Raw genomic sequence first — 72,089 nt, forward strand, 5'->3', positions numbered from 1 at the left:
TAGATTTTTCACGCGTACTGCCACTCCAGTAGTAGCTTGCTGCACCCATTCCATGGGCTCGGCCATTGGAGAATCAGCAGCTAGCCAGGAGCGAACAAGCTCCTCCCATAAACGATTTTTTGTCGAAAAAGACCACTTGCCAAGATGTATTGACAAAAAAGACTATCTATGAATCAAATTGACAAAAAAGACACTCCAACCGTGGCGGCAGGCGCGGCAGCTGACGTGTGGCACCTGCCGCCATGCCTGCAGGCGGCAGGACCGGCCGCCACACTGGCAGGCAGCCATCGGCAAGTAACAGGAATCGGCAGGTGTGGGCGTCCCGTGACGGAACGTTGCTGGCCTTGTGGGCCATGCCGCCAAAGATTGAGGCGGCCTCTGCCGCCGCTGTTTTGCAACGCGGAGATAGCTTCGTTGTGTTGATTCCATCATGTCGTTATTCTATGCACTGACTGCAATGCCTTTCATCTTTTTAGATGGCACTAATTGCTATGAAGACTATGATGATTGAAGCACTATTTCATTCCCTTCTAAAATTATCCGTCTACACACTGATTGCAGCTTTTTGGATCAAATATATTTCCCGCATAAAATTTCGATATACTTGTATTATTAGTTTGTACCAGTGTAGGTGGCGGCGGGGCCGTTCCTTTCCCCTCCTCGCGGATCCTCCAGCCGGTGCGCGACGGTTGGCCGCCGGAGGCGCTGGGCTACGGCGGGGCTCAGTGCCACGACGGTGGGCACGCGCGGGGGTGGTGGCGTCGTCCGGCGGTAGCGCGGCCTCTCCCTGCAGCTTGGTGGCGCCGTGGCTTCCGTAGTCGTGCCCTTCTTGGAGGCACCGTTTTGAAGTACCCGGTCTGACATTGGCCGTCTCGCCCTTCTCGGTGAATCGCACTTGTGCTGGTCTCCGTCGGCTCAAAGCGGTTCTTCTTTGCTCATTTGTAGTGTGCTTAGTAATCGTTGAGGTGGTGTGTCGGTGCCCGGCACCTTTTTATCTCGCCTTGGGTGTGTGTTGAGTACGGTGTTGGTGTGTGTTTGTATCGGTGCTCTTGGATGTTGGTTGCTTAATAATATGAAGCGGGGAAACCCTTTTTCGATGTATCGGCTCCGATGACAAATATAAGAGCAACTCCAACGTGGCAACCTATTTCGTCCGCACGCGTCCGTTTGGGTCGGCACGGACAGAAAAGTCGGCATAACACGCCGACCTAAACGGACACACATCCGCTTTTCGTCTGCTTGCCGACCCATTCCCGGCCCATTTTTTAGCCTCATTTGCGTCGGCGCGGACACGAGGCGGACGCGCGCGACGCGTGCCAACTACTCCACCTGGCAAGCATCGCGCCCCCCATAAGACCACTGCCGCGCCCAAGCCGAAGAAGCTGACGCCCGAGTGGCGCGCGAGGGAATCAGCGAAGAGAAAGGGCCGGAGGCACGCGACGGACGCAAGGGACGAAGCCATCGCGGCGGCTGCCATCGCCACCGTCGCGCAGCAGGAGGCCACCAAGCCCGCGTCGCGGCGGTAATGAGGAAGGCGCTAATGTTTCTAGGGTTAAAACCTGGCCAGCATGGCCTCGTCAACGCCGCCGTCACCACGGCCAGCACCGGCTCATCTGCTTATCCTCGGATGGTGTTGCCCGAGTCGCCCCACGCGTCAGCGACGCAGCCGATACCCGGCTTCCAGTCTACCCGCAAGGTGTTGGGGAACGTTGCAGAAAACAAAAATTTTCCTACTCGTTTCACCAAGATCATCTAGGAGTTCATCTAGCAACGAGTGATTAGATGCATCTACATACCTTTGTAGATCGCGAGCGGAAGCGTTCAAAGAACGGGGATGATGTAGTCGAACACGACGTGATCCAAATCACCGATGACTAGCGCCGAACGGACGGCACCTCCGCGTTCAACACACGTACGGAACAGCCACGTCTCCTCCTTCTTGATCCAGCAAGGGAGGGAGGAGAGGTTGAGGGAGATGGCACCAGCAGCAGCACGACGGCGTGGTGTTGATGGAGCTGCAGTACTCCGGCAGAGCTTCGCTAAGCACTATGGAGTTGGAGGAGGTGTTGGGGAGGGAGAAGGAGGCAACCAAAGGCCAAGGCGTTCAGGTATGAAGTCCGTCCTCTCCCCCACTATATATAGGGGTGCCAAGGGGGGGTGGCCGGCCCTAGGAGATCCAATCTCCTAGGGGGTGCGGCGGCCAAGGGGGGTTTCCCTCCCCCCCAAGGCACCTAGGAGGTGCCTTCCCCTCCTAGGACTCTTCCCCCTCTAAACCCTAGGCGCATGGGCCTATGTGGGGCTGGTGCCCTTGGCCCATTAGGCCAAGGCGCACCCCCTTACAGCCCATGTGGCCCCCCGGGACAGGTGGACCCACCCGGTGGACCCCCGGGACCCTTCCGGTGGTCCCGGTACAATACCGATAACCCCGAAACTTGTCCCGATGCCCGAAACAGGACTTCCCATATATAAATCTTTACCTCCGGACCATTCCGGAACTCCTCGTGACGTCCGGGATCTCATCCGGGACTCCGAACAACATTCGGGTTACTGCATATACATATCCCTACAACCCTAGCGTAACCGAACCTTAAGTGTGTAGACCCTACGGGTTCGGGAGACAAGCAGACATGACCGAGACGACTCTCCGGTCAATAACCAACAGCGGGATCTGGATACCCATGTTGGCTCCCACATGCTCCACGATGATCTCATCGGATGAACCACGATGTCGAGGATTCAATCAACCCCGTACGCTATTCCCTTTGTCTATCGATATGTTACTTGCCCGAGATTCGATCGTCGGTATCCCAATACCTCGTTCAATCTCGTTACCGGCAAGTCACTTTACTCATACCGTAATGCATGATCCCGTGACCAGACACTTGGTCACTCTGAGCTTATTATGATGATGCATTACCGAGTGGGCCCAGTGATACCTCTCCGTCATACGGAGTGACAAATCCCAGTCTTGATCCATGTCACCCAACAGACACTTTCGGAGATACCCGTAGTCTACCTTTATAGTCACCCAGTTACGTTGTGACATTTGGCATACCCAAAGCACTCCTACGGTATCCGGGAGTTACACAATCTCATGGTCTAAGGAAAAGATACTTTGACATTGCAAAACTCTAGCAAACGAACTATACGATCTTGTGCTATGTTTAGGATTGGGTCTTATCCATCACATCATTCTCCTAATGATGTGATCCCATTATCAATGACATCCAGTGTCCATAGTCAGGAAACCATGACTATCTGTTGATCAACGAGCTAGTCAACTAGAGGCTCACTAGGGACATGTTGGTGTCTGTTATTCACACATGTATTACGATTTCCGGATAACACAATTATAGCATGAATAAAGACAATTATCATGAACAAGGAAATATAATAATAATGCTTTTATTATTGCCTCTAGGGCATATTTCCAATAGTCTCCCACTTGCACTAGAGTCAATAATCTAGTTACATTGTGATGAATCGAACACCCATGGAATTCTGGTGTTGATCATGTTTTGCTCTAGGGAGAGGTTTAGTCAACGGATCTGCTATATTCAGGTCCGTATGTACTTTACAAATCTCTATGTCTCCATCTTGAACATTTTCATGAATGGAGTTGAAGCGACGCTTGATGTGCCTTGTCTTCTTGTGAAACCTGAGCTCCTTGGCAAGCGCAATAGCTCCAGTGTTGTCACAGAAGAGCTTGATCGGCCCTGACGCATTGGGTATGACTCCTAGGTCGGTGATGAACTCCTTCACCCATATTGCTTCATGTGCTGCCTCCGAGGCTACCATGTACTCCGCTTCACATGTAGATCCCGCAACGACGCTTTGCTTGCAACTGCACCAGCTTACTGCCCCACCATTCAAAATATACACGTATCCGGTTTGTGACTTAGAGTCATCCAGATCTGTGTCGAAGCTAGCGTCGATGTAACCCTTTACGACGAGCTCTTCGTCACCTCCATAAACGAGAAACATTTCCTTAGTCCTTTTTAGGTACTTCAGGATATTCTTGACCGCTGTCCAGTGTTCCTTGCCGGGATTACTTTGGTACCTTCCTACCAAACTGACGGCAAGGTTAACATCAGGTCTGGTACACAGCATGGCATACATAATAGAACCTATGGCTGAGGCATAGGGGATGACGCTCATCTCTTCTATATCTTCTGCCGTGGTCGGACATTGAGCTGAGCTCAATTTCACACCTTGTAACGCAGGCAAGAACCCCTTCTTGGATTGATCCATATTGAACTTCTTCAATATCTTATCAAGGTATGTGCTTTGTGAAAGACCTATGAGGCGTCTTGATCTATCTCTATAGATTTTGATGCCTAATATATAAGCAGCTTCTCCAAGGTCCTTCATTGAAAAACTTTTATTCAAGTAGGCCTTGATGCTGTCCAAGAGTTCTATATCATTTCCCATCAAAAGTATGTCATCTACATATAATATGAGAAATGCTACAGAGCTCCCACTCACTTTCTTGTAAACGCAGGCTTCTCCATAAGTCTGTGTAAACCCAAACGCTTTGATCATCTCATCAAAGTGAATGTTCCAACTCCGAGATGCTTGCACCAGCCCATAAATCGAGCGTTGGAGCTTGCACACTTTGTCAGCATTCTTAGGATCGACAAAACCTTCCGGCTGCATCATATACAATTCTTCCTTAAGGAAACCATTAAGGAATGCCGTTTTGACGTCCATTTGCCATATTTCGTAATCATAGAATGCGGCAATTGCTAACATGATTCGGACGGACTTCAGCTTCGCTACCGGTGAGAAAGTCTCATCGTAGTCAACCCCTTGAACTTGTCGATAACCCTTAGCGACAAGCCGAGCTTTATAGATGGTCACATTACCATCCGCGTCTGTCTTCTTCTTAAAGATCCATTTATTTTCTATGGCTCGCCGCTCAATGGGCAAGTCAGTCAAAGTCCATACTTTGTTTTCATACATGGATCCTATCTCGGATTTCATGGCTTCCAGCCATTTGTCGGAATCCGGTCCCGCCATCGCTTCTTCATAGTTCGAAGGTTCACCGTTGTCTAACAACATGATTTCCAAGACAGGGTTGCCGTACCACTCTGGTGCGGAACGTGTCCTTGTGGACCTTCGAATTTCAGCAGGGGCTTGATCAGAAGTATCTTGATCATTATCATTAACTTCCTCTCTAGTCGGTGCTGGTACCTCAGGAACATTTTCTTGAGTTGCGCCATTTTCCGGTTCAAGAGGCAATACTTCATCAAGCTCTACTTTCCTCCCACTTACTTCTTTCGAGAGAAACTCTTTCTCCAGAAAGGACCCATTCTTGGCAACAAAGATCTTGCCTTCGGATCTGAGGTAGAAGGTGTACCCAATAGTTTCTTTTGGGTACCCTATGAAGACGCATTTTTCCGACTTGGGTTCGAGCTTTTCAGGTTGAAGTTTCTTGACATAAGCATCGCATCCCCAAACTTTTAGAAACGACAGCTTAGGTTTCTTCCCAAACCATAATTCATACGGTGTCGTCTCAACGGATTTCGACGGAGCCCTATTTAAAGTGAATGCGGCAGTCTCTAAAGCATAGCCCCAAAAAGAAAGCGGTAAATCGGTAAGAGACATCATAGATCGTACCATATCTAACAGAGTGCGATTACGACGTTCGGACACACCATTACGCTGAGGTGTTCCAGGCGGCGTGAGTTGTGAAACTATTCCACATTTTCTTAAGTGTGCCCCAAACTCGTGACTCAAGTATTCTCCTCCACGATCTGATCGCAGAAACTTGATTTTCTTGTCACATTGATTTTCAACCTCACTCTGAAATTCCTTGAACTTTTCAAAGGTTTCAGACTTGTGTTTCACTAAGTAGATATACCCATACCTACTTAAATCATCAGTGAGGGTGAGAACATAACGATAGCCACCGCGAGCCTCAACACTCATTGGACCGCATACATCGGTATGTATGATTTCCAATAAGTCGGTTGCTCGCTCCATTGTTCCTGAGAACGGAGTCTTGGTCATTTTACCCATAAGGCATGGTTCGCACGTGTCAAATGATTCATAATCAAGAGACTCTAAAAGTCCATCCGCATGGAGCTTCTTCATGCGTTTAACACCTATGTGACCAAGGCGGCAGTGCCACAAGTATGTGGGACTATCATTATCAACCTTACTTCTTTTGGTACTCACATTATGAATATGTGTAGCATCACGTTCGAGATTCATAAGGAATAAACCATTCACCATAGGAGCATGACCATAAAACATATCTCTCATATAAATAGAACAACCATTATTCTCGGATTTAAATGAGTAGCCATCTCGAATTAAACGAGATCCCGATACAATGTTCATGCTCAAAGCTGGCACTAAATAACAATTATTAAGGTTTAAAACTAATCCCGAAGGGATATGCAGAGGTAGCGTGCCGACGGCGATCACATTGACCTTGAAACCATTCCCGACGCGCATCGTCACCTCGTCCTTTGCCAGTTTCCGCTTATTCCGCAGCCCCTGCTTTGAGTTACAAATGTGAGCAACTGCACCGGTATCAAATACCCAGGAGCTACTACGGGCACTAGTAAGGTACACATCAATTACATGTATATCACATATACCTTTTGTTTTGCCGGCCTTCTTATCCGCTAAGTACTTAGGGCAGTTCCGCTTCTAGTGACCGCTTCCCTTGCAATAAAAGCACTTAGTCTCGGGCTTGGGTCCATTCTTTGGCTTCTTCCCGGCAGCTTGCTTGCTGGGCGCGGCAACCTCCTTGCCGTCCTTCTTGAAGTTCTTTTTACCCTTGCCTTTCTTGAACTTAGTGGTTTTATTGACCATCAACACTTGATGTTCCTTCCTGACTTCTACCTCTACTGATTTCAGCATAGCAAATACTTCAGGAATGGTCTTTTCCATCCCCTGCATATTGAAGTTCATCACAAAGCTCTTGTAGCTTGGTGGAAGCGACTGGAGGATTCTGTCAATGACCGCATCATCCGGGAGATTAACTCCCAGTTGAGTCAAGCGGTTATGCAACCCAGCCATAGTGAGTATGTGCTCACTGACAGAACTATTTTCCTCCATCTTACAGCTGAAGAATTTGTCGGAGGCTTCATATCTCTCGACCCGGGCATGAGCTTGGAAAACCATTTTCAGCTCTTCGAACATCTCATATGCTCCATGTCTCTCAAAACGCTTTTGGAGCCCCGGCTCTAGGCTGTAAAGCATGCCGCACTGAACGAGGGAGTAGTCATCGGAACGTGTCTGCCAAGCGTTCATAACGTCTTGTTCCGCAGGGAGAACGGGTGCATCACCAAGCGGTGCTTGTAGGACATAATCTTTCTTGGCAGCTATGAGGATGATCCTCAGGTTCCGGACCCAGTCCGTATAGTTGCTGCCATCGTCTTTCAGCTTAGTTTTCTCTAGGAACGCGTTGAAGTTGAGGACTACGTTGGCCATTTGATCTACAAGACATATTGCAAAGATTTTAGACTAAGTTCATGATAATTAAGTTCAACTAATCAAATTATTATTGAACTCCCACTTAGATTAGACATCCCTCTAGTCATCTAAGTATTACATGATCCGAGTTAAACTAGACCGTGTCCGATCATCACGTGAGACGGACTAGTCAACATCGGTGAACATCTTCATGTTGATCGTATCTTCTATACGACTCATGCTCGACCTTTCGGTCTTCTGTGTTCCGAGGCCATGTCTGTACATGCTAGGCTCGTCAAGTCAACCTAAGTGTTTGCATGTGTAAATCTGTCTTACACCCGTTGTATGTGAACGTCTGAATAAAACACCCGATCACCACGTGATGTTTTGAAACAGCGAACTGTCGCAACGGTGCACAGTTAGGGGGAACACTTCTTGAAATTATTGTGAGGGATCATCTTATTTACTACCGTCGTTCTAAGTAAACAAGATGCAAAACATGATAAACATCACATGCAATCAAATAATAAACGTGACATGATATGGCCAATATCACATAGCTCCTTTGATCTCCATCTTGGGGCTCCATGATCATCTTGTCACCGGCTTGACACCATGATCTCCATCATCATGATCTCCATCATCGTGTCTCCATGAAGTTGCTCGCCAACTATTACTTCTACTACTATGGCTAACGCGTTTAGCAATAAAGTAAAGTAATTTACATGGCGTTTCTTGATGACACGCAGGTCATATAAAAGAATAAAGACAACTCCTATGGCTCCTGCCGGTTGTCATACTCATCGACATGCAAGTCGTGATTCCTATTACAATAGCATGAACATCTCATACATCACATATAGATCATTCATCATTCATCACAACTTTGGCCATATCATATCACAAACCACTTGCTGCAAAAACAAGTTAGACGTCCTCTAATTGTTGTTGCAAGTTTTACGTGGCTGAATTAGGGTTCTAGCAAGAACGTTTTCTTACCTACGTTAAAGCCACAACGTGATTTGTCAACTTCTATTTACCCTTCATAAGGACCCTGTTCATCGATTCCGCTCCAACTAAAGTAGGAGAGACAGACACCCGCCAGCCACCTTATGCAACTAGTGCATGTTAGTCGGTGGAACCGGTCTCACGTAAGCGTACGTGTAAGGTTGGTCCGGGCCGCTTCATCCCACAATACCGCTGAAGCAAGAAAGGACTAGTAACGGCAAGAAAGTTCACAAATCTACGCCCACAACAAATTATGTTCTACTCGCGCAAGAAGAACTACGCATAGACCTAGCTCATGATGCCACTGTTGGGGAACGTTGCAGAAAACAAAAATTTTCCTACTCATTTCACCAAGATCATCTAGGAGTTCATCTAGCAACGAGTGATTAGATGCATCTACATACCTTTGTAGATCGCGAGTGGAAGCATTCAAAGAACGGGGATGATGTAGTCGAACACGACGTGATCCAAATCACCGATGACTAGCGCCGAACGGACGGCACCTCCGCGTTCAACACACGTACGGAACAGCCACGTCTCCTCCTTCTTGATCCAGCAAGGGAGGGAGGAGAGGTTGAGGGAGATGGCACCAGCAGCAGCACGACGGCGTGGTGTTGATGGAGCTGCAGTACTCCGGCAGAGCTTCGCTAAGCACTATGGAGCTGGAGGAGGTGTTGGGGAGGGAGAAGGAGGCAACCAAAGGCCAAGGCGTTCAGGTATGAAGTCCCTCCTCTCCCCCACTATATATAGGGGTGCCAAGGGGGGGTGGCCGGCCCTAGGAGATCCAATCTCCTAGGGGGTGCGGCGGCCAAGGGGGGTTTCCCTCCCCCCCAAGGCACCTAGGAGGTGCCTTTCCCTCCTAGGACTCTTCCCCCTCTAAACCCTAGGCGCATGGGCCTATGTGGGGCTGGTGCCCTTGGCCCATTAGGCCAAGGCGCACCCCCTTACAGCCCATGTGTCCCCCCGGGACAGGTGAACCCACCCGGTGGACCCCCGGGACCCTTCCGGTGGTCCCGGTACAATACCGATAACCCCGAAACTTGTCCCGATGCCCGAAACAGGACTTCCCATATATAAATCTTTACCTCCGGACCATTCCGGAACTCCTCGTGACGTCCGGGATCTCATCCGGGACTCCGAACAACATTCGGGTTACTGCATATACATATCCCTACAACCCTAGCGTAACCGAACCTTAAGTGTGTAGACCCTACGGGTTCGGGAGACAAGCAGACATGACCGAGACGACTCTCCGGTCAATAACCAACAGCGGGATCTGGATACCCATGTTGGCTCCCACATGCTCCACGATGATCTCATCGGATGAACCACGATGTCGAGGATTCAATCAACCCCGTACGCTATTCCCTTTGTCTATCGATATGTTACTTGCCCGAGATTCGATCGTGGGTATCCCAATACCTCGTTCAATCTCGTTACCGGCAAGTCACTTTACTCGTACCGTAATGCATGATCCCGTGACCAGACACTTGGTCACTCTGAGCTCATTATGATGATGCATTACCGAGTGGGCCCAGTGATACCTCTCCGTCATACGGAGTGACAAATCCCAGTCTTGATCCATGTCACCCAACAGACACTTTTGGAGATACCCGTAGTCTACCTTTATAGTCACCCAGTTACGTTGTGACGTTTGGCATACCCAAAGCACTCCTACGGTATCCGGGAGTTACACGATCTCATGGTCTAAGGAAAAGATACTTTGACATTGCAAAACTCTAGCAAACGAACTATACGATCTTGTGCTATGTTTAGGATTGGGTCTTATCCATCACATCATTCTCCTAATGATGTGATCCCGTTATCAATGACATCCAGTGTCCATAGTCAGGAAACCATGACTATCTGTTGATCAACGAGCTAGTCAACTAGAGGCTCACTAGGGACATGTTGGTGTCTGTTATTCACACATGTATTACGATTCCCGGATAACACAATTATAGCATGAATAAAGACAATTATCATGAACAAGGAAATATAATAATAATGCTTTTATTATTGCCTCTAGGGCATATTTCCAACACAAGGCTCCCGACTCTCCGGGGAATGCTCGCTCGAAGTGAGCGTGGTGGCGCCTTCCACGCCCGCGCCAGCACCCATGGACCTCAACGCCACACTGATGGCTGGTGGCTCATCATCCGGAGGGGGAGGAAATGCGGGCGGCCCATGCCGGCCGACGTGAACTTCGGGCGACGACATGCCCGCTGGCATGGACTCCGGGGGATGACATGCCCGTTGGCATGATCTATGGCAGTTGGCCTTTTTTGAAATTTGCATGCGGACATGAAAATGGGTTGCGGCCATTGCGCGAACTGCCGACTCAAATCTTAAAGAGGTCGGACACCGAGCGGGCGGCCGACACAATCGGACAAAAGTGTCGTCCGTTTGCATCGGCGTGTTGGAGTTGCTCTAATAGCGTAAAAATAACCATAAACAGACGAAATTTTAGGCGGGAAATATACGTGATCTAAAATACTACAATCAGTGTGCAGATAGACGAAATTTTAAACGGGAATCAAATAGTGCTTCAGTCATTGTAGTCTTGTATGATTAATGCCATCTAAAATGACAAAAAACATTGCAATTAGTGCATAAAACAGCAGTGGCAGAGGCCGCCTCATATGGTGGCGGCGTGGCCCACAATTCCAGCACCGTTCCGTCGCAGGATGGCCGCGGCTGCCAATTCCTGTTACTCGCTGGTGGCCGCCTGCCAGTTTGGCGGCAGGTGCTGCCGCCTCCAGGCGTGGTGGCCAGTGCCACACGTCGACTGCCGCGCCTGCCGCCACGACTGAGGGGATCTTTTTTGCTAATTTGATTTATGTGTAGTTTTTTTGTCAATTCGTCTCGGCAAGTGGTCTTTTTAACAAAAAATCCCCATAAACAGTATGCAGCCTTAAGCCTTTCACCCGACGTCACGGACACACTGTAAAGAGGGCGAGCTCACGCACGCATGCATGCATGCATGGCTGGCGCGCACCATGCTTCCGGGTCCGGGTGGGCGCCGCCCAAATATTCGTGAGTACTCTCTTATTTTGTCGACTTACCATGTCCATATATGTTGTACTTGTACCGCTTTTCTCCTGCGTGCATGCACATGTCCATCCAGACGTACTGCGCGTATCCGTCGTACCAGAGCTCTCCTCCCTCTCCACCTGCATGCAGGCTCGTTTGTCTGCTTCCGTGTTTTGTTTCCTTCCCCTCTCCCTCGTGTGTCATTAACTTTGTGCACGGGTTTGCGTATCTGCATGCTTCCTACTCGATCGTTCGTACGTGCTGTCCTGGCTGCTCACTTCATCACCCAGCTCAGTTGTAGCACAGGGGCTGTGCACTCGAACTCGAAGTTGATATTCGTATGCGCGGGGACGAGGGCCGGTACTTCTTTCAGGGGTAGATCAGAGAGAGCTCGGTACCATGAATCGGTAACACGACGAAGCTCGAATTCTGGGAAGAGGACGAGCGAACGTACCGGTGGTACGTGCGAGAGCGCATGCAGACGCAATACATACGTTGTACAACATGCATGCCGTTCGAACTGCGTATCACTCCCTCACGTAGCCAGATCCACGGACCACGACTGCGACCAACTCTGGCTCCGAGTGACCAGCCGCGCATCTTTCCATATCTCCACAGTCGCCCACTAGGCCGGCCGGGGCCCGGCGTGTTCCCTGCCATGTTGTCTGCATGGGCGTACCCGCCCTCCGTCGATTCGCCGGCGTCGCCTCCCAGCTGACCCGCGTGTTTTGTCTCCGGCAGTCACCTTGCCATGCGCGCGCGTATGGCGTTGAGCCGTACGCAGCCGAAGTGACCGCACCGGACGCCGATCGAGACGGCGCGTGCCTCCACCACCATCCACCGGGTGCGCGAGAGACAGGCGGCAGTTGGACGGGCATGCATGGCATGGCGACCGATACGGCCGCGGCCGGCCTGTTTCCGACCGGCTGCTTGTGTACAGATAAATTTGTTTTTTCCAACGTCGGTTGTCGTGCACCCAATCGATCCCCAGGCCCCGACCCCAAGTACGCGGGTACCGCTGCGCCGGCCCCCGGTCGTCTCGCTCCGCGCGCGTCCCGGACGCTACCGTATGGCGTTTCCTGCGTGGTACGACCTTGCAATAGGCGAGAGAGCCCAAAGTAGCAATGACCAAGCTTCCACTGTGCAGCCGTGAACCATGTATTTTTCTCCCCAAATATGTAAAGATGGATCTGTCCTTTATGGATTTGCTCGGATATGATTGTAGTTCGCCTATGTTCATGTGTCTTCAGGTTGGATTCTTTCGATCTACGCTACTCTTCATCGGCGGTCGTTGCTGTTCTGTTGTGATGGTCCTATGGGGTCTTAGCATGACGACTTCCCGACCGTTTAATACAACAAGTTTTGCCAGCTCTGGCGAGGGAGGGGCGATGACGGCGGCGATCCTTCAGCTCGGTTAAGTTCTTGTAGCCGTCGCTAAGTGGTCTATGAATCTGGATGTAATTTTTATTATTTCTGGTGTTCGTTGTACTGCCATGATTGAAGATTAGATTTGAAGTTTTCTTGCAAAAAAAAGAGATTGTGTACCATTTCATTTTTATTTTTGCGAGAAAAAAAGGAGTTTACTGCATAGTGATTGGTTTACAGTCAGCTAATACAAGATCAAGAATTAAAGGGAGTGCGCGCCACAACCAACAGGTGGTGCTGCGGGCATCATGGGAACAAACCCTAGCTGCCCCCCGTGTCGCACCTGCGAGCGTCATGAGAGAAAACCCTAGCCATCGCAACTTCTCCCTCTGCCCCTCTCCCATCGTAGCTGGAGGGCATTGTCGGTGTCAAAACAGGCGAATCTCGGGTAGGGGGTCCCGAACTGTGTGTTTAAGGCTAATGGTAACAGGAGGCTGGGGACACGATGTTACCCAGGTTTGGGCCCTCTCGATGGAGGTAATACCCTACTTCCTACTTGATTGATCTTGATGATATGAGTATTACAACAGTTGATCTACCACGAGATCATAGAGGCTAAACCCTAGAAGCTAGCCTATGGTATTATTGTTGTTGTCCTACGGACTAAACCCTCCGGTTTATATAGACACCGGAGGGGGGCTAGGGTTACACAGAGTCGGTTACAGAGAAGAAGATCTACACATCCGGATTTCCAAGCATGCCTTCCACGCCAGGGGAGTCCCACCCGGACACGGGACGAAGTCTTCAATCTTGTATCTTCATAGTCCAACAGTCCGACCAAAGTATATAGTCCGGCTGTCCGAGGACCCCTTAATCCAGGACTCCCTCAGTAGCCCCTGAACCAGGCTTCAATGATGATGAGTCTGGCGCGCAGATTGTCCTCAGTATTGCAAGGCGGGTTCCTTCTCCGAACACTCCATAGAAGATCTTGAACATGAGGATCGTTTCCGGCTTTGCAAGATAATTTCCGCCTCCACCTCCCTCATCCACTTCGGGCCGAGCCTGCCGCCGCCCGTGACCGGCTCCTCCCCGACGTTCACACCGCTCCCCATCGATTTTTGCCCCGCTCCTGCCGCGTCCGTCGACTTCGTTCCCTGCGCCTCCATAGCGCTTCTTCGAAAGAAGCGGATACAACCTCATCGCCCCGACCAACTCTCGCCGGCCTGCTTCGCGTCCAGTGGCAAGGACCTACATCGAGAACTGTCGGCCTCAACGACAGGAACTTGAAGGTAACAGAGGAAGCAACTAATCGTTGGATATTGAATTTCAATGGCTTCCAATGGTGTCTTCGCTGAATTACTCCGTGCCTACAAACTTGATGGAACAAATTACACGGTTTGGAAAAGGAAGATTATGTTCTTGCTTACAGCTGAGAATATAGATTATGTTTCTGAGACCGGGGCGCCTAACGAGCCAGCAGAGGATGCTACAGATGAAGACAAATAGGAATACAATGACGAACTGAAGCAATGGACCAAGGACAACAAGACTGCCAGAGTTTATATTCTTGGCTCGATGACTGATTCGTTGGCTGCGGAATATGAGTCCGATAAAACGGCCTGTGGGATAATGCTCAGGGTGGAACAAGATTTTGGAGAAGTTTCCCTTGTGAAGGTGCTTAGCCTTGTGAATAAATTTCTGACATCAAAGATGGGTGATAAAACAGTCAATGAACACTTCAACAAGATCTTTGTCTTGGTGGAAGAGTTAAAAATGGTTGGTTATCCGTTCCAGGAGGAAGTCCAAGTCATGGTTGTCCTGAACTCTTTACCACCATCATGGGAACAATTCAAGATTTCTTTTTGTCATTCAGAGCGCACACTCAATATGAGGAACCTGAGGTAATACTTGCTGATGGAGGAGGACCGCATGCTCAACTCAGGCAAAGATAAAGCTTCTTATCAGCCAGAACTTCACCTTGGTGAGTACAAGAATAGTGGGAATCGAAGGAACTGGAATAAGAGAGGAGGACCAGACCTAAGGGACAAGATCAATTACAAACGTGATAGGGATCAAAGAAACTACATAGATGACAGGAGGGACAAACAACAACTCTTTTCACATAACTGATAAGAGGAACTACAAGTGCCATAATTGTGGTAGCATGGGCCACTTCAGATCAGAATGCACCAAGAAGAGGAAGCCAAACAATGAAAGGAATACTTTTCACAAGGATGACAGCCGCAAGGGGAATCAATCCCCTGAAGGTATTACCGATGTTTATGTTTGCACTGAATCCTTATTTACTACTACTTCTCAGAATAGTTGGGTAGTAGATTCCGGTGCAACTTCACACATAGCTAGAGAACTTAGCTCTTTTGCCACACTCAAAACAATTCCAAAAGGAACAAGACATGTCTATTTAGGAACTCAAGCTAAAGCAGACATACTAGGAATTGGAAACTATGTGCTTAAACTCCCTGATGGAGGAAACTTAGTGTTGGAAAATGCACTTTATTCACCCAATATGAGAAGGAATCTTGTTTCAGTGTCCAAGCTAGAGTCAATTGGATATAAAATTCTCTTTGCCGACGGGAAGGTGAAGATTATCTTAAATGGAAGATTAGTACATTCAGGCGATAGACATGATGGTCTCTATTTTCTAAATGACATCATGGAAAATAATTGCTTAGTAGGCGAAGATAACTCCGTTGTGAGGAATATAAATGGACACAATAATTGTTCTGAATCTTACTTGTGGCATTTGCGACTTGGACATATATCCAAGAACAGGATTAAGAGACTTATTAGTTCTGGAATTTTGAACTTTAAGTGGGAGGATTATGGTATTTGTGAAGCATGTATTATGGGTAAAATGACTAGGTCGCCTTTTCCCAAAGCAAGTAGATCAACAGAACAGCTTGCCATCGCTCGCTCTGACATTTGTGGGGAATTTTCCACACCCACTTTGGGAGGGTAGAAAATCTACTTTATCACTTTCATAGATGACTATTCAAGATACGGTTATGTGTATTTGCTTAAACACAAATCGGAAGGGTTTGATGCTTTTAAAGTGTTCAAAGCGGAAGTGGAAAATCAGCTAAACAAGAAAATTAAAATACTTAGAACTGACCGTGGTGGTGAATACACGTCAGGAATACTAGATGATTTCTGCAAAGAACATGGCATTATTCATCACTATACCTTGCCATATACTCCACAACAGAATGGAGTGGCGGAAAGAAGGAATAGGACTTTAATGGATATGGTTAGGTCTATGATGGCTTATTCTGACTTGCCATTGTCTTTTTGGGGAGAGGCACTTCACACTGCTGTATATTTATTGAATCACTCACCTTCTAAAGCTGTAACGGTAACACCCTATGAGCTTTGGAAGGGAAGGAAGCCCTCACTTCGCCATTTGGCGGTTTGGGGGTGTAATGCTCAAATAAGGATACCTAGCCAGTTGCGCACCAAACTACAATCTAAAAGTACCCCAGGAATTTTTATTGGTTATGCATCAGGTTCTAATGGTTACCGTTTTTGGGATCCTCAAAGAAAGAAATTGATTGAAAGTGGAGATGCAGTTTTTCTTGATCAGGATACACCTCGCCGTGCTAAACGAGCTAGGGTGGAATTATTAGTAGAACCTGAAGATATCTCTTTACCTGAAACTGAACCTCTAGTTCAGGAAAATAATGATGCTAGTCAGTCTACTAACTCTATTTCGAATAGCATGCCTAGGAGAAGTGGGAGGATTACACAACCACCTGCATATTTAGATGAGTATTTTGTTTTTCTGGGGGAAGTGCACTCTAAAATTCAGAACTTAGAGGAAGAACCAAAATCATTCAAAGCTGCATTGGCAAGTCCTGAATCAAATCTTTGGATGGAAGCCATGCAGGAAGAATTAAACTCTATGAGGAAAAATAATGTTTGGGAATTAGTTGAATTACCAAACAATCGAAAGTCTATTGGTTCTAAATGGATTTTTAAAAGGAAACTGAATGCGACTGGTCAAGTGGATAAATATAAAGCAAGGCTCGTTGCTAAAGGATTTACACAAATGGAAGGAGTTGATTTTGTAGAAACCTTTTCTCCCGTTGCTAAATTTACCTCTATACGGATCATTAGTGCATTAACCGCTTATTATGATCTGGAATTGCATCAAATGGATGTTAAAACAGCATTCTTAAATGGAATGTTGGAAGAAGAAATATACATGAACCAACCTGAAGGTTTTGTGGAAAGGGGGAATGAAGGGAAGGTCTGTAAATTAAACAAGTCCATATATGGTCTTAAACAAGCCTCACGCCAGTGGTATATTCTTTTCGATAATGCAATCACGTCATATGGTTTTTCAATGACGGAAGGCGACCATTGTATCTATTTTAAGATTATGGGAAATAAATTTGTATTGTTATCTCTTTATGTTGATGATATTCTCATTGCTTCAAATGATAAATCTACACTGATGGAAGTTAAAACCTGGTTATCCTCTAAATTTGACATGAAGGATATGGGGGAAGCTTCCTATGTTCTGGGAGTGGAAATACGTAGAGATAGAAGGAAGAGAATGTTGGGTTTGTCTCAAAAGGCATATCTCAATAATGTACTTCAGAGATTCTCTATGGAAAATTGCAAGCCTGTTAAAGTACCTATTCTTAGGGGAACTAAACTTAGTGAGGAAATGTGTGCTAAAACTCCTGAGGAAAGGAAACAAATGAGCAATATTCCTTATTCATCTGCATTGGGTTCTTTAATGTATGCTATGCTATTTACAAGACCTGATATTTGCCATGCCGTGGGTTTGTTGAGTAGATATCAAGTGAACCCTGGACCTGAGCATTGGAAACAGATTAGGAACACTTTGCGTTATGTCAAAGGAACTATGGACTATTTTCTGTGTTTTAATGGACACAATCTTCAGCTGCAGGGGTTTACTGATGCTGATTGGCAAGGGGATCTTGATGACCGGAAATCAACTTCTGGTTATCTGTTTACACTAGCAGGAGGAGCTATTTCTTGGAGTAGCAAGAAGCAAGATTCTGTAGCACTTTCATCTATGGAGGCTGAATATATTGCAGCGTCGGAAGCTGTGAAAGAAGGTGTATGGTTAAAGGGGTTTCTTGCGTCTCTCGTGGTGGTGGAAAGCGCTTCATATCCTGTTACTATTTTCTGTGATAACCAGGCGGCAATCAAGGTCTCAAAGGATCCCAAATTTCATAGCAAAACCAAACATATTGAGGGAAGATATCACTACATTCGTGACGTCGTTAATAGATTAAAGACAGTTCATTTAGATTATTTACCTAGTGTGGACATGGTTGCTGATCCACTGACTAAACCTCTTAGTCAGGAAGTATTTTGTAAACATGTTTGCAACATGGGTCTTCGTTTCTGGAATTAGAATGTTTTAGCCAAGTGAGAGATGTAGGAAATACTTATGTGTGGCTTGAACATTTTACATATATACTACATAGTTCCTGGAATATGTTTACCTTGATATGGAATTTACCGATGCACTTGAATATTGCTTGGAATACATGAATGGAATATAGTTCATGAAAGCCGGTACATATATGCTGAAAACAGTATTTATTAATGCTGGAATATTTATTGTACTAAATGTATATTTGCCCGGGCACAGCATATTATGGAAAGCCAGGTTGTTCGTGGTTTGGCTCCATGAATTGGTAAAGCCTGTGAATTTGAATTGTAATTCAAATTTAGTGTGCGACTCACACGTACGTGCTTGTGGGACAATTTGCAAATGAAACTCCTTGATGGTTACTAATGATGGTGGTTGGTTAAGTTAACCCGGAGTCTTTGTTTAAACAGATTTTATCTGGACACTTATCTGCAGTTTATACAGTTTGAAATTAACTGGAATAGCACTATATAAAGGTCCCTAACCCCTAGCCTCAATTGATCATTGTGAGCGGAACCACGGAAAAGGATCAAGGAATAGGGGTTAGACTGTGTGCGTATATTTCTTACAGTTCGCCTACGTTCATGTGTCTTCAGGTTGGATTCTTTCGATCTACGCTACTCTTCATTGGCGGTCGTTGTTGTTCTGCTGTGATGGTCCTATGGGGCCTTAGCATGACAACTTCCCGACCGTTTACTACAACAAGTTTTGCCAGCTCTAGCGAGGGAGGGGTGATGACGGCGGCGATCCTTCAGTCAGTTAAGTTCTTATAGTCGTCGCTAAGTGGTCTATGAATCTGGATGTAATTTTTATTAGTTCTAGTGTTCGTTGTATTGCCATGATTGAAGATTAGATTTGATGTTTTCTCGCAAAAAAAGAGATTGTGTACCATTTCATTTTTATTTTTGCGAGAAAAAAAGGAGTTTACTGCATAGTGATTGGTTTACAGTCAGCTAATACAAGATCAAGAATTAAAGGGAGTGCGCGCCACAACCAACTGGTGGTGCCGTGGGCATCATGGGAGCAAACCCTAGCTGCCGCCCGTGTCGCACTTGCGAGCGTCATGAGAGAAAACCCTAGCCATCGCAACTTCTCCCTCTGCCCCTCTCCTGTCATTGCTGGAGGGCATTGCCGGTGTCAAAACCGGCGGATCTCGGGTAGGGGGTCCCGAACTGTGCGTTTAAGGCTAATGGTAACAGGAGGCTGGGGACACGATGTTTACCCAGGTTCGGGCCCTCTCGATGGAGGTAATACCCTACTTCCTTCTTGATTGATCTTGATGATATGAGTATTTCAAGAGTTGATCTACCACGAGATTGTAGAGGCTAAACCCTAGAAGCTAGCCTATGGTAAGATTGTTGTTGTCCTACAGACTAAACCCTCTGGTTTATATAGACACCGGAGGAGGGCTAATGTTACACATAGTCGGTTACAGAGAAGGATATCTACACATCCAGATTTCCAAGCTTGCCTTCCTCGCCAAGGAGAGTCCCATCCGGACACAAGACGAAGTCTTCAATCTTGTATCTTCATAGTCCAACAGTCCGGCTATCCGAGGACCCCTTAATCTAGGACTCCCTAAGTAGCACCTGAACCAGGCTTCAATGATGATGAGTCCTGCGCGCAGATTGTCTTCGGCATTGCAAGGCGGGTTCCTTCTCCGAACACTCCATAGAAGATCTTGAACATGAGGATCGTTTCCGGCTTTGCAAGATAATTTCCACATACCACCATAGAGAGCACAATATTTTTCACATCTAATCCGCTGACAACTTTTTCATAGCGTGACATCACGCCACAACTCGATCATCATTTGAACTGTTTTTCTCAACCAGCTACTGCACATATTGCGAGGCGGTTTTCTTGGCACGTCTTGTCGAAGCAGAGATCGTGTCCCCTTATCACGGGATTCTCATCAATACAGGTGTGGGTAACCCAACCACGCCATCAATCGTGGCGCTTAGGGAATAAGCGATTTTACTGGGCAAGTGGGGAGGTGCACAGTTTCTACCGCCTTTATAAAGAGATAGGGATTCCCCTTTTCACCCATGCCTTCTTCTTTCCTCGCTCATCCATTCTCGCACGCTCGAGCTCCAGCGCCCAAGTTCTGATCTTCTCCATAAAGCCATTCCAAACATGTCCAGAGCGGGAGGCAAGTGTATGGCCTGCACCGTCATGGAGGAGGACATTAAGAAGCTCCGGGAAGCCGGATACCTAGCCGTGGACATCGCACACCGGCTCCCGGACGCAGGGCAAATCGTCCCTACTCGAAACCCAAAGAGAGGGTGGTATTCCTTGCTCACTTCATCCGCGGACTGGGATTCCCCCTCCACCCATTTGTCCACGGGATTATGTGTTGGCATTCTGGTAACGGGGGTACCCAGACTTGCCTGCCTGCAGCCTGCGGCGTGGCTCAAGGAGTGGCCCAGTACGACCCATCTTTGTCAACACAAGCTCAAGACCCTCGCGAGGGGCCAAGCCTCGCGGGGCGGACGACGGGAAGCTTCCTCAGGTGCAGCCTCGTTAGGCTGGCTCGCGAGGAGGCGGAGAGATCAAGGCGGGGCACCTCACGAGGTTCCCATGACGCAAGCCATGACGACCGAAGCCAGGCGGGCGCCAGGCAGGCGCCGGCCTGCGCAGAGTCCTAGTTTCCTCTTTGGTGCAAAGGGGGAAAGCGCAGGAAAGGGTATCAAGCAAAGGCAACCATTTCGGTGCAACAAGACCAAGACCAGCAGAGCGGCAGAATGGGGGTCATCCTGGAGCCCAAGCCGGCGTCATCGTCAGAGCCTTTGGCAGGCGAGGACCAACTTTAGTCAGGATAAGTGTACTAGATGTTCCCCTTCAAAATGGCCAATTGTTGGCGCCCTTCCCGCTCAATATTTGGGAAGAGGACCAGGGCCTCACTCTATAAATAGGGCTAGCCACCATAGCATAGGGGGAATCTGAATGGATCTGGATTCAATCCTTCCCAAGAGGCATCACCTCCACAAGAACTCCTCCCCTCGCGTGGCAGTTCTTCCTTTGTATTGTTCATCATCAGCCCCTGAGGCAATCCACCATGCCACAAACTAGAGTAGGGTATTACACCACCATGGTGTCCCGAACTAGTATAAACCTCGCGTCCCTTGTGTTGTTCTCCGTGTAGTTTAGATCCTTGGCGAGGCGATGATACGTGAGTTGGTAGAGGGAGTGATCTCCACGCGCACCCTAGTGTTCGAACCTTAAGGGTCTACCGGAACCCGAAATCCGACATTTGGCGCGCCAGGTAGGGGTGCGCCGGAATCCGCCTTCCGCCGCCTTGTGTTTCGCCGTCCGTCGCATCCATGTCTGACGCTCGTCGGGCTCGCACCGAGCGCCGGGCTGCCCTCGCGGCCCATGTCTCCCAGACGGCCCCCGTCGGAGGGCCTCCCCGTTGTTCCCCGTCGCCTACTGTCCATGCCGCCACCGGCCCGGAGGGGAACGAGCAGCAGGCGTCGTCCCTGCATCATTTGGTGTGGCGAGAAGGACGCACCGCCACCCCGTCGCTGACTCCAGCCAGTTCATCGTCCCACGCCCGTCGCGCTCCTATGGACGCGCACGCCGCGCTGCTCCTGGCGCGAGAGCTCCTGCACTACCGTCCCGTCGACGACCTCTACGACGAGTGGCTCGCCCGCATCACCGAGCTCGTCAGCACCGCTGGGGCTCCCCTGCACCATCCCTCTCGCTGCACCGCCACCCGCCCTGCACAGGCAACACAGCTCCAGAGGCGCCTCAGCCTCCCCCTCAAGAAGGCGCCCTGGCCCCGTGGCGCGCGGCCCCAGGACGGGACCCGCTCCGTCCGGCGCCCGCACAACAAGAGAAGAGCTGCCAAGAGATCCCTCGTCCTTAAGAAGCTGCCCATGTGCTCCCCGCACCGGCCCATCACGACCGCGCTCCTGCTCTAGCGCGCCAAGACCCCGCGCTGCTCCTGGCGGCAGCATGCGGAGACCTCCAAGATCAAGATCTTCATCACCAAAGGCCTCCTGTGGCCACTGCAGGCTACCGTGCCTTCACCGCCGAGTTACGCAGCATGGCCTGGCAGGGCAAGTTCAAGCCAGATCGGCCCCCGTGCTACGACGGCACGACCGACCCTGTGGAGTTCCTCCAGCTCTACGAGTTGGGCATCGAAGCCGCCAACGGGGACGAGAAGGTCATGGCGAACTGGTTCCCGATGGCGCTCAAGGACGGTGCCCGCACCTGACTCCTGAACCTGGCTCCTGGCACGATTTCCTTCTGGGACGAGATGCGCACCCGCTTCATCGCCAACTTCCAAGGCACACGCAACCGCCCCCCGGCCATGAGCGACCTGCGCCGCATCAAGCAGCAGCCAGGGGAGACCCTGCAAAAGTACATCTAGCGCTTCAACAACGCTCGCCTCAAGATCCCCAGGGTGACTGAGGAGGCCATCATCTCAGCCTTCTCTGACGATGTGCGCGACATCAAGATGAAAGAGGAGCTAGCAATCCATGAAGACCTGTGCACATCCCTGGAGCTGTTCAACTTGGCGACCAAGTGTGCCAGGGCTGAGGAAGGGCGCCTTTCCCTCCTCGAGCTTCCGGCCGCCGATCCAGAAGAGAAGAAGCCCAAGGTCAAGGACGTGAAGCGCAAGGGGGATGTCGTGCTTGCAGCAGAGCAAGACACCAAGCAAGGCAGGGATTAGCCTGAGTCATCCAAGGGCAGCCGGTACAGCGCGTACCACGACCTCCACACCCACAACACCAATGAATGACAAGAGCTTAGGGCTGTGCGAGATGTGCGTGCCGGCCGACGCCCCGAGCGCAACGACCGGGGCTATGGCCGAGGAGGAGGAAGAGGTGGAGGATGATGGGAAGACCGTGGCCCTCGGTAAGGGTGGCGTGACCGACCTCGCGAGGACCGCTGGTAGGACCAGCCTCGCGAGGGAGGTTGGAGGGATCAGCCTCGTGAGGATCGCCCTCATGGAAACGCAGGCCTCCCTCCTCTGCCACCTCAGCCGAGGAGGAATGAAGACCATCATCAGGACGAAGGGGCTGGGGGCTTCCAGGAGCCGCGTGCAATCGCTTGCATCTTGGGTGGCGCTTAGGCCCCAGCCTCTCAGTGCATCTTCAAGCAGTTCACTCGCGAGGTGAATGCAGTCCAACCCAAGCTTGAGGCCACGCGCCCTCTCAGGTGGTCAGCATGCGCCATCACGTTCAGCTCAGCGGATCAGCTCAAGTGCGCAGCCACGGCCGGAGTCCTCCCATTGCTTTGTTCCCCAATCATCAGCAATGTGCATGTCACCAGGACCCTCATCGATGGCGGAGCAGGACTCAACGTCCTGTCCGTCGAGACGTTCAACAATCTCCAAGTGCCATACAATCAGCTTCAGCCAACCACGCCTTTCTCAGGAGTCACTTATGGTTCCACTGTTCTGATAGGGCAAGTCCGCCTTCCCGACCCTTGGGCAGCGCGACAACTACCGCACCGAGCTCATTGACTTTCATGTTGCCCACATTCGCCTGCCATACAATGCCATCCTCGGGTACCCAGCCCTGTCCAAGTTCATGGAAGTGACTCATCATGGCTACAATGTCATCAAGATGCCAGGAAGCGGTGGAGTCATCACGGTGCCTTGTGAGGAGAGGGATGTTGTGTGTTCTCTGGAGCATGCTTTTCAGGTTGTGTCAATCGAAGACCCAAACCATAGGAGTGGAAGACTTCCCGAGGCAGTCCCTAAGAAGAAGAAGACATCGCCTGGTCCGAACCCTCGGGAGGCAGGCCCCTCAAGATCCGTGCCCGTTCAAGGGGCGCCTCCTTTTGTCGTATAGGAAGGCGCGCCCAGCGCCCTCCTCGAGCAAGGCTCAGGGGCTCTCTCCTGGAGGGCCATCGACTTTGCCAAGATCACGAGGGAGGCGCTCGGGCAACACTTGGAGCCGTGGTTCAAAGCACGTTTCCCTTAGGAAGGAGCAAGGCAAGGAGGGCCAAACCCTCGGGAGTTTATCAGCGAGATCATTCAGGAGCTGCAGGAGTCAAGAGTCATGAGTGGCAGCCGCCGCTTACCCGCCGTAGCTCCCCATCCAGGCGAGGATGGTGGGTTGTGCGTCTGCATCGACGTACCAGGGCTCAACCGAGCCGCCTCTCAGGAGCGCTTCTGGCCCTCACGCATGGGACGCTGCGAAGTTCCACCCCATAGCTATGTTCGCATGCCTTTCGGCCTGCCGAACACGGCTGATGCGCGTCAGCGCCTCATGAGGAGCATTTTGGAGGCTCAAGAGGTCAGGCATTCCACAGTCCTGGCAGAGATGGAGATGGCCCTTGAAGAGCCGCCAGCGCCCCCAGAGCCTCCCGAGGCTCCTGGGCCTGGGGGCTCGTGAGGATCGGCTTCCGCAGCGCATGTCGTCCGCTACTTCAGCATCCCTTCATCTCCAACATCATCAGGTGACATCCTTCGAGTTTCATTTTCAGCTGGGAGCGCCCCCAGGGCTGCATCATTCCCAGGCCGCGTGAGTCCGTCCCTGCGGCATGTATCCCTTTCGTTCATGTCCTTAGGTTACTTTGTTGGGGGCGCCCCTTGGGCTGCATTATCCCCAAACCACTCGGGCCTGACCCAGCGGTGTTTTCCTTTTCCTACATCTATCTAAATGGATTTGCTCCTTCATGCTTAACATGCTTGACTTAATTGGCCGATTGATTAACACCAACTTATGGAGCTGCTCCCTAACGGCACGACGCTTGCGCACGGGTCCGTCCCTGCAATGTCGACAAACCTGAGTGGCTGCGCTCTGGCCGCGGCAACCCCGCAAGGCGCCACCTCACTAGGCCCTCAGTGCCCTCGTCACCCCTCCAAGAGCAACCAGTAGCTGGCTGGCAATTGTAACGGCAACGCTCGTTTTCCTTGTGATGAGCTCACTGGATATCTTTAAGGAGCAACATCGGGAGAGGCCTTCACGGCGTCTCCTCCCCTCTCGACCGTGCGAACCGCTTGCATGTTAAAGGGGGGGGGGCGCCTGAGCATCACGACTCACGGGCTCTTACTGGCTCTCCAGCCCTCACCTCTTGGCCTTGTCCACGGCATCGCGACCTGGCATACAAGCGACGGCTGAGCTCGCTCGAGGGCCGGGACCCGAGGACGTAGAGCACGAAGGGGAGTAAGGGAAAGGGAGAAGAGGCTTGCGAGGACCCCGCGCGGAAACTCCTCAGCTGCCAACAGGCGGACCTGGCGCCGCGCCAAGGAGAGGCTTCAGACTCTCGAGATAAGTCATCCCCCGGAGCTACTAACTATCGCAACACTGACCTTGCACCTAATGCAGCTCCGTGTTGGCAATGTTGCGCTCCTTTCTCACCGAGCGATGGCTGCTTGAGCGCTAAAGGGGACCTCCTAAGCATCGCGACTCAGGGGCTCTTACTGGACCTCGGGCCGCTCACCTGCTGGCCTTGACCACGGCATCGCGACCTGGCATACCAGCGATGACTGAAGGTTGCCTTTGGACTAGGACCTATCGGTGCAGAGCATCGAGTCCTCGCGAGGTTCGAAAGGAGGAACTAAGCTAAGACGGGACGAGCATCTCACACTACTTCATGATAAGGATCATATTAACAAAAGGAACTACATGCACCTTACAAGCCCCCACGGGGTGTGTTCTTGGCTCCTCGCAGGGACAAAAGACGTGAATCCTAAGGAGTCCTAACTACAGGGACCATGACGGCAGACACCATCATCAACATTGGGCCGCGCAAGGCCAGCGCCAACCTCATCCAGATCAGCCGCGTCGACCGCCGGGCGCGCCGGCCCTGCTTCGGGCACGGCGCGAGCTTGGAGGCTCGTAGCTGTCGTCGCTCGTCGCCGGGGTCAGGAAGAGTCCAGAAGAGTCGCTGGACCCTCCGGTACGCCCGTTGCCATCAGAGGAGCTGCTAGAAGGGCGGGCGGCAGGCCTGGTCCTCGCCGCTCCAGAGCTTCGGTCGCTGCCTCTGGGCAGCACTCCAGCCGACATCCATCTTCGTCGAAGACCTTGAAGAGCATCAGGGAGGCGCCATCGTAATCCAGGTGGATCACGAGGGCCCCCTCTGATCGACAGACCCGGGCGATCTCGCCTCAGCCCCGGGTCATGAAGACCTTGCCTGGAACGACGACCTCGACCTCCGCTTCGGTCGCAGGGGTACTGCAGTCGGCGTGCTACAGCCAGAGCTCAAGAGGTCCCCTTGGCGGGATATCGAAGGCGAAGGAGGGAGGAAGGCAAATCCAAGATCGAGGAGGGATGGCGGCGTGAAGCACAAGCTCGCGAGAGGAGCCCTCGGCGTGAGCTCCAGGAGGAACGACACGCACTGTCGTAATCCGCCGGCGATGACGGCGCCTCTGGCGATGTTGCTCGGTGCCCGCATCTTCATGGCCCTCGATCCGGGCGTACAAGGGCAATGGGAATCCAGGTGGAGGCGGCTCGAACCATGGCCTCGACACCTCCTGCCAAGCACCCCCTTCTCTGCGGCAGGGGACGGGCCGTTTCTTCGGCAGAAGCAGAACAGGACCCTCTTGGGGGGCCTTCCCCTTCTCTTCTGCAGAAAACCGGTGGATTTGTGCCAATGGCGTAAGGTGGAGCAAGGGCGAGGAAGAAGAAGAAGGAGAGTAGCAGGAAGGGATGGACTGGAAGGGCTCGCGCCGTTCCGTACATATAGCCAAAGGAGGCCAACCGTCGGCCTCCATGATCATAGGTAATCATGACCCGTTTTGCATGCAGGGACTTGTCCAGTCGTGCGGTTGCCAAGGCATCGTGGGGAAGCGGGAACACCCACATCCAATCAACTGCCACGTGGCACCCAAGGCCGCAGGCTGTTGGGGCCCGCGGCGCTTCGCACTTGCCCCTTCGCTTCGCTGCTAAGCCAAGTCCGGGCGCGCCTTGGGCCCGAAGGCTACTGTCGGCATTCAGAGAACGGGGGTACCCAGACTTGCCTGCCTGCGGCCCGCGACGTGGCTCAAGGAGTGGCCCAGTACGGCCCATCTTCGTCAACACAAGATCAAGACCCTCGCGAGGGGCCAAGCCTCGTGGGGCGGATGACGGGAAGCTTCCTCAGGTGCAGCCTCGTCAGGTTGGCTCGCAAGGAGGTGGAGAGATCAAGGCGGGGCACCTCACAAGGTGCCCATGACGCAAGCCATGACGACCGAAGGCAGGCGGGCGCCAGGCAGGCGCCGGCCTGCGTAGAGTCCTTGTTTCCTCTTTGGTGCAAAGGGGGCAAGCGCATGCAAGGGTATCAAGCAAAGGCAACCATTTCGGTGCAACAAGACCAAGACCAGCAAAGCGGCAGTATGGGGGTCATCGTGGAGCCCAAGTCAGCATCATCATCAGAGCCTTTGGCCGGCGAGGACCAACTTTAGTCAGGATAAGTGCACTAGATGTTCCCCTTCAAAATGGCCAATTGTTGGCGCCCTTCCCGCTCAATATTTGGGAAGAGGACCAGGTGAAGGAAATATGCCCTAGAGGCAATAATAAAGTTATTATTTATTTCCTCATATCATGATAAATGTTTATTATTCATGCTAGAATTGTATTAACCGGAAACATGATACATGTGTGAATACATAGACAAACTTAATGTCACTAGTATGCCTCTACTTGACTAGCTCATTAATCAAAGATGGTTATGTTTCCTAACCATAGACATGTGTTGTCATTTGATTAACGATATCACATCATTAGGAGAATGATGTGATTGACTTGACCCATTCCGTTAGCCTAGCACTTGATCGTTTAGTATGTTGCTATTGCTTTCTTCATGACTTATACAAAGTTCCTACAACTATGAGATTATGCAACTCTCGTTTACCGGAGGAACACTTTGTGTGCTACCAAACATCACAACGTAACTGGGTGATTATAAAGGAGCTCTACAGGTGTCTCCAAAGGTAGATGTTGAGTTGGCGTATTTCGAGATTAGGTTTTGTCACTCCGATTGTCGGAAAGGTATCTCTGGGCCCTCTCGGTAATGCTCATCACTATAAGCCTTGCAAGCAATCTGACAAATGAGTTGGTTACGGAATGATGGATTACGTAATGAGTAAATAGACTTGCCGGTAACGAGATTGAACTAGGTATTGGATACCGACGATCAAATCTCGGGCAAGTAACATACCGATGACAAAGGGAACAATGTATGTTGTTATGCGGTTTGACCGATAAAGATCTTCGTAGAATATGTAGGAGCCAATATGAGCATCCAGGTTCCGCTATTGGGTATTGACCGGAAACAGTTCTAGGTCATGTCTACATAGTTCTCGAACCCGTAGGGTCCGCACGCTTAACATTACAATGATAGTTTTATTATTAGTTTATAAGTTCTGATGTACCAAAGGTTGTTCGGAGTCCCGGATGTGATCACGGACATGACGAGGAGTCTCGAAATGGTCGAGACATAAAAATTGATATATTGGAAGCCTATATTTGGATATCGGAATCGTTCCGGGTGAAATCGGGATTTTACTGGAGTACCGGGGGGTTACCGGAACCCCCCTGGGGGTTAATGGGCCTACATGGGCCATAAGGGAGAAGAGGAGGGCCAGCCAGGGCAGGCCGTACACCCCTCCCCCCTAGTCCGAATAGGACAAGGAAGGGGGGGCCCTTTCCTCTTTCCCCTTCCCCCTTCCTTCTCCAACAAGGCAAGAGGGGGGAGTCCTACTCCCGGTGGGAGTAGGACTCCTCCAGGCACACCCCTAGGGGGCCGTCCACACCTCCCCCTCCCTCCTTTATATACGGGGGCAGGGGGCACCCCATGACACACAAGTTGATCTTCATGATTGTTCCTTAGCCGTGTGCGGTGCCCCCCTCCACCATATTTCACCTCGGTCATATCATTGCGGTGCTTAGGCGAAGCCCTGCATCGGTAGAACATCATCATAGTCACCACACCGTCGTGCTGACGGAACTCATCCCCGACACCCTGCTGGATCGGAGTCCGGGGATCGTCATCAAGCTAAACGTGTGCTAAACTCGGAGGTGCCGTACGTTCGGTGCCTGGATCGGTCGGATCATGAAGACGTACGACTACATCAACCGCGTTGTCATAACGCTTCCGCTTTCGGTCTACGCGGGTACGTGGACACACTCTCCCCTCTCGTTGCTATGCATCACCATGATCTTGCGTGTGCATAGGAATTTTTTTTGAAATTACTACGTTCCCCAACAGTGGTATCAGAGCCTGGTTTTATGCGTAGATGTTATATGCACGAGTAGAACATAAGTGAGTTGTGGGCGATACAAGTCATACTGCTTACCAACATGTCATACTTTGGTTCGGCGGTAATGTTGGATGAAGCGGCCTGGACCAACATTACGCGTAGGCTTATGTGAGACTGGTTCTACCGACGTGCTTTGCACACAGGTGGCTAGCGGGTGTCAGTTTCTCCAACTTTAGTTGAACCGAGTGTGGCTACGCCCGGTCCTTGCGAAGGTTAAAACAACACTAACTTGACGAACTATCATTGTGGTTTTGATGCGTAGGTAAGAACAGTTCTTGCTCAGCCCATAGCAGCCACGTAAGATTTGCAACAACAAAGTAGAGGACGTCTAACTTGTTTTTGCAGGGCATGTTGTGATGTGAAATGGTCAAGACGTGATGCTATATTTTGTTGTATGAGATGATCATGTTTTGTAACCAAAGTTATCGACAACTGGCAGGAGCCATATGGTTGTCGCTTTATTGTATGAAATGCAAACGCCCTATAATTGCTTTACTTTATCACTAAGCGGTAGCGATAGTCGTAGAAGCAATATATGGCGTAACGACAACGATGCTACGATGGAGATCAAGGTGTCGTGACGGTGATGATGGTGATCACGACGGTGCTTTGGAGATGGAGATCATAAGCACAAGATGATGATGGCCATATCATATCACTTATATTGATTGCATGTGATGTTTATCCTTTATGCATCTTATCTTGCTTTGATTGACGGTAGCATTTTAAGATGATCTCTCACTAAATTATCAAGAAGTGTTCTCCTTGAGTATGCACCGTTGTGAAAGTTCTTCGTGCTGAGACACCACGTGATGATCGGGTGTGATAGGCTCTACGTTCAAATACAACGGGTGCAAAAAAGTTGCACACGCGGAATACTCAGGTTAAACTTGACGAGCCTAGCATATACAGATATGGCCTCGGAACACGGAGACCGAAAGGTCGAATGTGAATCATATAGTAGATATGATCAACATAGTGATGTTCACCATTGAAACTACTCCATCTCACGTGATGATCGGACATGGTTTAGTTGATTTGGATCACGTGATCACTTAGATGACTAGAGAGATGTCTGTCTAAGTGGGAGTTCTTAAGTAATATGATTAATTGAACTTAAATTTATCATGAACATAGTACCTGATAGTATTTTGCTTGTCTATGTTTGTTGTAAATAGATGGCTCGTGCTGTTGTTCCGTTGAATTTTAATGCGTTCCTTGAGAAAGCTAAGTTGAAAGATGATGGTAGCAATTACATGGACTGGGTCCATAACCTGAGGATTATCCTCATTGCTACACAGAAGAATTACGTCCTGGAAGCACCGCTGGGTGCTAGGCCTGCTACAGATGCAACTGGCGACGTTAAGAACGTCTGGCAGAGCAAAGCTGATGACTACTCGATAGTTCAGTGTGCCATGCTTTACGGTTTGGAACCGGGTCTTCAACGACGTTTTGAACGTCATGGAGCATATGAGATGTTCCAGGATTTGAAGTTAATATTTCAAGCAAATGCCCGGATTGAGAGATATGAAGTCTCCAATAAGTTCTATAGCTGTAAGATGGTGGAGAATAGTTCTGTCAGTGAACACATACTCAAAATGTCTGGGGTATAATAATCACTTGATTCAACCGGGAGTTAATCTTCCTGATGATAGTGTCATTGGCAAAATTCTTCAATCACTGCAACCAAGCTACAAGAGCTTCATGATGAACTATAATATGCAAGGGATGGACAAGACTATTCCCGAGCTCTTCGCAATGCTAAAGGCTGCGGAGGTAGAAATCAAGAAGGAGCATCAAGTGTTGATGGTCAATAAGACCACCACTTTCAAGAAAAGGGGCAAAGGGAAGAAGAAGCGGAACTTCAAGAAGAACAACAAACAAGTTGCTGCTCAAGAGAAGAAACCCAAGTCTGGACCTAAGCCTGAGACTGAGTGCTTCTACTGCAAGCAGACTGGACACTGGAAGCGGAACTGCCCCAAGTATTTGGCGGATAAGAAGGATGGCAAAGTGAACAAAGGTATATGTGATATACATGTTATTGATGTGTACCTTACTAATGCTCGCATTAGTACCTGGGTATTTGATACTGGTTCTGTTGCTAATATTTGCAACTCGAAACAGGGACTACGGATTAGGCGAAGATTGGCTAAGGACGAGGTGACGATGCGCGTGGGAAATGGTTCCAAAGTCGATGTGATCGCGGTCGGCACGCTACCTCTACATCTACCATCGGGATTAGTTTTAGACCCAAATAATTGTTATTTGGTGCCAGCGTTGAGCATGAACATTATATCTGGATCTTGTTTGATGCTAGACAGTTATTCACTTAAATCAGAGAATAATGGTTGTTCTATTTATATGAGTAATATCTTTTATGGTCATGCACACTTACAGAGTGGTCTATTTTTATTAAATCTCGATAGTAGTGATACACATATTCATAATGTTGAAGCCAAAATATGCAGAGTTGATAATGATAGTGCAACTTATTTGTGGCACTGCCGTTTAGGTCATATCGGTGTAAAGCGCATGAAGAAACTCCATACTGATGGACTTTTGGAATCACTTGATTATGAATCACGTGGTACTTGTGAACCGTGCCTCATGGGCAAGATGACTAAAACGCCGTTCTCCGGAACTATGGAGCGAGCAACTGATTTGTTGGAAATCATACATACTGATGTATGTGGTCCAATGAATATTGAGGCTCACAGCGGGTATCGTTATTTTCTCACCTTCGCAGATGATTTGAGCAGATATGGGTATATCTACTTGATGAAACACAAGTCTGAAACATTTGAAAAGTTCAAAGAATTTCAGAGTGAAGTAGAAAATCATCGTAACAAGAAAATAAAAAATTTCTACGATCTGATCATGGAGGAGAATATTTGAGTTACGAGTTTGGTTTACATTTGAAACAATGCAGAATAGTTCCGCAACTCACGCCACCCGGAACACCACAACGAAATGGTGTGTCCGAACGTCGTAATCGTACTTTACTGGATATGGCGCGATCTATGATGTCTCTTACTGATTTACCGCTATCGTTTTGGGGTTATTCTTTAGAGACGGCCGCATTCACGTTAAATAGGGCACCATCTAAATCCATTGAGACGACGGCTTATGAACTGTGGTTTGGCAAGAAACCAAAGTTGTTGTTTCTTAAAGATTGGGGCTGCGATGCTTATGTGAAGAAACTTCAACCAGATAAGCTCGAACCCAAATCGGAGAAATGTGTCTTCATAGGATACCCAGAAGAGACTATTGGGTACACCTTCTATCACAGATCTGAGGGCAAGATTTTCGTTGCTAAAATCAGAACCTTTCTAGAGAAGGAGTTTATCTCGAAAGAAGTGAGTGGGAGGAAAGTAGAACTTGATGAGGTAACTGTACCTGCTCCCTTATTGGAAAGTAGTTCATCACAAGAACCAGTTCCTGTGACAACTACACCAATTAGTGAGGAAGCTAATGATATTGAGCATGAAACTTCAGATCAAGTTTCTACTGAACCTCGTAGGTCTACCAGAGTAAGATCCGCACCAGAGTGGTACGGTAATCCTATTCTGGAAGTCATGATACTTGACCATGGCGAACCTATGAACTATGAGGAAGCAATGATGAGCCCAGATTCCGCAAAATGGCTTGAAGCCATGAAATCTGAGATAGGATCCATGTATGAGAACAAAGTATGGACTTTGGTTGACTTGCTCGATGATCGGCATGCCATTGAGAATAAATGGATCTTCAAGAAGAAGACTGACGCTGATGGTAATGTAACTGTCTACAAAGCTCGACTTGTTGCAAATGGTTTTCGACAAGTTCAAGGGGTTGACTACAATGAGACTTTCTCACCCATAGCGATGCTTAAGTATGTCCGAATCATGTTAGCAATTGCCGCATTTTATGATTAGAATTTGGCAAATGGATGTCAAAACTGCATTCCTGAATGGATTTCTGGAAAAAGAGTTGTATATGATGCAACCGGAAGGTTTTGTCGATCCAAAAGGAACTAACAAAGTGTGCAAGCTCCAATGATCCATTTATGGACTGGTGCAAGCATCTCAGAGTTGGAATAAACGCTTTGATAGTGTGATCAAAGCATATGGTTTTATACAGACTTTTGGAGAAGCCTGTATTTACAAGAAAGTGAGTGGGAGCTCTGTAGCATTTCTGATATTATATGTAGATGACATATTGTTAATTGGAAATCATATAGAATTTCTGGATAGCATAAAGGGATACTTGAATAAAAGTTTTTCAATGAAAGACCTCGGTGAAGTTGCTTACATATTGGGCATCAAGATCTATAGAGATAGATCAAGACACTTAATTGGACTTTCACAAAGTACATACCTTGATAAAGTTTTGAAAAAGTTCAAAATGGATCAGGCAAAGAAAGGGTTCTTGTCTGTATTGCAAGGTGTGAAGTTGAGTTAGACTCAATGCCCGACCACAGCAGAAGATAGAGAGAAAATGAAAGATGTTCCCTATGCTTCAGCCATAGGCTCTATCATGTATGCAATGCTGTGTACCAGACCTGATGTATGCTTAGCAATAAGTTTAGCAGGGAGGTACCAAAGTAATCTAGGAGTGGATCACTGGACAGTGGTCAAGAACATCCTGAAATACCTGAAAAGGAGTAAGGATATGTTTCTCGTTTATGGAGGTGACAAAGAGCTAGTCGTAAATGGTTACATCGATGCAAGCTTTGACACTGATCCGGACGATTCTAAATCGCAAAACAGATACGTGTTTTTATTAAATGGTGGAGCTGTAAGTTGGTGCAGTTCTAAACAAAGTGTCATGGCGGGATCTACATGCGAAGCGGAGTACATAGCTGCTTCGGAAGCAGCAAATGAAGGAGTTTGGATGAAGGAGTTCATTTCCGATCTAGATGTCATACCTTGTACATCGGGACCAATGAAAATCTTCTGTGACATTACTGGTGCAATTGCCTTGGCAAAGGAATCCAGATTTCACAAGAGGACCAAGCACATCAAGAGACGCTTCAATTCCATCCGGGACCAAGTCCAGGTGGGAGACATAGAGATTTGCAAGATACATACGGATCTGAATGTAGCAGACCCGTTGACTAAGCCTCTTCCACGAGCAAAACATGATCAGCACCAAGACTCCATGGGTGTGAGAATCATTACTGTGTAATCTAGATTATTGACTCTAGTGCAAGTGGGAGACTGAAGGAAATATCCCCTAGAGGCAATAATAAAGTTATTATTTATTTCCTCATATCATGATAAATGTTTATTATTCATGCTAGAATTGTATTAACCGGAAACATGATACATGTGTGAATACATACACAAACTTAATGTCACTAGTATGCCTCTACTTGACTAGCTCATTAATCAAAGATGGTTATGTTTCCTAACCATAGACATGTGTTGTCATTTGATTAACGAGATCACATCATTAGGAGAATGATGTGATTGACTTGACCTATTCCGTTAGCCTAGCACTTGATCGTTTAGTATGTTGCTATTGCTTTCTTCATGACTTATACAAAGTTCCTACAACTATGAGATTATGCAACTCTCGTTTACCGAAGGAACACTTTGTGTGCTACCAAACGTCACAATGTAACTGGGTGATTATAATGGAGCTCTACAGGTGTCTCCAAAGGTAGATGTTGAGTTGGCGTATTTCGAGATTAGGTTTTGTCACTCCGATTGTCGGAGAGGTATCTCTGGGCCCTCTCGGTAATGCTCATCACTATAAGCCTTGCAAGCAATGTGACCAATGAGTTGGTTACGGAATGATGAATTACGTAACGAGTAAAGAGACTTGCCGGTAATGAGATTGAACTAGGTATTGGATACCGACGATCAAATCTCGGGCAAATAACATACCGATGACAAAGGGAACAACGTATGTTGTTATGCGATTTGACCGATAATGATCTTCGTAGAATATGTAGGAGCCAATATGAGCATCCAGGTTCCGCTATTGGTTATTGACTGGAAACAGTTTTAGGTCATGTCTACATAGTTCTCGAACCCGTAGGGTCCGCACGCTTAATGTTACGATGATGGTTTTATTATGAGTTTATAAGTTTTGATGTACCGAAGGTTGTTTGGAGTCCCGGATGTGATCACGGACATGACGAGGAGTCTCGAAATGGTCGAGACATAAAGATTGATATATTGGAAGCCTATATTTGGATATCGGAATCGTTCCGGGTGAAATCGGGATTTTACCGGAGTACCGGGGGGTCACCGGAACCCCCCCGGGGGTTAATGGGCCTACATGGGCCATAAGGGAGAAGAGGAAGGCCGGCCAGGGCAGGCCGCGCACCCCTCCCCCCTAGTCCGAATAGGACAAGGAAGGGGGGGCGGCGCCCCCCTATCCTCTTTCCCCCTTCCCCCTTCCTTCTCCAACAAGGCAAGAGGGGGGAGTCCTACTCCCGATGGGAGTAGGACTCCTCCAGGCGCATCCCTAGGGGGCCGGCCGCACCTCCCCCCTCCCTCCTTTATATACGTGGGCAGGGGGCACCCCATGACACACAAGTTGATCTTCGTGATCGTTCCTTAGCCATGTGCGGTGCCCCCCTCCACCATATTCCACCTCGGTCATATGGTTGCGGTGCTTAGACGAAGCCCTGCGTCGGTAGAACATCATCATCGTCACCACGCCGTCGTGCTGACGGAACTCATCCCCGACACCCTGCTGACGGAGCTGAACGTGTGATGAACTCGGAGGTGCCGTACGATCGGTGCTTGGATCAGTCGGATCGTGAAGACATACGACTACATCAACCGTGTTCTCATAACGCTTCCGCTTTCGGTCTATGAGGGTACGTGGACACACTCTCCCCTCTCGTTGCTATGCATCACCATGATCTTGCGTGTGTGTAGGATTTTTTTGAAATTACTACGTTCCCCAACACCAGGGCCTTGCTCTAAAAATAGGGCTAGCCACCATAACATAGGGGGAATCCAAACGGATCTGGATTCAATCATTCCCAAGAGGCATCACCTCCACAAGAACTCCTCCCCTCGCGAGGAAATTCTTCCTTTGTATTGTTCATCATCAGCGCTTGAGGCAATCCACCACGCCACAAACTAGAGTAGGGTATTACACCACCATGGTGGCCCGAACTAGTATAAACCTCGTGTCCCTTGTGTTGTTCTTCATGTAGTTTAGATCCTTGGTGAGGCGACAAGACGTGAATTGGTAGAGGGAGTGATCTCCGCGTGCACCCCAGAGTTCGAACCTTAAGGATCTACCGGAACCCGAAATCCGACATTATGTTTTACTACGGGCTGGACTTCCATGATCTGGCCCCCAATTTCATCCTCAACATCTCAGCGTTTATCGTCGTGTGCGAGGCCTTCCTCCGCATCAAGCCCCACTTCGGCCTGTGGCTGAAGACCTTCAACGTGAAGCCGAAGATAGTGGTCGGCCAGAAGGCGGAGTGCGGAGGCGCCATGGTGGGAAAAATGCCCAACATCATCTGGCTCAAAGGCTCCTATGTGGAGACCATAAAGGGGTGGCAATCGGGATGGTTCTACATCACCGAGCCGGGCGACACCAACTGGGCGGCGGCCCTCGAATTTCGATCCAGCATCCCCATGCGACTTACCTCCAGGAAAAGTAAGGTATTAGCCTGGGGAGCACCGGCGGAGGTGACCGGACTCCAGAACTGCATCAAAAATATGGTAAGCAAGAAAATCAAGCTTGTCAATGTGGTCCAGGTCATGCTCTTCCGCCGGATCCTCCCGTGTCAAAGACGGGCATTCAATATGTGGGAGTTCGACACAGCCGAACACCAGACGCCGTGAGAGCTCTTCGGCATGACGCACAAAGACGTCTGGAAGGTGCTATTCAAGGCCGCCGAGGTACCTCCTCCCACTACCGAGGATCGCGGACTCAGCGCAAAGCACCCCGCCAATCTGGTAAGCTCTCTATATTTTACAAGATGATCCTTCCCCCGGTATATTTGCGGGAGGAATCTAAGCCCCCATGCCAATTTAACAGGACTGGGTGGCGATAGCGGAGCGGATCGACTGTCCAGCTCCGCTACCTGAAGATCCAGCAACGACTCTCTTGACGGAGATGCTATTTCCGGCACTGTACGAGGTGCCAGAGAAGAAGGCCAAGAAGAAGGCCACGGGGACCAGGAAAGGTCTCCAACGCAAGGTTGTATCGGACTCATCGTCCGAAGACACCGAGGCGCACTCCTCCAATAAAAACGAGGAGGAGGAAGAGGAAAGCCTCCCCCCCAAACCGGGGGGGGGGGAGAAGAAAAGGAAGGCAACCCCATCTGGGGAGGCTGAAGGGTCTAAGAAGGGAAAGACACTCCCTCCGAACCACTCAACCATGACCGCCTACAACGACGAGGAGTGGCTGCCCAGGGACAAGCCCCGGGCAAAATCGTAAGTTTCCGGACACTATAATACTTCCGGTGCGTTTTGCTTTATTGCTTCTTATCATGTCAATTATGATTGTGCAGTCCGTCCAAAGGCCACATCGACGTATCCTCCTTAGATGGGTCTTTGAGCCAGTCGGAGATGAACATCTATTCACTCCCGACGGCCACCACCCCCCGGCCCGCGGACAACACCGAGGTGTTGTCTCAGAGGATACCGGATCAGGGGGAGACGGTTCTAGAGACGGCCCAAGGCAAAATTCCAGACGCCGGGAACATGGGGGGGGGGAGACCCCCATGGATTCTGATGGCGGGGGCCGAAGCAAGTCTGGCCGCCAGCCGAATACCGCGCCGGAACCTCCAGTGGTTCTGGATTCGGGTAGGCAGTCCCTCGCCAAGGAGGGCGAGCCGCCTGTGCCGATGACCTCTGTCCACCCAGAGGCATTGGACAATTTGCTGGAAGTGCTTCGAGGCGCTTCCGTTGACGAAGAGCACCGTACTCTTATGAGTACGGTGATTGAGAAGGTTCGGTCTGCCAAAAGCGGATTGACCGAAGCCTGCGACAGCCTCCTAATAGGCTTTGAGGTAAGTAATCACATTATGAGAAAATATCACAGCATAGACAATAGCCCCTGATGCTCTGTTTGGTGTTCGAAAAGAAAGGCTGAACAGAGGATCAAATAACATCCGTAGGAGTCTAATCAGAATATGTTGCTATGAATAAGAAGGCGTCGCTCCTGGCCACTGCCGCTGATACTGCGGAGGTCTCCGGACTGAGGCGGGACCTGGCGCGGTCCGAGGAAGAGCTCGGCCTCACGAAGAGGCAGCTCGAGGAGAGCAAAGTTAAATAATACCCCGTGCGTTTATTGAAAAAGAAAAAATGGTTTTAGCTCATAGAATTGTCATAAACTTTAATAGGGGCCACGACCGAAGTGGCAGCCCTGAAAAAGGCGCTGTCCGAGGCCGAAGACAAAGCATCCAAGGAGCGCATCAAGCGAGAGAAGCAAGCATCTCGAGTCGATGAAGTGCAGCAAGAGCTCCAGGATTTCGTCAAGAAATACGAGTCCTTGGAGCATGACTCTAAGACGCAAAAGTCCGAGCTTGCGAAGGCCCTCCAGAGCACACGAGACGCCGAGGCCGAAGCCCAAAAGCCCTCTAGGAGATTGAGGTAGCCAAGAAGATTGCAGCGGGTAAGGCATTCAATATGCAAAACAAGCATGTGAAGGAGACTTTCCTTTTACTTACCCGAATTTGGAGCTCCCCAGGAGCATTCACAGATCTGCTGCACAACATATCTGATGCCGTGGAGTTAAACCGAGCTGAAGAAGGGAGCTCGACGGTAAAGTTGTTCTGGTCCTAGTATATTGGGGCTGAACATCCGATGACCTTGAGCGACCAGCTGAAGCAACTGGTCGAACTTCACAAGGCGGCCCAACTGGCCATGAAGGACCACATAGTCCAGATGTAGCTTGTCGGGCCCCTGCCCACCAGCTACTTTGGCTTGGTGAAGCGGCTTGTGAATGCCTGCCCGAGGCTTGAAGTCGTAAAGCGGTCAGTCTGCATTGAAGGTGCGTGCCGGGCCTTCGCTCACGTGAAAGTGCACTGGGCTAAGATGGACACCGAGAAGCTGGTGACGAAGGGGCCGCCGAAGGGCAAGGAGCACCGCAACCCTGAGAAGTATTATGATGGTGTTCTGAAGGGCGCCCGCCTTGTGGCGGAGGAATGTGCGAAGGATGTAATTTTTGAATGAACGTACTCATTTGATCTTGCAATATGAAAACAAGTTCGTATGCGCCATATAACGCTTGTTGATTTAAAATATTACCTTCTGTGCAGCCGTTTATAAAACCTGAGAGTTGTCCAGTCGTCAGCTTCCGCCCCCATGCAACTAGTACCAGGGTGTTCGGGGAAATCTAAACACTCTTTATCCAAATTTTTGGTCCTTTAAGGAGGTGTTTAGCGCAGCGAACAAGGCAATCGGACTATATAGCTTTATCACTCTCACTTAGCCATAGAAGTCTACAATTTTAAATTTTGGCGAAGCCCCTAGTATTCAGAAGGCCGAACTTGGGGCACTATACACGACTAAATCGGACAAAGCCGATTCCTCGCCCGAAGCAGAAAAAATATTCAAGGATTTGAGACCTCTTGAACAGCGACCAGCTCTCGCCTCATCATGGCAGTCAATTTTTGGCTTTCTCCACTGAGGTGTTTGTCCGGAAGAACCGGGACACAATCGCAGTAGTTCTCCCAGTGCTACCTTAACCGATATAGCGGAACGAAAGGTACCAAAACATGGGAGCCGGGCAAACCCAACTTTTGACCCAAGACATGATTCGGAGTTGATGCATATAATGCTATAAGTTCGGGGTGCCGCACTGTCGAAAGTGTTTGGACTTTTCTTGCCGTGTTATGGGGTACACTGAAGCCCCTGGCGAACTGATCGTCCCAAAGTGTACGGGTGCAATTTGTAATAAATGAGCAGTCAAGGAAAAAAAATAAAGAAAATGTAATAATAAGTTGACGTTGTATTTTTTCCATTATCATTTAAATAATACGTCAAAGCGTGTGTATACAAGTAGTGCGATAAGCAAAATAGGACTATTTGACATGTCCTAGCCAAGGGTGAGCTGCACGTGGGTATGTAAAACAGGTATAATGATCGTTATCAGAGACCACCCATGTATTCCCTTGTACGTCAAAGCTTCTTGAATCCTTGGGTTTTCCTTCCCGTGATGAGTCCGATAATCTGGCTCACTGAAAGGGCTTACAGAAAGTACAGTCCTGAAAGAAAGAAAATGATGAAGGAATACGGGTCGTGGGGCGGTTGAGCCGCATTGTGGACCGCGTCGTAGCCGTGCCTCCGCCTATGCCCATGGTATTTTGAGTGCGTAATTATGTACGCGTGGCACAAATTTCGCCGCTTTACTGGGACTAGGACGGAGGCCGAATTGCTAGTCGAGCTCTGGACGTGCCAAACCCTGTTGTCTGGTACTCCGGACTCGCGTGACGGTGTCCGGGGGCTTTATCGCCGGATTGGCGGTCTACCTAAGAAGGCTGCTATGTACTTCTGCTGCGAAGGCCGCAGTGTGCTCCTCCGTACGGAGCGAGCGTTCTGTGTTTCCATTGACTGTTATAACCCCGTTATAACCCCGCAAGGTCCTGGCATCTTGAGCTTGAGGTATGCGTAGTGTGGTACCACATTGAATTTAGCAAATACGGTTCGTCCGAGCAGTGCGTGATAGCCACTGCAGAAGGGGACGGTATCGAAGATTAACTCCTCGCTTCGGAAATTGTCCGGGGATCCGACGACCACTTCCAGTGTGATTGAGCCTGTGCAACATGCCTCTACACCTGGTATGAGACCTTTAAAGGTGGTTTTAGTGGGTTTGATCCTCGAGGGATCGATGCCCATTTTGCGCACTGTATCCTGATAGAGCAGGTTCAGGCTGCTGCCACCGTCCATAAGGACTCTTGTGAGGTGGAATCCGTCAATGACGGGGTTGAGGACCAGTGCGGCCAAACCGCCATGACGGATACTGGTCGGATGGTCCCTAAGATCGAAGGTGATCGTACAAGAAGACCATGGGTTTAATTTTGGGGCGACTGGCTCCATCGCGTAGACGTCCCTTAGTGCATGCTTCTGCTCCCTCTTGGGAATATGGGTTGCGTATATAATATTTACCTTTTTTACTTGGGGAGGGAATTTCTTCTGTCCTCCTGTGTTCGGTAACCGGGGCTCCTCATCGTCATAATTGTGCAGCCCCTTTTCCTTGCTTTCGGCATTTAACTTGCCGGCCTGCTTGAACACCCAACATTCTCTGTTGTTGTGGTTAGCTGGTTTATCGAGGGTGCCATGAATTTGACATGAGCGATCGAGTATGCGGTCCAGACTGGACGGACCCAGATTCTTTCTTTTGAATGGCTTTTTTTGCTGACCGGTCTTAAAGCCACTGAATCCGGCGTTGACTGCCGTGTCTTCGGCGTTGTCGCCATTGCTGCGACGCTTGTGTCTGTTGCGTCGTGGCTTGCCGTTGCTATCTCGGGCATCAGAGGTGCCAGGATTTCTTGTTATGATGTTACTACGAGCCAGCCAGCTATCCTCGCCCGCACAAAAGCGGGTCATCAGTGTTGTGAGGGCTGCCATGGACTTCGGTTTCCCTTGCCCGAGGTGTCGGGTGAGCCACTCATCGCGGATGTTATGTTTAAAGGCCGCTAGGGCTTCAGCATCCGGACAGTCGATGATTTGGTTCTTTTTAGTTTGGAACCGAGTCCAGAATTTCCTGGCTGACTCTCCGGGCTGTTGGGTCATGTGCCTTATGTCATCAGTGTCCGGTGGTCGCACATAAGTGCCCTGGAAGTTGTCAAGGAATGCATCTTCTAGGTTCTCCCAACTGCCAATGGAGTTTGCCGGCAAGCTATTGAGCCAATGCCGAGCCGGTCCTTTGAGCTTAAGTGGGAGGTATTTGATGGAATGTATAGCATCGCCGCGGGCCATGTGAATGTGGAGAAGGAAATTTTCAATCCATACCACAGGGTCTGTTGTACCATCGTATGATTCAATGTTCATGGGTCTAAACCCTTCTGGGAATTCATGATCCATTACTTCATCAATGAAGCATAGGGTGTGTGCGGCGCCTCTGTGTCGGGCTACATCACAACGCAGTTCAAATGAGTCTGGTCTGTTGTATTTGGCCAGGCCGGACTTGTTTTTAGTGTATCCGGCGTGACGGTCGCCGTCACGCGTTGGGGTGCGCCCCCGTGATCCATAGATCGATCTTGACTGCCCTGCTTTGTTTTCCAATACATCTCGTAGGTCCTGCGTGTAGCCCCGGGCCTTCGTATTTTTGCTTGTTTGGCGATGGGGTGCGGGCTGGTGTTCGGACTGATACGCCGCTTTATGTCTCGGCCATGAGGTGGCCGGTCAGCCGCATCGTGTGCTGGTGGTGTGGGCTTTAATGCCTCCTCCTTGAGCTGAGGTAGCAACCTACGCTTTGTGTAACTTTTGGTTGGGCGCTCGAGTCCGTATTCCTCGGCCGCCAGGACCTCAGTCCATCTATTAGTTAGCAGATCTTGATCAGCTTGAAGCTGCTGCTGTTTCTTCTTCAGGCTTTTTGCAGTGGCTATAAGCCGGTGCTTGAAGCACTCCTACTCGATGAGGTCCTCAGGCACGATGAATTCTTCGTTGTCAAGGCTCACTTCGTCTTCGGAGAGGGCATGTAATTTTCATCCTCTGATTCTCCATCTGTTGCCTGTTCCTTAGGGCTAGCTTGCCCATCCTCCTGCGCGGCCTGCTCGAAGCCTGGCTGGGCGGGATTGTTTTCGTTTTCGGCACCATCTGGATTGCTATCATCTCTTGTGCTGGTATTGCTATTTTTTCCATGGCGGGGCTTAGAGCGGCGCCTATGACGCCGTTGCTTAGATTGCTTCTCGAGGGGATTATCCTCCGTTGCCTCATCGCCATTGCTTTCTTTGGGGGTATCCACCATGTATATATCATATGATGAGGTGGCTGTCCAGCGCCCTGAGGGCGGTGGTTCCTATTCCTCTCCTGCATCATCATCCATGCCGTCGATGTCTTCGGAGTTGAATTCAAGCACGTCGGTTAAGTCATCGACAGTGGCTATTAAGTGGGTGGTGGGTGGGGAACGAATTTCTTCGTCGTCCGCTTCCCACTCGAGCCGGACATAATTCGGCCAAGATTCTCCTGATAAAGAGAGAGACCTTAATGATTTTAGCATTTCACCCAAGGGTGAGTGCTGAAAGATATCCGTGGAGGTAAACTCCATGATCGGTTCCCAATCAGATTCGATTGGCACGGACGCACACGGTTCGGAAACTATGGCCAGAGATGAGTCCGGCGGTCCGATGACACATATCACCTTGGAGGTGAAGTCTGCGTTCGGCTCCAGAACCGATGAATGTGCGGCCTCTGTGGCAGGGTCCATCCACATGTCCTCGGATGGCGTGATCTGCTCCAGATTGAAGGCCGGGGCAGCCACAGGTGCGATATCCTAAACACCGTCTGACGGAAGATCTAAGCCATGCTCGTCGTGACTGTTCGGCACTCCTGACATGGGCTCGAATCCATCGAAGATCAAGTCTCCGTGGATGTCGGCAGTGTAGTTCAAGTTTCCAAACCTGACCCGATGGCCAGGGGCATAGCTATCGATCTGCTCCAGATGGCCAAGTGAGTTGGCCCGCAGTACAAAGCCGCCAAATACGAAGATCTATCCGAGGAGGAAAATCTTACCTTGGACCGCGTCGTTGAAGATGATTGAAGGAGCCATCAAGCCTTATCGCGACGACATAGTGGAACTCTCAATGAAAGCACCAATGTCGGTGTCAAAACTGGCGGATCTCGGGTAGCGGGTCCCAAACTGTGCGTTTAAGGCTAATGGTAACAGGAGGCTGGGGACACGATGTTTACCCAGGTTCGGGACCTCTCGATGGAGGTAATACCCTACTTCCTACTTGATTGATCTTGATGATATGATTATTACAAGAGTTGATCTACCACGAGATCGTAGAGGCTAAACCCTAGAAGCTAGCCTATGGTATGATTGTTGTTGTCCTATGGACTAAACCCTTCGGTTTATATAGACACCGGAGGGGGGGCAAGGGTTACACAGAGTCGGTTACAGAGAAGGAGATCTACACATCCGGATTCCCAAGCTTGCCTTCCACGCCAGGGAGAGTCCCACCCGGACACGGGACAAAGTCTTCAATCTTGTATCTTCATAGTCCAACAGTCCGGCCAAAGTATATAGTCCGGCTGTCCGAGGACCCCTTAATCCAGGACTCCCTCAGGCGTTGTCAGGCAAATCCCACACGATGCTGGCATGATACGTTGTACTTTTTCAGACACTTCTGCTCTTGTTTTGGACTCTAATTTGCGTGATTTGAATGAAACTAACCCGGACTGATGTTGTTTTTGTGCAGAATTGTTTTTCTCGAAATTGGATGAAAATTTATGAGTATTTATTTTCGAATGAATAAAAATATACTGGCAAAAAGATCTATAAGAGGGGGACACCACAAGGCCACAAGCTCAGGTGGTGCCCCCCGGGTGCGCCACCTAGGCCCTTGGGCCCCTCAATCACAGAGAAAGTTTCATCGTGTTTTATGATACAGAGCCGTGATATGTCTCCAACGTGTCTATAATTTTTTATTGTTCCATGCGATTATAGTATCAATTTTGGATGTTTATCTGCAATTATATATATTTACTGGGACTAACCTATTAACCTAGTGCCCAATGCCAGTTGATGTTTTTTTGGCTTGTCAGGAAATCAGTACCAAACGAAATCCAAATGCTATGAAACTTTTTGATGATTTTTCTGGAGCAAAAGAGATCATAGAAGGTTTAGGAGAAGACCAGAGGAGCCACGAGGGAGCGACTAGCTCACCAGGGGCGCCCCAGGGGAAGGCGCCCCCGGGTTGTGGGCCCCTCGTGGCACATCTTGACCTAATTGTACCTCTATAAATTCTCAAATATTCCCAATACATCAGAGAGCCACCCGAAACACTTTTTCTGCCGCTGCAAGTCTCCATTCTTCCACGATCCCATCTGGAGGCCTTTTCCGGTACTCTGTCAGAGGGGGGGGGGTCAATCATGGAGGGCTTCTACATCATCCTTGCTGCCCTTCCGATGATGCGTGAGTAGTTTACCATAGACCTACGGGTCCATAGCTAGTTGCTAGATGGTTTCTTCTCTCTCTTTGATCTTCAATACCATGTTCTCCTCGATCTCCTTGGAGTTATAACCAATGTAATATTCTTTTTGCGTTGTGTTTTTTGGGATCCGATGAATTGTGGGTTTACGATTAGATTATTCATGAATATTAATTGAGTCTTCCCTGAACTTTGTTATGCATGATTGTTATAGCTTTATATTTCTCCCCGATCTATCCATTTGGTTTGGCCATGCTCAATCTTGCGGTGCTCCATCCCAGTGACAGAAAGTGAAATACAAGTATTTGTATTGTTGCCATTAAGGATAAAATGACGGGGTTTATTCATATTTCTTGGATCTACTTTGTCTACATCATGCAATCTTGCTTAAGGTGTTACTCTGTTTTTATAGCTTAATACCCTAGATGCATGTTGGATAGCGGTCGATGGGTGGAGTAATAGTAGTAATGCAGGCAGGAGTCAGCCTACTTGTCTCGTACGTGATGCCTATATACATGGTCATTGCCTTGAATATCATCATAAGTATGCGCTCTTCTATCAATTGCCCAATAGTAATTTGTTTACCCACTGTATGCTTTTTGTTCGAGAGAGAAACCTCTAGTGAAAACTATGGCCCCGGGTCTACTTTTATCATATATAAAATCTAAAAATACCTTGCTGCATTTTATTTCCTTTATTTTGTTGTGCAATTTATTTTATCTATCTACCATTACGAGATTTGATCCTTGCAAATAACCGCCAAGGGGTTTGACACCCTCTTGATCGCGTTCAATGTAAATTGCTTTTGTGTGTGCAGTTGCTGCTAACGAGGTTCTGTGTGGTTCTCCTACTGGATTGATAACCTTGGTTCTTAACAGAGAGAAAGACTTATCTCTACTATACTGTTTCATCCACTCCTCTTCGAGGAAATCCCAACGCAGCTCACAAGTACCAGGAAGAATTTCTGGCACCATTGCCAGGGAGACATCACCAAAACCTATCAAGTACCTTTGCATAAACTATCATCTACTTGCTCTTACTTTGATTTGCCTTTTTTTGCCATTTGTCTCTCGTTTTCATCTCCCCCACTTCTAAAACAATTTTATAAAAACACAAAATATTTTTTTGCTTGCTTGTTTGCTTGTTTTGTCGCCATGTCTCAAGAAAATACCAAGTTGTGTGATTTTTCCAATACTACTAATAATAATTTTATTAGTACTCCAATTGCTTCTCCCACCACTAGTGCGGATTCATGTGATATTAATGTTGTTTTGCTAAATCTTGTTATGAAAGAACAATTGTCTAGTAGCATAGCGAAGCTGTTGTGTCCCATCTTAATACTTTCATTGAATTGTGTGATGTGCAAAAGAAAAAAGACGAGGATAATGATATTGTCAAATTGAAGCTATTTCCGTTCTACCTACAAGATTGTGCTAAAACTTGGTTTCCATCCTTGCCGCGAAATAGTGTTGATTCTTGGAATAAGTGTAAGGATGCTTTTATTGCCAAATATTTTCCTCCCACTAAGATTATTTCTTTTAAAAATCAAATTATGAATTTTAAGCAACTTGAGCATGAGCATGTTGAACAATCTTGGGATAGAATGAAATTAATAATAAGAAATTGCCCCACTCATGGTTTAAGCTTATGAATGATCTGCGAGACTAAACTTTGTTTCTAGAAATCTTCTAGATTCTACCGCAGGTGGTACCATTATCAAAATCACACTAGGAGAAGCTACAAAATTCCTTGATAATATTATGACATATTATTCACAATGGCACACTGAATGAACTCCAACTAATAAGAAGGTAAACTCTATCGAAAAAGTCAATACTTTGAGGGATAAAATGGATGCGCTTTTGAAAATGGTTGCTAGTAAAAGTGCTCATGTTGATCCTAATGATGTGCCAATATCTAATTTGATTGAGAAAAATAATGATTCTATTGATGTGAATTCTGTCTCTCGAAATAATTTCAACAACAATGCTTATAGGGGTAATTTTAATCCTAGACCATTTCCTGGAAATTCCTCTAATAATTATGGAATTCCTATGGTAACTCATATAATAATAGGATGCCCTCTGATTCTGAGAATAATAGTAAAGAATTTGTTAATTCTCAAAATATTTTTAATTCCATGGTGTAAGAAAAATTGAATAAAGTTGATGATATGGCTAGGAACATTGATAGAATTGCTCATGATGTGGATACTCTCAAAATTAAAATTTTGTCACCCAAACATGATATTAATGATTCAATTAAGTCTATCCAAATTTCTGTTAATTAAAGTAAGTAGAAACCGCTAGGTTGAGAGCTAAGCGCGAATTCCTAAGAAAACAGATTTCGCTCAGTTTTTATCGTAATCATGATGAAGATATTAAAATGATTGGTGTCTCACCCATTGAATCTTTATTTAGTAATATAAAACCTTGATGATAAAGGGAGTGAAGATGAGTCAACTTTAACTAGAAGGCATCCCATTTGTTCGGAGGGTGATGATCTTAATGAAAAAATTGATAAAGTGGGTTTGGAGAGGTCAAAACTTTAGCTAATGATGTGCCCACTACTTTGGATTACAAGGACTTTAATTATGATAATCGTTCTTTGGTTGAGTGTATTTCCTTGTTGCAATCCATGATAAATTCACCCAATGCTTATGAACAAAATAAAGCTTTTATTAAACATATTGTAGAAGCTATGAAAAAAGCTCATGAAGAAAAGCTAGAGTTGGAGGTTGAAATACCTAGAAAATTATATGACGATTGGGAATCTAATATTAAGTAAGGATTAAAGATTATGAGTGTAATGCCTTAGGTGATTTGGATGCTAGCATTTCCACTATACCAAAATCTTGGTGTGATGTGCTAGGCCTTATCGACGTGGATGAATGTTCCCTTAATTTGCATCTAGAGGATTCCACTACTAAGAAATATTCAGGTAGAATAAATGATGTGCTTATTCTTAAAACTAGAAATTATATTCCTATTGATTTCATTGTGCTTGATATTGATTGCAATCTGTCTTGTCCTATAATACTTGGTAGGCCTTTCCTACGTACCATAGGTGCTATTATTATATGAAAGAAGGTAATACAAGATTCCAATTTACATTAGAGAAAGGAATGGAACCTTCCCTAGGAAGAGAATTAGCCCACCATATGAATCTATTATGAGGGACACCTATGGAATTAATTTAAAGATGACAACACTTGAAGCAATGCCTTACGCCTAGCTAGGGGCGTAAAACAATAGCGCTTGTTGGAAGGCAATACAATAGTTGTCTTTATTTCCCCTTTTTCTTTTATGTTCTGACTGTTCATACAATTATGCTACTGTTATGATTGTGTTTTTGTGTTTTAATTAGTGTTTGTGCCAAGTAAATCCTTTGGGATGATTTGGTTGACCGTTGATTTGATTTTGTGAAACAATAGAAAAACTTTTGCCCTCAATCCAGAAAATTCTAAAGCTCACTGGAACGCGCTTTTTATCTGATTTTTTTTAAAATTATTTATATACAAATTTCCCACGCTGCCCTAATTTTTCATATTTTTTGGAGTTATAGAAGTATAGTCATTGTTCAGATCTTTACAGACAGTTCTGTTTTAGACATATTCTGTTTTTGTTGCATAGTTTGCTTGTTTTGATAAATCTATGGACTGTATCAGGGGGTATAAGTCATGGAGAAGTTGGAATGAAGTAGGTATTTTGCAATAATAAAGTATTAATGGGTTCATAATAGTACCTAAAGTTTATGATTTTCTTTTTATACTAACGGATCTCACGAGGTTTCTGTTGAGTTTTTTGTGCTGAAGTTTTCAAGTTTTAAGCAAGACTGCGATGGATGTAGGAATAAGGAGTGGCAATACCATAAGCGTAGGGATTCCCATGGCACCCCAATGTAATGCTCAGGGAGACCCAAGCATCTAAGCTTGGGGATGCCCTAGAAGGCATCTCCTCTTTCATCTACAATCCAGCGTAAATTACTTGGAGCTATATTTTTATTCATCACATGATATGAGTTTTGCTTGGAGCGTCATGTATTATAGTGGTCTTTGATTTGTTTGATTTTTAGTTTGGCACAATCATCTTTGTTGGACACACCTTTTGAGAGAGGCACACATTTATTCGTGATTTGTTAGAATACTGTTTGTGCTTCACTTATTTATTTTGTGCTAGGCAGTTGACCTAGTGCTTCACTTATATCTTTTAGAGCACGACATTGGTTATATTTTCAAGAAATAGTTTCACTTTTTCATGCTTCACTTATACCATTTTGAGAGTGTAATGAATAGTAATGGCAATATGCATAGGTTATGAAATTGGTCTTAATATTATAGGTATTCAAGAGGGATATAATAAAAACTTTCATGTAGATCACATAATATGATAAGTTCGATTCCTTGCAATAGTTTTGCTATATAAGATGGTAATATGGGGGAGGTACTAGTGAATAATTGTGGTTTAGTAATAATATTGGTGTTAAGGTTTGTAATTCCTGAAGCATGCACTTATGGTCTCCCGTTATCCTAGGAAGTTGGAGCATGATTTATTATTGATTGTCTTCTTATGAGTGGCTGTCGGGGATGAGCGATGGTCTTTTCCTACCAATCTATCTCCCTAGGGGCATGCATAGTAGTACTTTGCTTCGAGGGCTAATAAACTTTCACAATACATATATAATGTGAGTCCATGTATTATACACACTCTCACCTTTCCGCAATTTGCTAGATCTTCGATACCGTGCATTGCCCTTTCTCAGCTCGAGAGTTGGTGCAAACTTCGTTGGTGCATCCAAAACCTGTGATATGATAAGCTCTATCACACATAACCCTCCTTATATCTTCCTTAAAACAGCCACCATTCGTACCTATTATGGCATTTCCATAGGCATTCTGAGATATATTGCCATGCAACTTCCAATATTCCGTTTATATGACACACATTATCATTCTAACATTGCTTTGCATGATCATTGATACGTCTCCAACGTATCTATAATTTTTTATTGTTCCATGCTTTTATATTATCATTCTTGGATGTTTTACAATCATTTTATAGCAACTTTATAACATTTTTTGGGACTAACCAATTGACATAGTGCCAGTGCCAGTTGCTGTTTTTTGCTTGTTTTTTACTTCGCACAATATCAGTACCAAATGGAGTCCAAACGCAGCGAAACTTTTTGGAGATTTTTTTTGGATCAAAAGACACCTATTGGGCCAAAGAAGTACTAGAAGGGGCTCCGAGGGGAGCACAACCCACCTGAGCGCGCCTAGGGACCCAGGCCTGCCCTGGTGGGTTGTGCCCACCTCTGCCGCATCCTGCACCATCTCTTTTCTCTATAAATACCCCAAAAATCCAAAAACCCTATGGGAGTCGACGAAACACAATTCCAGTCGTCACAACTTCCAGAACCACCAGATCCAATCTAGACACCATCACGAGGGGGGGGGGGGTTCATCATCCTCATTGGTGCCTCTCCGATGATGGATGAGTAGTTCATTTTAGACCTACAGGTCCATGGGCAGTAGCTAGATGGCTTCTTCTCTCTTTTTGATTCTTAATACAATGGTCTCTTGGAGATCTATTTGATGTAACTCTTTTTGTGATGTGTTTGTTGGGATCCGATGAACTTTGAGTTTACGATAAGATCTATTTATCCATGAAATTTATTTGAGTTTCTTTGATCTCTTATATGCATGATTACTTATAGTCTCGTATTTCTTCTTCGAATCTTTGGTTTAGTTAGGACGACTAGATTGATTTTTCTTTCCATGGGAAGAGGTGCTTTTTGATGGGTTCGGTCGTGCGATGTGCTTTCCTAGTGCCAGAAAGGGCAGCAAGACACGTATTGATGTTGCTATTAAGGATAACAAGATGGGGTTTATTCCTACATGAATATATCTTGTCTACATCATGCCATCGTTCTTATTGCGTTACTATGTTTCTCGATGAACTTAATACACTAGATGCATGCTGGATAGCTAGCGGTCGATGTGTGGAGTAATTGTAGTAGATGCAGTCAGGAGTCGGTCTACTAATCTTGGACGTGGTGCCTATATAATAATCATTGCCTGGATATCATCATAATTATTTGAGGTTCTATCAATTGCCCAACAGTAATTTGTTTACCCACCGTATGATATATTCTCGAGAGAAGCCATTAGTGAAAACTACGGCCCCCGGGTCTATTTTCTTATCTTATATTTTTGAGATCTATATTGCTATTTGCCTTTTTATTTATTTGCATCTTTTATTTTTAGATCTATATTTCCAAAACCCTAAAAATACCTTGCTGCACTTTTTCTTCATTTATTTTATTTCATGTTTTATCGAGAGCTATTTGTCCAATCTACCACAAATTTATCTATCTTCTTACCATGGAGGGATTGAAAACCCCTCTTACGCGTCGGGTTGCAAGTATTTGTTCTTTGTGACCAGGTACCGTTTACACAGTGTTACTTGGTTCTCCTACTGGATTGATACCTTGGTTTGATAACTGAGGTAGATACCTATCGTAGTTGTGCTGCATCATCCCTTCCTCTTTGGGGAAATACCGATGTAGTTCAAGCGATATCAAAAGGAATTTCTAGCTCCTTTGCCGGGGAGATATCATCAACATCTATCAGGTTCCTAATCACAAATCTCATCTCCTTGTAGTTTACATTATTTGTCATTTGCCTCTCGTTTCATCCCCCCCACTTCACAAAAATTTGCCGTTTTATTCGCCCTCTTTTTCGTTAGCCGTTTTTCTCGTCAGATCTATTTTTGTGTGGAATCTTTTTTGCGTAGTCACGATGACTCAAGAAACACCAAGTTGTGTGATTTTTCCAATACCAACAATAATGATTTTTTTAGCACCCCGATTGCTCCTCCCGCCACTAGTGTGGAATCTTGTGATATTAATGTCGATTTGTTGAATCTTGTTATGAAAGATCAGTTTTCCGGTATTCCTAATGAGGATGTCGCATCCCATCTTAACACATTCGTAGAATTATGCGATATGCGAAAGAAAAAAGATTTGGGCAATGATATTGTGAAGTTGAAATTATTTCTGTTTTCTTTGCGAGATCGTGCAAGATTTTGGTTTTCTTCTTTGCCTCGCAATAGTATCGATTCTTGGGATAAATGCAAAGATAGTTTCATTACTAAGTATTTTACGCCCGCGAAAAGTATTTCCTTTAGAACTCAGATCATGAGTTTTAAGAAACTTGAGCATGAAGACGTTGCACAATTTTGGGAAAGAATTAAATTGATGCTAAGAAGTTGTCCTACTCATGGTTTAAATCTTAGGATGATGATACAAAATTTTTATGCGGGATTGAATTTTGTTTCTAGAAATCTTTTAGATTCCACCGCGGGTGGTACTTTTATGGGAATTACTTTGGGTGAAGCTACTAAATTTCTTGATAATATTATGGTAAATTATTCACAATGGCAAACCGAAAGAGCTCCTAGTAGTAAAAATTCGGTTGAAGAAATTAGTACTTTGAGTGAAAAAGTTGATGCTCTTACGAAATTGGTTGCTAATAAAAATGCTCCTATTGATCTTAAGGATGTGAATTTTTCTACTTTGATTGAGCAAAATAGTGATCCCGTAGATGTGAATTTTGTCTCGCGAATAACAATGCTTATATAGGTAACTTTAATCTTAGGCCTTTTCCTAGAAATTCCTCTAATAATTATGGTGGTTCCTATGGTAATACTTCTTATAATAATAATAGGAACACCTCTGATATTGATAATAATATTAAACAATTTATCAATGCTCAAAAAGTTTTCAATAATACGATAGAAGAAAAGTTGAATAAGATCAATGATATGTCTAGAAGCATTGATAGGATTTCTCACAATGTAGAAAATCTCAAGTTGAAATTTTTTGTACCCAAAGTTGAGTAATCAATTAAAGCTTTATATGTTTCTATGGGTGAAAGTAAGAATTGTTTCGTAAGATTAAAATTGATGATAAAGGGACTGAAGAAGAGTCAATTTTAGTAAGAAGGCTTTCCTATAATTCAGAGGGTGAAAATGTTGATGAAAAGATTGATAAAAGTGGGTTTGGAGAGGTCAAAACTTTAACTAGTGATGTGCCCACTCTTTTGGATTACAAAGACTTTAATTATGATAATTTATTTTTGATTGATTGTATTTCTTTGTGGTAATCCATGATTAATTCACCCCATGCTTATGAACAAAATAAAGCTTTTACTAAACATGCTTATGATGAAAGCTTTGGAAGAAAAGTTGGAATTAGAAGTTTCAATTCCTAGGAAATTACATGATGAATGGGAACCCACCATTAAAGTCAAGATTAAAAATTATGAGTGTTTTTATTATGTGACTAGGGTGCTAGTGTTTCCATGATTCTGAAATCTTTATATGATGTGCTTGGTCTTATTGATATTGAAGAGTGTTCTTTAAATATGCACTTGGTGGATTCTACTATTAAAAAGCCTATGGGAGAATTAATGATGTTCTTATTCTTGAAAATAGGAATTATGTGCCCATAGATTTTTGACGTTCTTGATATTGATTGCAATCCGTCTTGTCCAATCATACTTGGTAGACCAATTTTACGTACTATTGGTGTCGTGATTGATATGAAAGAATGCAATATTAAATTTCAATTTCCACTAAGAAAGGGAATGGAACACTTCCCTAGAACAAGAATCAATCCACCATATGAGTCAATCACGAGGGCATCTTATGGATCTAGAACCAAAGATGACAATACTTAGATCTATGCTTTATGCCTAGCTAGGGGCATAAAATGATAGCGCTTGTTGGGAGACAACCCAATGAATAAAATTTATTTTTGTCTTATTCTTTCTGTTCTTGATTGTTTGCACAATTGTGCCTCTGTTATGATTGTGTTTTTTATGTTTTAATTAGTCTTTGTGCCAAGTAAAGCCTTTGGGAACATGTTGGGTGATAGTTGATTTAATCTTGTTGAAAAACATAAAGTTTTGCGCCCAGTAACAGAATTATTTGAATTCACAGAAGCGCGATAAAATACTGATTTTTGTACACAAGATTGATATAAAAATTGCCTATGTTGTCCTAATTGTTGAGATTTTTTGGAGTTATAGAAGTATTCAAAGTTTTCAAATTGCTACAGACTGTTTTGTTTTTGATAGATTCTATTTTCTTTGCGTTGTGTGCTTATTTTGATGAATCTATGGACTTTATCGGGGGGGGGGGGTATAAGCAATAGTAAAGTTTGAATACAGTAGATATAATGCAAAAATAAAATATGAATGGTTTTGCAATGGTACTTAGAGTGGCAATTTTTCTTTGTTATACTAACGGATCTCACGAAGGTGTTGTTATGTTTTGTGTGATTGAAGTTTTCAAGTTTTGGGCGAGATCACGATGGATGAAGGAATAAGGAGAAGAAAGAGCCTAATCTTGGGGATGACGCATGGCACCCTAAGATAATATTAAAAGATTAACAAGCAACTAAGCCCCGAGTGGCATCCCCTCTTTCTTCTAACGACCATCGTATTTCACTTGGAGCTATATTTTTATTCGTCACATATCATGAGTTTTGCTTGGACGTCTTGTATTATATGAGTCTGTTCTTGTTTTGATTTTTAGTTTTTCACAAGTATCCTTGCTGAACACACCTATTTGAGAGAGCCAAATTTGTACTATGATTTGTTAGAATTGCTCTATGTGCTTCACTTAAACTCTTTGAGCTATGGAATTGCTCTAGTGCTTCACTTATATCTTTTTGAGCACAATGTGCTTTGATATTTTTGAAGAAATGCTCTCATGCTTCACTTAGATTTATTTGAGAGTTAGTAACTTTGAAGAAATTCTCTCATGCTTCACTAGATTATTTTGAGGGACAAAAAAATTATGCTCATGTTCTTCACTTAGATTTTTTTGAGCTTGCCAAAAGTAATTGCAATATAAGAAACTAGTCCCAAAGTGCTAAATATTCAAGAGGGATATAATAAAAACTTTCATGAAGACCATTGGACAAAATAAACTTGATCCTTTGTAATAGTCTTGAGATATGATGATAATGATATGTAAGGGAAGTAATTATGCTTTAGTAAGAATATTAGTGTTAAGGTTTGTGAATCCCTATACAAGCACGAAAGTCAATAGTTGTGCAACAAAATTACATCCTACTTATGGTGCATTATTCGGTGTTAGTTATGCTTAATGCTCGCTTATGTGATTTTTCGTTTGTTCATTGGATGCTTCTCAATATTTTTGCTAGCCTTCACTTGTACTAAGTAGGAATACGACTTGTGCATCCAAAATCCTTAAACCTAGTTTTGCCATATGAGTCCACCATATCTACCTATATGTGGTATTTCCGTTTCGTTCTAAGAAAATTTGTATGTGCCATCTCTAATTTTCAAAATAAACTTCCTTTTTGTGTGCTCATACCGCTCATGAAACGGTAGAGGGTGGCTGATATTTTCCCATGCTAGATGTGTTCTTCTTAAATGAGTGTTTATTCACTTGTCATTGGACGAGAGTACGACAAAGGTATTAGGGATTCCTAGTACCGAAATGAAAAACAAATTTACTTTATGTTGTCAAATAATAAATTCCTTGGAAAGTGTTGGTATGGACGGCACCCTAGCCGTGGAATGTGAAAGTATGGTGGAAAAAGGAATAAACTTTATTTTCTATTTGGGAACTGCCTATGATATATCTAGCATGGAAAGTATTGGGAACTACTCGATTGTTTTCATTGACAGGAAAGGCATTCCACCCAAAATATTTTATCTCTATTTTTTCACTTTGGGCTCTAGCACCTCTATAAATCCTTACTTCCCTCAGTGAAGGGCTTTTCTATTTACTTGATGCAATTTTTATTTTTATTTGAGTCTCCATCTTCTCTTATAAAGCACCAAGGGTCACTATGATCGTACTTGAGCATTGGATGTAGCTAATATGCGAGTGTGTTTCATGAATGGATCAATGATTGAGCATGATGGGCTAGGGATAACTTGCTTTAGTGTTGATATTTTGAAAGATATGGTTGCTTGTTGATATGCTTGAGTATTGAAATCTTCATGTCAAAACTAGATTATTGCTTTGAACCATATAAAAGTCCATATGTCCATGCTACAAAAGAAAATAAGGTGATGAACATGATAGGCAGAATTTGACATCAAAAATTCTGTTTTAATCATTTACCTACTCGTGGACGAGCAGGAATTAAGCTTGGGGATGCTGATATGTATCCAACATATCTATGATATTTGATTGTTCCAGCTGTTATATTATCATTCTTGGATGTTTTACTATCATTTTATAGCAACTTTGTATCATTTTTTGGGACTACCTATTGACATAGTGCCCAGTGCTAGTTGCTGTTTTTATGCTTGTTTTTTACTTCGCAGAATATTAGTACCAAATGGAGTCCAAACGCAAAAAAACTTTTTGGAGAATTTTTTTTGGACCAGAAGACACCTGTTGGGCCAAAGAAGTGCCAGAGGGGGGCTCCGAGGGAGTACAACCCACCTGGGCGCGCCCTGGTGGGTTGTGCCCACCTTGGCTGCTTCCCGCAACGCCTCTTTTCTCTATAAATATCCTGAAAATCCAAAAACCCTAGGGGAGTTGCTGAAACACAATTCCAGCCGCCGCAAGTTCCAGAACCACCAGATCCAATCTAGACACCATCACAGAGGGGTTCATCATCCTTATTGGTGCCTCTCCGATGATGCGTGAGTAGTTCACTGTAGACCTACGGGTCCATAGGTAGTATCTAGATGGCCTTTTCTCTCTTTTTGATTCTCAATACAATGCTCTCTTGGAGATCTATTTGATGTATCTCTTTTTGCGGTGTGTTTGTTGGGATCCAATGAACTTTGAGTTTATGATCAGATCTATTTATCCATGAAAGGTATTTGAGTTTCTTTGATCTCTTATATGCATGATTACTTATAGCCTCGTATTTCTTCTTTGAATCTTTGGTTTAGTTAGGCCGTCTAGTTCGATTTTTCTTGCCATGGGGAGAGGTGCTTTGTGATGGGTTCAGTCGTGCAGTGTTCTTTCCTAGTGACAGAAGGGGCAGCAAGACACGTATTGATCAGTGCTATTAAGGATACCAAGATGGGGTTTATTCCTACATGAATAGATCTTGTCTACATCATGTCATCGTTCTTATTGCGTTAGTCCATTTCTCCATGAACTTAATACACTAGATGCATGCTGGATAGCGGTTGATGTGTGGAGTAATTGTAGTATATGCAGGCAGGAGTCGGTCTACTAATCTTGGACGTGATGCCTATATAATAATTATTGCCTAGATATCGTCATAATTATGTGAGGTTCTATCAATTTCCCAACGGTAATTTGTTTACCCACTGTATGCTATTTTGTCAAGAGAAGCCACTAGTGAAATCTACGGCCCCGGGTCTATTTTCTTATCATATATTTTCAGATCTATATTGCTATTTGCCTTTTTTATTTATTTGCATCTTTTATTTTCAGATCTATATTTCCTAAACCCCCAAAATACCTTTCTGTACTTTTTCTTCCTTTATTTTATTTCTCATTTTATCGAGAGCTATTTATCCAATCTACCACAAATTTATCTATCTTTTACCGTGGAGGGATTGACAACCCCTCTTACGCGTCAGGTTGCAAGTATTTGTTCTTTGTGTGCAGGTACCATTTACATAGTGTTGATTGGTTCTCCTACTGGATTGATACCTTTGTTTCATAACTGAGGGAAATACCTAACTTAGTTGTGTTGCATCATCCCTTCCTATTTGGGGAAATACCGACATAGTTCAAGCGACATCAATCATATAGCTGACATAGTATGTGTGGCTCAGCCACCATTCATCATTTTTTATACATGTTACACTAGTTCATGGCACATCCTGGTACACTGCCAGAGGCATTCATAAGAGTCCTATTTTGTCCCAGTATCGAGTTGTATTTTTGAGTTGTAAGTTAATAGAAGTGTGATGATCATCATTATTAGAGCATTGTCCCAGTGAGGAAATTAAAAAAGAGAAAAAAAAGAGGCCAACAAGAGCCCACAAAAAGTGAAATGAGAGAAAAAGAGAGAAGGGGCAATGTTACTGTCCTTTTCCACACTTGTGCTTCAAAGTAGCACCATATTTTTCATATAGAGAGTCTCCTATGTAGTCACTTTCATATATGTGGGAATTTTTCATTGTAGAACTTGGCTTGTCTATTCCAATGATGGGATTCCTCAAATGCCCAACGTCTTCATGAGCAAGCGAGTTGGACGCACACCCACTTAGTGTTTAGTTTGAGATTTCATGCACTTATAGCTCTTAGTGCATCCATTTCATGGCAATCCCTACTCCTTGCATTGACATCAATTAATGGCCGTCTCCCTAGCCCATTGATTAGCCGCGTCAATGTGGGACTATATTCCTTTTTTGACTTCTCCTTATTAATCTCTACCACCATATTCTATTCCACCCATAGTGCTATATACATGCCTTACTAATACGTCTCTGTCGTATCTACTTTTTCTAACACTTTTTCTCTTGTTTTGGACTCTAATTTGCATGATTTGAATGAAACTAACCGGACTGATGGTGTTTTTAGCAGAACTACCATGGTGTTGTTTTTGTGCAGAAATAGAAGTCCTCAGAACGAAACAAAACTTTTTGCAAAATTTTTGTGCAATAAAGTAAAAATACTGGAGCCCAGAACCACCGGAGGGGGCCCCCTGTGTGAGCACAACCCACCAGAGCGCGCCCTCCCCCTCCAGGCACGCCCAGGTGGGTTGTGCCCACTTGGTGGCCCCGTAGACCCTATCTCCGATGCAATAAAATCCTATTTTCGGAGAGAAAAATCAAAGAGGAAGAATTATCGTGTTTCATGAGACGGAGCCTCCGCCTCCTCCTGTTCTTCATCGGGAGGCCAAATCTGGAGTCCGTTTGGGGCTCTGGAGAGGGGAATCTTCGATCTTCATCATCACCAACCCTTCTCCATCGCCAATTCCATGATGCTCCCCACCAGGAGTGAGTAATTCCTTCGTAGGCTCGCTGGTCGATGAGAAGTTGGATGAGAATCATCATGTAATCAAGTTAGTTTTGTTAGGGCTTGATCCCTAGTATCCACTATGTTCTGAGATTGATGTTGCTATGACTTTGCTATGCTTAATGCTTGTCACTTTGGGCCTGGGTGCCATGATCTCATATCTGAGCCGTTTTTGTTTTCACCATTATATCTATGTTCTAGATCCGATCTTGCAAGGTATATGTACCTGCTATGTGTTATGATTCGTAAACCCCGGAGTGACAATAGTCGGGATACTTTTCGGTGATGACCGTCGTTTGAGGAGTTCATGCATTCACTATGTGTTAATGCTTTGTACCGGTTCTCTATTAAACGGAGGCCTTAATATCCTTTAATTTCCTTATGGACCCCGCTGCCACGGGAGGGTAGGACAAAAGATGTCATGCAAGTTCTTTCCATAAGCACATATGACTATTTACGTAATACATGCCTACATTATATTTATGAACTGGAATTAGTTTTGTATCACCCTAAGTTATGACTGTTATATGATGAATATCGTCCAACGCATTCACCGATCTAATGCCTATGAGTTTCCCACATATTGTTTCTGCTAAGTTACTATTACTATTGTTACGGTTACACTTGTTACAAAATCGTTGCTATCACTGTTACCGCTATTGCTACTGTTACCACTGCTATCAAAACTATCATATTACCGTGCTACTGGTCATATTGCTGCAGATAATTAATCTCCAGGTGTGAATGAATTGACAACTCAGCTGCTAATACTTGCAAATATTCTTCGGCTCCCCTTGTGTCGAATCTATAAATTTCGGTTGAATACTCTATCCTCGAAACTTTTGCGATCCCCTATACTTGTGGGTTATCAAGACCTTTTTCTGGCGCCTGGATGAGCCACCAAGATCTAAGTATGAGTTATTCCTAATCAATCTTTGCTACGGCGAGGACAGAGGAGTGACACAAGGTAGAATAAAAAGTATTCATTTCCCATCAATTCAATACTTTGCATTGTTTAATGGAAAATGCATCTACACAAACAAGACTGTAGTACACTATGTGCTCCTGACTTGAGCCTCATACACAGTGCTCTCACAGCTATTAAATGTTATAACCTTGGAGCGATTGTTGCATGTAGATTGCAACACAACGTTGGTAGTGGATATTTTTATGATGGGATTTATGCTTCACGTTTAGCAAAGGAGCTGGGTGTCACCTTGGCCTAATGACCCCATCCTACCTACTCAGTACTTAGACTTTGAGGCCATGAAGCGCCATAAGTTCCTTAAGGGCAAGATCACTGATTATACTTATAACTTTGTGATTATCAAGATAAGCAAAATGCCTAAGCTTGGGGGAGTACATATTTCCACCGACATTACATTCATGTTCAGACATTTCATTCCAGTTGTCGGTGTGAACACTTTTTCATTGTATTATCCATGCTTGATCTATTTTCTCGCTTTCTTCTTGTGTGTTTTAAAAACTTTGAGAAAATCCAAAAAATGTTTCTTACTTCTTTTCGGTTTTTATTTCTAGCTTAGTTACTTGTAGTATTAAAATGAAAACCCAAAAAGATTTCCTTGTTCTTCTTTTGCTTGTTGGGAGCTTTCCCATGTAAATAGTTTTTCTCGTTTTAGTTTTTCTTTCTCTTTAATTTGCTTTCTTTAAGAAAAACTAAAATCTCCAAAAATATTTTATTGTGTTTCTATGAAATTATTTTCTTTGTATTGAGTCATACCAAGGAGAAGACCATGATGAAAATGTTGAGTGGCTCCCATATGCATTGATATCGATCTAACAAACATCCCATATTACCTTGTCTTCTCCTTTTGAATAAAATGTTTGCATATTCCAGCTTAGTCCACGACCCTCTTGCACCATTATCATTTTCATATCATTCGGTCGTGCAAGTGAAAGGAAATAATGATGATATTTGATGAACTGGTTGTGGCACAGAGAAACGGCTATGAACTCAACTTGTTCTGTTTTTGTAAATATGTTTAACCTAGTATCCATGATTCAACATATTATGATCAAACATGTTTGCAATGGAAGTTAGAGATTATATTTTCTCATGCCATGCTTAATTAGCTAGGAGTGGATAATGATTTATCTTGGACGTCAACATGCATCAAAATGATAGTGATGTAGTATGATGATATGGTATCCTCCTCTGAATGTTTCAAGTGGCTTGACTTGGCACATGTTCATGTACGTACTTGAATCAAAACCAACATAGCTGCTATGATATTTATGTTCATGGTGTTCATATCCTACGCATGCTAGTACTCAATGTTTATTATGCATAATGCATGTTCATGACCGTTTTCACTCTCTAGCTGGCCGCTTCTCAACCTATTTGCTAGTGTTTGCCTGTACTAAGCGGAAATACTGGTTATGCATCATTATCCTAAAACCCAAGTTATTTGCATGTGCCACCTCTAAAATTTCAAATGAACATCCATTTTTGCGTGCCTGGGTTGTTCATAGTGACAGGGGGTAGTCAGTATCTTCCATGCTAAGTGGGTTATTGTCATGATGAGTGTTTATTCACCCGTCCTTGCACGAGAGGGGCGGTAATAGGGATTCCCAGTCCCGAATTCAAAAATTGCAAATAACTAAACCAAACTCCCCCAGGATTGTTGTTGGTATGGAGGGTACCCGTGGATTCGGCTAGCCGTGGTGTGTGCTTATATGTGGAGGGGGAGCAAACCTTTACTTTTATCGCTTGGGAACCACCGCTAATGTATTTAGCATGGAAGATATTCATAAATTTTGGTCATAACGTAAACAGGAAGGGTGCATTTCCCAAAATTTCATTTATCTCTGAAAGCTTCGAGCTCTGGCACCTCTACAAATCACTGCTTCCCTCTGCAAATGGACTATCTATTTAATTTTATGTTTAGTCATCACCTGCTCAAATAAGCACCAGATCTAAGAGCACTATTTTCATCCTCATGCATTGTGTATAGTTAATGTTGGGTGCACCGTGACTGGATCTTTTCTACCATGAATTAGAATGTTTAGTCGCTGCTTGAACTTTGGAGGTGCTCTGCATTTATGTTTTGCGGTCTCAGAAAGGGATAGCGAGATACCACTATTTTCATATTATATCATGGTTGTTTTGACAACGTATTGCTATTCGAGATATTTTATTATTGCTGGCTAGTTGCTTATGCCATTGATATGAGTTAATATAATTTTAAGAGTTATTATCGACATGGTTAGTCATAATCTTTGCTTAAAACCTGGGTGCTACTTAAGCTTATTATGTAAACAAGAACAAAAGAGTTCGTAAAAGTTTTGATTTTTCACTTTTAGTTTATCAAATGAATTGCTTGAGGACAAGAAAAGGTTTAAGCTTGGGGGAGTTGATATGTCTCCGTCGTATCTACTTTTCCTAATGCTTTTGCTCTTGTTTTGGACTCTAATTTGCATGATTTGAATGAAACTAACCTGTACTGACGTTGTTTTTAGTAGAACTACCATGGTGTTGTTTTTGTGCAGAAATAAAAGTCCTCGAAATGGAACGACACTTTTTGGAGAATGTTCGTGCAATAAAAGAAAAATGCTAGAGCCAAGAACCATCGTAGGGGGCCCCTAGGTGAGCACAACCCACCAGCCCCCCCCCCTCCAGAATGGAATGAAACTTTTTGCAGAATTTTTGTGCAATAAAATAAAAATACTGGAGCCCAGAACCACCGGAGCAGGCCCCCTGGGTGAGCACAACCCACCAGAGCGCGCCCTCCCCCTCCAAGCGCACCCAGGTGGGTTGTGCCCACCTGGTGGCCCCCAGACCCTATCTTTGATGCTATAAAATCCTATTTTCGGAGAAAAAATCAAGGAGGAAGAATTATCACGTTTCACGAGATGAAGCCGCCATCGCCTCCTGTTCTTCACCGGGAGGCAAAATCTGGAGTCCGTTTGGGGCTCCGGAGAGGGGAATCTTCGATCTTCGTCATCACCAACCCTTCTCCATCGCCATTCCATGATGCTCCCCACCGGGAGTGAGTAATTCCTTCGTAGGCTCGCTGGTCGGTAAGTAGTTGGATGAAATTCTTCATGTAATCGAGTTAGTTTTGTTAGGGCTAGATCCCTAGTATCCACTATGTTCTGAGATTGATGTTGCTATGACTTTGCTATGCTTAATGCTTGTCACTTTGGGCCCGGGTGCCATGATTTCAGATCTGAACTATTTATATTTTCACAATTATATCTATGTTTGAGATCCGATCTTGCAAGTTATATGCACCTGCTATGTGTTATGATCTGTAAACCCTGGAGTGACAATGGTTGGGATACTTTCTGGGGATGATAGTAGTTTGAGGAGTTCATGTATTCACTTTGTGTTAATGCTTTGTTCCGGTTCTGTATTAAAATGAGGCCTTAATATCCCTTAGTTTCCTTATGGACCCCGCTGCCATGGGAGGGTAGGACAAAAGATGTCATGCAAGTTCTTTCCATAAGCATGTATAAATATTTACGAAATACATGCCTACATTATATTTATGAACTGGAGCTAATTTTGTATCACCCTAGGTTATGACTGTTATATGATGAATATCATCCAACGAATTCACCGATCTAATGCCTATGAGTGTCCGACATGTTGTTTCTGCTAAGTTGCTATTACTATTGTTACTGTTACACTTGCTATAAAATCAATGCTATCACTGTTACCGCTACTGGTACTGTTACCACTGCTATCAAAACTATCATATTACTGTGCTACTAATCATATTGATGTAGAAAAATTAATCTCCAAGTGTGGTTGAATTGACAACTCAGCTGCTAATACGTGGAAATATTCTTTGGCTCCGCTTGTGTCGAATCTATAAATTTGGGTTGAATACTCTACCCACTCTCACTCTCTTATTATGCCAGCTCATTCCCACTCTCACTCTCTTATTCCCCATACTCACTCTCTTTCCCCTGTCAGAAATCCTAGTTCATTGGCGGCTCACCACTAGATCCACAAACCATTCCTCGCACCACCGCGATGGGGGAGAATGGAGAAATCCTAGGTAGTGGCCACCACAAGAAGGGCACCGCATCGGCACGGGAGGGTGGCGCATCGGCAAGGAAGGGCGATGGCTGCATGCATGGCCAGATGGTGTCCCCATCACCACTGGGTAGCGGAAACAGCAGTGGTGGCATTGTCCACGGCGGCAAGAGCACCACATCGGGTCGGCGGAGCATTGAAGGCGTCTATGGTGGCAGTCAAGGCGACAAGGGAACCGCATCTGCACGTCAGATCCCGGGGGTTATACGTTTCCAACGTATCTGTAATTTTTTATTGTTCCATGCTATTATATTATCCATCTTGGATATTTTATATGCATTATTATGCCATTTTATATCATTTTTTGGGACTAACCTATTAACCTAGTGCCAAGTGGCAGTTGTTGTTTTTGTCCTTGTTTGTGTCTTTTACAGAAACTCAATACCAAACGGAATGAAATTTTTTGAGGATTTTTCTTGGATGAGAAGACACCTAGGAAACTTTTTGAAGATTTTTCTCTCGCTCGCGCTGCTGCTGCTGCTCCGGCTCTCGCTCGATCGCTCGCTCGCCCAGCTGCTATTGCTGCTATTCCCCTCGCTCGTGCTGCTGCTCTGCTCCGATTAAGCCACACTTCAGTCGACTGAATCGACTTTTGGGTCAGTCGATTTTCAGGGGTTGGGGGGGGGGGGGCTCGCCGGAGTTAAGGAAGAACCACCCGCAGCGGGGACGGGGGCTCGCGGAGAGGTACCCCACTATCTATCTTAGGGTTCAGGGTGGTGGGGGTCGGGGGGCCTAGAGGGCTGGCCGGGGCAGCGGTGGCGAGTTGTTTCGGGGCGACGAGGCGGCGCTGGGGCCGGCGGTTCGGCCGGTGGTGGCAGGCGGCTCAGGGGTGTGCAGGTTGAAGATGAACTCCAGGCCCTCCCGAAACTACATGTCAAATGTCTCTCTGCTACCATTGCGTTCAGTTTCGAGAGTAGCATTCAGATTCCACAGTTAATTTCAGTTTCGACAGTTAAGTTCAGAGTCAACAGTTTTTACCTCATCTATTGTAGTCAGGTGGATTTTGGTGATGTTTATTTTACATCCATTTTTCATCATCTATTGGAGATGCTATTAGAATCCCACTTGAGATTGATGATGTATGTCTTGTGCTGCTTCAACCTTGACGACTTATGGCTCACCGGAGCTGCTCCAACGATATGACTTATGGCTCACCATCACAACAGAGCAGTGCCCTGGACGCCGTCTACAGATTCCTCAGATCTTCCTCCACACCTCCAACAGCCACCTCTGGCTCAACTGCTTCAGCGACCAACCCAATGATGCTGAGGTCGACACGGCTACGACAAAGAGGTTGTACATTTGTTGCGTCAGTTATTACTATACATTCACGTCGATCCATTAGGGCTATTTTGGTTCAACGGAAAAACGTCGATCCACTGGTTGTTACCATCACTCTAAATTTCTGCATGCTCCTTACATAATCTCACCATATTTTTTTGTATGCATGTCAGATATTGTACACAGTCATACTGAACATGTAGAGAAAAAGAGAAGAGTTTTGCGCGACAATACAATGTCATGCAGACATCGCTCCATGGTGGGTTCAATGGCAAACCCTCTCCACCCCTCTCCAGATTGTAATCCAGAGGAAGATATCTGTTTTGAGGCGTATTCAGACGCCGCTGACCACTCCTATTTACCCCCAAGGTGTTTGCTCTACCTTGGCATGATGATGTTAGTCATATCATGCATATGTTGCCTTGCAATGCCTACTTTTGACATCATATATGTCATCTGCTTAGTTTAGACATGTTCTCTAATGCCACCTGTTTAGTTTCTATATCATATATGGGAATTATGCAGTCTCATGTCTTTTAGCCAGCCATAATATATGTGAAATGTGCAATGCCATCCTGTTTAACCAGGCATCATATATTTGAATGATATCTTGCCCATCCTTTTCTTCATTACATTTCCATTTGTCGACAATGTTTGTACATTAAACTACTCTTCCTGTGAATCAGCCATTTGGGTGGGAGATGGAAAAATCTGGAGTAAAAACAAGCCCTTCAGAGCAGACAGTGCTACCTGTCAAAGCAGATCTCTTGTTGGGTCCCGATAGCTCCTCAGAGATGGATTCAGAGACAGATGACCAGTCCTATTCCCCCACTGAGGTGTATGCTCTAACTTGGCACCGTTATACTGCTCATATCATGCATACGGTGTCTTGCATTGCATAGTTTAGACATCATATACACAATATTCAACACCATGTTCTTAGTTCAAACATCATATCGAATGCCCTCTATTTAGCATATAAATCACATATGTGAATTAAATGATGCGATCCTGATTACTTAGATAACATGTAGGTGAATTATGTCATGCGATCCTGTTTAGTTATTCATCATATCTTTGAATTATGTTATGCTATGCTATCCAGTTTTGATAGACATCATATATGTGAAATTATGTCATGCTATCTGTTTTAGTTAAACAATATACATGTCAACTATTTCATGCCCTCTTTTTTCCACACTATCTATTGCATCTGTCTCTCATACAATGCCTGTATATCAGCCATTTGAATTGGAGCGGGTGATGCTAGTATCTAGCGGAATAAAAACACGGTCTTCAAATAAAACAGTGCTACCTCTTGGTGGGGATAGCACCCCGGTTGTACATGCACAAGAACCAGCCCTACCACACATAACCCAAACTCTCGCAGATTGTACCCCTACTGCGATGGACAGAGAACCAGCTTCACCCAATCTAACCCCAACCCCTGCCGATAGTAACCCACTTCCTGTTGACACAGCACCATCTCCACCACAGAGCTGCCAAACAACAGTAGTTAGTAAGGCAGCTCCAGTGCCCAAAGGGCCAGTACTATCACGACGAACCCCAACTCCACCAGTTAGTACGCCTATTCCTGTGGAGGAAGCACAACCCGCCAGTCGTAGTTTAGCATCTATCACATTTGATGTTGTTAAATCATATGTGCGTATCTTCCCATCTTGGAAATATTATACTGAAGATGAAGGAAAATGCCAGTTGCAGGTGTTTGTCCAGGAGTTATGTGTAAGTAATCTTATTCATGGCAATTACTTTGCTTCGTCCCATACATCCTACCTCCATGATGGTTATAATACAACAAAATTTCCCATTTTTCTCTATAGAGAAGGACTGATTTGGAAACTCAGGATGAGGTAACCTGTGCTAATACCTCTGCTATCTTCAAGAATGCTTGGTGGCAGTATCGGAATTACCTGAAGAAAACGTACCTCACCGATAAAAAACTCATCAAATTCCCTTACGTTCTCCTGAGACACATTTACTGGACGATGACTGGGAACGCCTTGTTCTGTACTGGTCCCGAACCAAGAATGTGGTAAGGTCTATGAGCTCATTTTCTATTTTTAAGTAGTTTATTCTTGCGTCTTACTGTACTCTGTTCATGTAGAACAATTTCCTAAACCTGAAGAACAACTGTTCTAATTTAAGATTCCATTGCTATCATAGTTCAAAAAAGCGCTAGGCGTTAATTGTGCGTTTTGCCACTGCTTTGCGCTTTACTGACCAAAGCGCATGCTTATGCGCAGTTATGCACAGATTATGTGTAGTTATGCGCAATGCGTTTTGCCAACTCCTAGAGCCTAGGCGCGCTTAAGCGCTCGCTTAGGCGCGCCTTTTTTTAACTATGATTGCTTTGCTCTTGTATCACTGTATTTACTGATACGAACTTATTTTTAAATTGAAGGATCCAATCGAAACTCCAATGGCACAGTAGGTATGTTCATGCATGTTTCTTTAACAGGTTTGCTCTTATCAATAGCTCTGTTGATTTCAGTTTGAATTGTGTATACAGTTGACTTTCATATCATGCACATTACTAGCATCACAACAGAGCCAATAGTGTTGTTGTACATGTAGACCCATGGTACCCATCTGAAATCTTGTTTTGTCGTGTAGTTTCCCACGCTTTGTATTCTTTCACTGTTGCTTTGTCTTGAACTGATATGATTTGAACTATGTCTCTATTTTGATTTGGCATGACAATGCAGTGACCATAGGACATAGATATATGTTTGTTTGATGCTTTTATTATGTACTAGTACTTGGCAATAGAAGACTTGGTAGTTTAATCCTGTCCACCTTACTAATGAACTGGTTCACCGAAATGAGTTTCATATACTAGTACATGCTAAACTTGTTATGTGTCTGCTTGTTTCTTCTTTTAGAATGCTGACAGAATATTGGGGAAGAGTGCCTTATTAAGAAATGGTAAAGGAAGTAATGCAGATAAGGTTCAGGATAGTGATACATCCTTGTTGGTCTCCAACAAAGTTGATAAAACAGCTAAGGAAGACTATCTTGAAGATAGCGAGACAACCCCAAAGTCTTGTCTTGGTTTAGTGTTCGAGTTACTGGCCACTACCGCATGCACAAGCTATTCAAACTCACTGTCTGAATCAGTTCGGTTTCTTGAGTCTCAACTACAAGCTGAAAGACATCGATCAGCTGTGCTGCTACAAGAAGCGGAAGGACTGCGGAAGTCCCTGGAGCATTCAGATGCATACTTTCTGGTGCAACAACAAGCATTGGAGGATTTTAGCGCCAAACAGGACAAAGCTAATCAGCTTGCTAAGCTTATTGCCAGCATGGTGGATACCCAGGATAACGTTTCTTGAGCTCTTCTGAAGTTTTTTTAGTTATGCTCTTGTTTTGCTGCCGCGTTTATTTGCACTGGTGGCCAATTTTGACGGCCAAGTGTATGTAATATGCTGCTTTGTTCCCTATATTTGCACTGGTGGCGAACTTTGATGCCCAGTGGATGTAATATGTGTAATAGCGGTAATAGGTTAGCCTTAATTGCTTGCTTATTTATTTCCTTATTGTCTTATTTAGTTGTTTGCTTGTAGTCACTGCAGTTCTTTTTCTGTGTTTTTCTAGTGGCCACAATAGCCTATTTTTGGTAACTAGGCCAAAATAATTATGGCAACACATAGAATGTTGTAACCATGGGCCTCCTGCAGGCCGTATGATCCATGGGCCTTCGTTCGGCCGTAGGACCATTGGCCTTCTATACGGGCCGTAGGATCCATCGGCCTTCTATACGGGCCTTAGGGATCAATGGGCCTTCTACGGGCCATAGTGGTCCATGGGCCTTCTACGGGCCGTACCATCCATGGGCCTCATACGGGTCGTAGGATCCACGGGCCTTCTACGGGGCGTATCATCATTTCGCCAATCATGGGTCGTACTATTCATGGACCATAACGGGCCGTTAATAGGCCGTATTTGATAACTCTATGAAAACAGCCCAATGGGTTCTTTTTGACATGAAAACGGCCCAACGTATTAACGGTCCGCAAATGGGCCGACTATAACGACGGGCTGAATTTGGCCCACAAGCAGAAAATGACAGTAACGGGCCATATGTAACCGAATGCTGCAAATGAGCCCAAGAAACAATGGGCCCTGAGAAGGCCGAAAGATAACTTGGGCTGGAAACGACACAATGGAATAACAGTCCGTTAATGGGTATAAAGTGATACACTGTTCATTACGGGCCAGTTTCACAACGGGTCGTTAATGGGCCAAGAGTTACAAAGGTCCTCATATGGGCCGAAAGAAGTCATGGGCCACACATGGGCCGGAAGTTAAAACGGGCTGAATCATATTGGACGGCCTAGATGACGCTACTGGACCTAATTCGGATAGGGCGTAACGGGCCCTCGGTTAGCGGGCTGTAAATGGGCTATATGCGAACAGTCCGTTAACAGGCTTTCCATGGGCCGGCCTGCCACCTTTTTACCAAGTCAAACGGGCCGGCCTTTTCACAGGAATCGGCCTCTGTTGGGCCATGCCACTTGTCGATGTATCATATACACCTTCTGTCCAATGAGTGGATGACATTTGTCCAAACGGTGAGTCGACACATGTTTCCTCCAGCCAATGATGATTTTACACGTGGAAAATCCCCATTGGTCGGGGCTGTTAACGGGTTATCGGATCCAAAACCTGACACGATAGCTTAACGGCGGTCCGTTACGATGGATGCCTGATGTCTACTACACAACCTTCTTCTTGTAGACGTTGTTGGGCCTGCAAGTGCACAGGTTTGTAGGACAGTAGCAAATTTCCCTCAAGTGAATGACCTAAGGTTTATCAATCCGTAGGAGGCGTAGGATGAAGATGGTCTCTCTCAAACAACCCTGCAACCAAATAACAAAGAGTCTCTTGTGTCCCCAACACACCCAATACAATGGTAAATTTTATAGGTGCACTAGTTCGGCGAAGAGATGAAGATACAAGTGCAAAATAGATAGTAGATATAGGTTTTTGTAATCCAAAATAATAAAAACAGCAAGGTAACAAGTGGTAAAAGTGAGCGTAAACAGTATTGCAATGGTAGGAAACAAGGCCTGGGGTTCATACTTTCACTAGTGCAAGTTCTCTCAACAATAATAACGTAGATAGATCATATAACGAGCCCTCAACATGCAACAAAGAGTCACTCCAAAGCCACTAATAGCGGAGAACAAACGTAGAGATTATGGTAGGGTACGAAACCACCTCAAAGTTATCCTTTCTGTTCTATCTATTCAAGAGTTCGTAGTAAAATATCATAAAGCTATTCTTTCCGCTCAATCCATCATAGAGTTCATACTAGAATAACACCTTAAGACACAAATCAACCAAACCCTAATGTCACCTAGATACTCCATTGTCACCTCAAGTATCCGTTGGCATGATTATACGATATGCGTCACACAATCTCAGATTCATCCAACCAACATAAAAGTACTTCAAAGAGTGCCCCAAAGCTACTACCGGAGAGTCAAGAACATGTGCCAACCCCTATGCATAGGTTCCCAATGTCACGAAACCCGCAAGTTGATCACCAAAACATACATCAAGTGGCACATGATATCCCATTGTCACCACAAATAATCACGGCAAGACATACATCAAGTGTTCTCATAAATACTCAATCCGATAAGATAACTTCAAAGGGGAAACTCAATTCATCACAAGAGAGTAGAGGGGGAGAAACATCATAAGATCCAACTACAATAGCAAAGCTCGGGATACATCAAGATCGTGCCATAGAGGGAACACGAGAGAGAGAGAGATCAAACACATAGCTAGTGGTACATACCCTCAGCCCCGAGGGTGAACTACTCCCTCTCATCATGGATAGCGGCGGGATGATGAAGATGGCCTCCGGTGATGGGATCCCCCTCTGGTAGGGTGTCGGAACGGGCTCCCGAGAGGTTTTTGGTGGCTACAGAGGTTTGCGACGGCGGAACTCCTGATCTATCTTCTGTTCTGTAAGTTTTACGATACGAGAGTATATATTGGTGCAGGGGGTACATCAGAGGAGCTACGGGGGCCCCACGAGTTAGGGGGGTGCGCCCAGGGGGGGCGCCCCCCACCCTCATTGGCAGCCTGTATCTCCCCTGACGTGCACTCCAAGTTCCCTGGGTTGCTTTGCTTCCAAAAATAACTTCTCCAGTTGATTTCGTTCCGTTTTGACTCCGTCTGAT

The sequence above is a fragment of the Triticum aestivum genome, chromosome 6B, assembly GCF_018294505.1.
Source record: "Triticum aestivum cultivar Chinese Spring chromosome 6B, IWGSC CS RefSeq v2.1, whole genome shotgun sequence".
Taxonomy (NCBI): Eukaryota; Viridiplantae; Streptophyta; class Magnoliopsida; order Poales; family Poaceae; genus Triticum; species Triticum aestivum.